Source organism: Ursus americanus, chromosome 8, assembly GCF_024610735.1.
Source record: "Ursus americanus isolate L20-20 chromosome 8, mUrsAme1.1.p, whole genome shotgun sequence".
Classification (NCBI taxonomy): Eukaryota; Metazoa; Chordata; class Mammalia; order Carnivora; family Ursidae; genus Ursus; species Ursus americanus.
The window spans coordinates 4,553,542-4,625,630 of NC_142134.1; the positions used below are offsets into that span (position 1 = coordinate 4,553,542).

Below are 72,089 nucleotides of genomic sequence, written 5' to 3' on the forward strand. Positions count from 1 at the left end.
CCTGATTGATAAGCCACTGTCATTCTCTAAGAGCCATCTGTTTTCCGCACAGGCCAAATGGGTGGGCTGCACGAGGATGCGGTGGGTATCACCAGCCCTGCATCCTTCAAGTCCTCGACGTGACACTAAGCTCCGAAACCCTTCCAGAAGTGTGGTATTGCTTCTGGCCTACTCTCTTCCCAAGTATAGGCAGTTCCAGTGACTTATGTAGCATATGATATGTTATAGGATAGGTTAGCTTGACCTCTTCATGTCAGAACCTCTCCAAAAATGACTCCATCGCCATCCCTGCCGAGGCCTACTCTCCATCATAGAGCTGTGTGTGCCTCACGTGCAGAACTAGTCTTTCTTACTTCTGTACATTATCGTGTGTGTATGTATTATCTTCTCCATATTTAACTAAGAACTTCAGGACTGGGACTATTTCTTCAACTCCAAATTCTTCATAGCACACAGTCTAGCGAAGTGGGTTCTTCATGACCATTTATGACATCAATCAGTTGTATTTCTTTTTAAATTACAGATATTAAAAGTATATTTAATAGCAAAATATTACAGGCACAGCAAAATGCTCTTTTTAATAAACTTAACCAAAGAATATAAATAAACATGATATTTTACAAAAAGAACAATATTATCTACTTCACAAAGAAAAACTCTTGGTTCTAAGAAAACAAAACCTGAACGCACATCTCCATGAGGATTCATTTGCAACTCCTTACTTGGTGAACCTGACAGAATGCATTTTAACGTGACATTTGCTTTATCTCATATGATACACACGTAACAAAATACATTAAAAACCTTGCTGAAATATACAAGCATTTAAATGTAACTTCTCAGTCCCGGATGTTTAAATAACAGAAGAAACTTACTTATCAAGGTATGCACTTGGACTGCAAAAGCAGTGTTGTGTCAGAGCTTTGCACCATACTCTTTTATTTTGGGGTCTCCCTCCACTTTTATCTCCCTTCAAACTTCTACCTAAAAAAGCAGTATTAATAAAGATAAGAGAAGGGGCTAGAATCTATTTATGAGCGCCGATGCCAGCATCTTGTTCCCCGATTTCAACCCCCTTAGTCTAGCTTGAAAATGTGGTGTAATACATCATCATATATTTCGTATGGATTTCGTGTTGCTCCTTCAACTGGCAACAGAAGTTGCTCTCGAAGAAGGGCTCAGGGTGCTCAGCGATCTCAGTGCAAGGGGATCCTTACTTCCCCTGAGCCAGCAGGGACAGCTCACCCTGGGGGAGAGATGGGCATAGCACACTCTTCTCTGCTTGAGAAGTCTCTCCGTCTGCGCGCAGAAATGTTGGCTGAAGACAACTTGGTGCTTCCAAGTGCTCTGTGATTGTTATAATAATAATCATGCCAATTATTATTATTAAACTACAAGTTATCTACTATTTTAATCCCTACCCTCGATTTATGTTTTCTTACCCTTTAAAACCTTTCCCCCCAAAATGATTAAGAGACGTTTTTTAGGTTTTACCTTCCTTTATCTTTATCATCCTACCTGACATCCTACAGGACATTTAGTTCTCACAGGTTTATCATTAGAAGGGAAGGAAGGACCCACTAGATTTCTGAGCCTTTAACGAAGAGAAAATAAATAACCGCGAACATTTCCCATTTTAGTTTTGGAAATTGTTTTGTTTTCTGTATAAAGAAGGAAAAAAAAAGCAAAAACAACACGCCCCCCCGCCCCCCCTCACCTCCCCCCGGTCTTTGGTGTTTGCTATTTCTGTGCACTTTCTGTAGAAGCAGTCAGAGTACGTGGCTGTTCCCTTCCTGGTGGACAGCATGACCCGGATGTCAGATGGGCTGACCGTGATGCAGAAGGGACTCCAAGCAACTAATGTCAACCAGTTTGGGGACTGCAGTGAGGGAAAACAAAAACCCTTCATCTTCTCTCACATGAGCATTCTATGAGCGAGCACGCCTGGGCTGGTGGTTCAGCGGTTCGCACCAGAACGATGATGCTTGGTATTCTCAAGGAGACGACAACATCTTAAAGGGTAAGCAGCGACCCATGAGTCCGCAAATGTGGTGGGTTCTGCAAGGTCCAAATCCACATCTGCTTTTGATTTGTTTTGAAAGAAAAATCCCCAGTCAGCTTTCCTCCGAAGCCTGCTGCAGATCACAGCATCAGGGACCATGCCACCTTGCTCCTGGGTCAGGGCATCCTGGGTCAGGAAAGGTCTATTTAAAGATGAATGACCGAGATCGGATTGTGCCTTCCCTTTGGTCGAGCTGCTTTCTTATTTGAGACTGTAATAAAGCAAATGCACATGCATATTGATTATTGAGCAATTTTAAGATAACAAACTTAGAAGATATTAAATAAGGCATGCTGTTACTAAGGACACCGTGCAACTATAATCAACATGTGACAGTTTTCAGTATGGTTTTCTGTATTTTTCTCAGGATAAATATTGTAAATTCGTTGCTAAAACATGTACAAATTGGGAATTGGCCTAACACTTATGGTAATTCATAAAATGCAATACTATTCAATGAATCAAAATGAATACTTAGATCTAAATTTATTGAGGGGAAAATGTTTATAATACATCGTCAGTGGAGTGCGTAGGTAAAGAACACTGAAGAATGATTACATTTTTGTTTTTGAATATTTATTTGCACAGGGAGAAGTCTGAAAGTGTGTGAATTTGATATATTTTTGCCTTAACTTTTCTCTAATAATGATGTGTCACTTGCATAATTACAAAATACGAAGAATAAAAAGTTGATTCATATCTGAGCAAATGTTTTTCGTGGCAAAATATTTCCCCAATGAATATTCAAATACATTGGGACTATCTCAAAATGAGTGGTATATTTATTTGGATTTCAAACTGAAAAGATAACCAAAAGCAAAAGTCCCAGCATCTAGAAAAGAATACTCAAGACATTTCTACATGTCAGCTAATTACATAAAAACAAATTAGGAAAAATTGTTTGTGTTTGAAAACATCAAGGGTTTCAATATAGTATTTATAGAAAATTCCAGAAAGCTTTAAGGATACGTTCTTAACTAACAACTCACTAAGTTGCAAACACATATACAAAAAAATGTGTGAGACTGGTAAATTTTTATAAGCACTTTGTCTTCCCCCCTGGGAGGTATATAGGAAGCAGATCAAATAAACCACATTTTGTCCTTGGTCTTCACAAAGTAACACACTGGAAGCTAAGCTAAGTTCGTGTGGCAAGCTCCCTTCTCTGACTATTTAAAAGGATTTTCTCCTATAGAAATATGTCAGCTTTCCTCTGTCTGCCCTTCTGGTCGCACCTGTCCTCTTCCAGGCAAGACTGGACCAGGCTGCACACTCAGCAAGGACTAATGTACTTGAGGGTGTGAGACTAAGGCTCTGGGCCTGGGATCCCAGTGCAGCTCTGTCCTTCCCTTCCCCCCGTCAGCGTGACTTCTGTGTCTTACAAGAATGAACAGACTATTCCATAAGCCTGCCAGTGGGCATCCCATTGACCCTTGGGGATAGTCCGACACTTTCAATAGAAATATGTTTGAAATCGTCAACATGTAATTTCTGAGCACTGGGCATCCAGAGGCCTTATAGAACTCACCAGTTTCCAGCGTAATATCTTGATCCACTCATCAGCTTCTACTCCTGTCTTTGCACAGAGATAAAATGTCCTGAATGGAAACACTAAACTGATAAGACAAAAGAAAAACTTAAGATATGCCAGGTGGTTGGTTGAATATATTCGTTGAGCAGTAATTAGAATATTCAACAGGAAAAAAGAATCAACAAAGAGCAACTTGAAGAATTGGTAGATAGAAAACGACTCCTGCCAGCAAACAGCAGAAATGTTGAGGAAGTTGGAGATTCATATTATCACTGGCCAGATTTATATTTTCTAATGAGAATTCGAAAAAGAAAAAAAACAAAACAAACCACGATCCTTTTGTTGCTTATGTTTTAGACTGAATACAACACTTGTGTGTTTATTCAGCTGATGTGTTAAATGACTCAGAACTTATGCCAAAGTGAGTCAGAATAAGCAAGACAGATAAGAGTTTACTGAAGAAACTCATTTGTGTTGGCTGAATTCAATGAAAAATAAGCTAGCCTCCATGGATGTAGGCAGTTTCAACTCTTTAGGACAGGGGAAAAAAGATAATCTCCTCAATATTCATTTTGCGCACTCTGTCACGAGTTACTCTCTGCTGAAAGAAGATAAACTCTCCTACTGGCTTGAACCACTTATTCTAGGAATATGGTAACTCGTCAGTGACTGTCCTTTTGGCTATATAGTCAAATCTTTTGACTAATAAGGTCGGCCCTAACTTGTATCTTGCCCATACTTCCTGTCCTTACAGTTGAGATGCAAAACACTAAAAACGCTTTTCCCCCCTGCTCATGGAGAAAAAAAAAAGGTCTTGAACTGAAATTCAGGAGGATTTCTATATCCTAGAGCCAAAGCAGCATACCTTGTTCGTATCAGTAATTAATGTTGAATAGACAAGACTTAAGTCCCTGTGTATAGAAGGTCAACCTCGATGTGAGGTCCTGTTGTGCGGTGAGTGGACAGTGGGGCAGGGGTGGTGTTACCGGCTCACACTGTACAAAACTGCTTTCTGGATTTATTGTTTGGTACTCCCTGTGAGAGACATTATTAATTGCCTGTTAATGCAGATAATTTTCCCTTTCTTCTTGCTAACAAAACCCCAGGCAATAAATGATAATTAGTGGGAGCCCATTATGATCTGACTAGTTTTCTAGCTTCCCCTGCTGCTTGCGACAGCCGTGGGACCCAGCCATGGCCAGTGAGACAGGAGGGGAAATCTGATAGAAGATTTCTGAGAAAATGTCTGCCTTCCTGATAAAAAGGGACAGCCATGGCTGATAACCATCCCTACATCTTTCTTTATGACCGACATGAAAATGGGAGGCCTAAAGCTGGAGGAGCTCTCTTGGACGCTGAAGTTGCAAGTGAACTGCTAAAGGCCAAGAGAACTGTAGAGACGCTGGTGTCGATCTTGTCACGCTAGCTGCCTGCTTCCTGATATTTTGTTATATAAGAAATAACATCCCCTCCCCACTGGCTTGTATGGTACATTTAAGTGAATTTTAAAAAGATATCTGTTATTGGTTGGTGTTAATGTTAATTAATGTTAATTTTGGGGGGGTATGTAATGGTGACATTTTTATTCTTAGGAAGTGCACACTCAGGTATGAAGGGGTAAAGGGCCATGGTATCTCCAACTTACTTTCCACTGGTTCAGTAGGAAAGTGAATAGAGATAAAGCAGATATGGCAAAATATTAATGATGCATGTAGCTGAAAGGCATATGGGTGTATAAGTCCTTCAAACTTTGTATGTTTGAAAAATATTAAAATAAAACTTTGTGGGAAATAAGACACTCCTTTTTCTAGACGCTACTTCTCCTAGTTAGAAAATTGTGATATACTGATGAGGTTAGAACAAAAACACTTTTGTGCCATCTGCCAGAAATGATCATAATAATACAAATCACCCATTGCTGGAGTCAAAGTTAAAATTAAAATCAAGTAAAAAACTTCAAAGGAGTAAGACATGAATGGTCTCCTGTTACGTATACTTACACAGTGTACAACATAACCAATTGTAGCCACTGGATCTGCCTATTTGTTGAAGTCACTTTATTTTTAAAGATTTTATTTATTTATTTGAGAGAGAGAGAGCATGAATGGGGGAAGGGGAGGGGCAGAGGCAGACTCCACACCAAGCAGGAAGCCCCATGCAGGGCTCCATCCCAGGACCCTGGGATCATGACCTGAGCCGAAGGCAGACGCTTAACCGACTGAGCCACCCAGGCGTCCCTGTTTAAGTCACTTTAAATGAGGTATTATGTCACACTGCTGGAAGCACTGCTGTCATACACGCCCTGTGTGTCAGCTAAATCCATGCCCCTCAGATCAAGACACGAGTACACATTAAGACATACAGGTTTGTTTGGTTTTTTTAATTCCTCAGCTAAGATCATTGGCAAGAAGACTTTTAAAATCATTTTCATTACAAAACAACTTACCAAAAACAGTTTACTCTTTCCTGTGAATAATCGAATTGCACAGCTGAACATTCTGTCAAGTCTAGGATCCGAATCGGTTCTGGTGACTTTACAAAAGAAAAAAAAAAGCAACCTATCTCATCACAAAAAAACACACAAATTGGTTCATCACTTATTCCCCTAAAAATCTTCCACTGTGTGCACTTGTCAATTTTACCTTCACTAAGGGGACGGATCACAGAGAAGCTACCCATGGAAGGCATAACCCCCAGTTTGGGGATCGGCTATTCCTGAGACTGGATGTTACGATGACTGTCTTTATCAATTTGAACTTAGTAGAGATGTATTTTAAACACGGAAGGGAGTCATATTTTTCTTTCATGTTTTTAAACTTATACTTTCTCAGAAATTTGGGATAGGGAAGTGAGAAGAAATAAAATCATTTCAAATTGGCTTAATGAAGTGGATGGGAAATGGACATGGTTTTTTGTTTGTTTTGTTTTTTGTTTTGTTTTGTTTTTTTAAGTAGGCTCCACCCCCAGCATGGAGCCCAGTGTAGGGCTTGAACTCATGACCCTGAGATCAAGACCTGAGCTGAGATCAAGAGTGGGACACTTAACCGACTGAGCCACCTAGAATCCCCAGAGATGGACATATTTTTAATAAAGGGAGAAACTGCTGCAGAGAGAGCTCACACATCGTGACAACAGAACAATCCCATTGCCCTAAACCAGGGGGTGCTGTGCCCTGGGGAGCTAGGTCAGCCTAGCTGGGACACACGTGTCTCATCCTTGCAAAAGGACTCTGCGTGGGGAGCCTGGCTCAGGAAGCAGAGCACGTGGCTCTTGATCTCGGGGTCATGAGTTTGAGCCCCACGTTGGTTGTAAAGCTTACTTAAAAAGAAAAAACAGCTCTGCCCCTAGCAGGAATCAAGAATTCACATTTCTAAATCATTTATTGGTGTTTCAGGTGCTCATAAGGAAAATTTCAGAGATTTCAAAGGCAGATGTTCCTTCCATCTAGAGAGCTGATTTTTTTTTTATTATTATTATGTTCAGTTAGAGCTGATTTTTAAAGGGAAAATGTATTATCATGTTTCTCACCATCTGGTCTTTGAAGTATTTCAGTTCATTCCTGTGCAACGTGAACCATCGTGTTTTCCAGGTCTGAGAAAGAAAAATAATTAAAACATGTAGGTTTTGGATCTAGGAAGGCGATATTTGAACTGAACAATTTCCTTTCATGTGAAAAGTATCTAAAAGATTAGATACAAGAAAACATTGTTGCGGTAAGTCATTTCTGAAGAAAAGTTTCAAAATATCTACAAAAACTAAAATGACTCCATGCCTGAGGTTCATAAGAAAGGCAGAGATATTGACATATTTAAACAAGTAAGGAGTCTGTCCTAAATACGCAAGGTGATTTATAATAAACCACCAGATGTCTGTCGCATTAACTCTACGATAAGAACAGGCAGCCATTTTATAAGCACCTACTAGGGGCTAGATACTATCCTTGGTGGTTTATATATATGAGAGCCAAACTTTACACAGTGCCCAATATTCTCGCTTCACAGATACACAAAGTGAAGTTTAGGAACCTCAAACCACATGATTTTCTAAGACTTGCCTAAGAGTTCCGTGGTCTTGGTGATGGGAACCGTTTGTTCCCCGCCTTCTGCCTCTTATGTACTAACAGAAGCCTCCCCTCATCTTGGGTGGCCATGTGCCCAGTTAAAAGAAGTAACAGAGAACTTAAAAATAAATATGCCACGAATATAAATACTTCCTATCCTGAGGGAGCATGTGGTCTAGTAGGGACACAAATAACCAAATATTTAGGTTGAATTCAAGCAGGCCAGTACCCATGAGAGAGGTTAAGGGCCCTGACTCTTAAACTAGGGAGGCATGGATATCTTTCTTGATTATTAAAATGAAGTGGCCTAACTTGAAAAGTACAATCACATCCACGGAGGGACAGCTGGATACCCCAGACGAGTAAAGTTTTAAATTGTGTTTTCTTTGGGATTTTATAAGAGTTGCGTTAATGCTAATGACGTTTTGGCCTACTTTTAGGTAAACATCATATGCGATTTTGACCTCTTCTTTGTTTAAAAAAAGAAAAGAAAAGAAATATTCTAGAGATAACTTGCTAGTTTCATTCTGGCTTGTTGCATTAAAAGGACTGTACGTTTTGTGGGGTCTTAACAGTAGGCTACTCTCGCACATTGGACTTTGCCAAAGAAGAGTCAAGTGATTTTCCAGAATTTTGACTAATATTAGTCGTAAAGATCAACTCTTGAAACAGAAAAATATTACAGCGGGTCAAAATGAATAGGCAATTATGCTTTAAAAAAATGTCAAAGCGAGAATTGAGTCTACATGCGATGTCTGTCTCTGTGGCCGGGGCTAGCGGAAACACGTTGCTCACCTTGACCAGGCCCCCCTGTTTGGTGAGGTAACCTTCTTTGGTGCCCAGCTGAAAAAGAAAGAAGCATCAAGTGAAGCCCAGAACAGTCGCAACATGATTTTTCTCTATTTCTGTCCTATTTTAAAATGAAACACCGGTTTGCGTATGATCTTTAAATAATCGCCTTACATTCTTCACCTAGATACTCGAAAATCCTCCCAGTGCTGGGAGAGACTGTTTTCAGACTGGGTCATTGGGGAGGGGGTAGTTTTGTAGCAAGAGGCAACAACTGAAAGACTCTCTTCTAACTTGACTTAGCAATTTGCAACCAAGAAGCCACATCCCATCACTTGTTAAAGTGTTGGGTAGGGTGTGTCATGTGAAACCCAGCTGCTTAAATTGTTGCAGGGTATTACTCACAAATGCATGCACACGCGTGCGCACACACACACACACACACACACATTGACATTGGGTCAATACATTTGGGAAACTTTGGGTGAAGTAGAGGGATGTCTTTACCTACCAGAGAATGCATTATGCCAGTACGCCTTGTGACTTTTAAGAGGGAACGTGAAAAATAGCATTTGTAATATTTATTTTATCACATGATCCTCCCCCATTCCAGGCCCCCACCCTTCCCTTTTTTTTTTTTTTTTAACAGACCATCTCTTGAGACCTTTATTCTGTGGAAAAGACTTTCAGGAATGCAGATTTATTTACACTTGATTTATCCAAAAGGGATTTGAAGTGACAGTGAGTCATTTCTTAACTCACATAACATTAATTCAAGGGTAACAGTATCACACACATAGCTAGTGCCTATAAAATATAAGGAATGGTAGGGAACTAGAAAGATGCCTAAAACAAGGACCCTAAGATGAAGAAATGTAGAACTTCATACATTTCCAAAGAAACTGAATTCCTTATAGGTCATTTTGTTCTAGTATAATGTTACACTGTAGTTTACATTGCTAAGATAACACAACAAAGAGAGAAACATGTTGCAGAAGCAAAGGGAACAGAAATTTTAGAAGGAAGGAGTCCTTACAACAGGGAAGCTAAGGAAACTGACATTTTAGACTGGGACCTAGTCTATGGCAGGCTTGTGAAACAGATTATCTCACTTAACCTCCACCAGCACAACCAATTGGTATTTCGCATTTCCCGGGGCCAGAGCAGAACTGCTCATTCCCAACCCCCCAAACCTACCCCTCCTGCCGCCTTGGCCATCTTGGTAAACGGCAGGAGGACCACTGTGTGACTCTCTTGCACATCCCACATTCAACCTGTCATAAATCTCATCTCTTCTACCTTCCCGGCCCATCCTGAAGTTCACCAGTTCTTATCCCCACTCCCCAGTTGCAACTACCAGCATCTCTCACTGGACTGCTACCACAGCCCCCTCGCCAGTGTCTCCTTGCTCCAACTTGGGCCACATTCCATTTTCCACTTAGTGGTGACAATGAGCTTTTCAAAAATTTTAAGACTTAAGGTATATTGCTCAAAACTCTCATAATTTCTCCTGGACACCTAGCACAAAAATCAATCCTTTATCTTGTGCTACAAGGCCTTTCATGTTGTTTAAAGGAGCCACAGCTGACATTCTGGACGGGAGAATTCTCCCCATGTGTGGCGGCATATTTAGCCTCCAAGGCCCCTGCCCATTGCTGGGGAAAAATTCTCTAGGGCTCTCATGTTCTTGTATGTCTTACGAGTAAGGCGCCAACAGCCCTTTGTTCCAGACCCGTTTTTATTTTTATTTTTTAAAGATTTTTGATTTACTGCATGAGCAGGGGAGAGGGGTAGAGGGAGTGGGAGAAGCAGGCTCCACACTGAGCAGGAAGTCTGATGTGGGGCTCGACCCCAGGACCCTGGGATCATGATCTGAGCTGGAGGCAGATGCTGAACCCACTGAGCCACCCAGGCGCCCCTCAGACCCATTTTTAAAGCATGTTTGTAGAGCAGAAAACCTTGGAAGATGGAGTCAGTCTCTCCCTCCCGAGGAAAAGGCAGCCGGTCAGCAGTCTGCCATGAAGACGTGCAGCTCTGGGAGTCTGCAAGCAGGGTGTAGTTTTAGGCTCTGCACAGTTCCTGACCCCCGCTAATGCTAGCAGCGCCCCAAAGCACGGGGAATTTCCCAGCGCTCCGCCGGGCGTGGGCCCTTTGAGCACTCCACTGCCCTGCACGATCGACCCCTCCTTGCCTCAGAAGTCTCATCTCCTACCACATTGCCTCTTGCTCACTTCGTGCCAATCATTACGATCTTTTTGGTAGTCTTCAAAACACCTCAATTTAGTTCCCACCTCACGGCTTTTGTACTGTTCTCTCTGCGACACTAGACGATGTTGATGGTTTTCTGTGTGTATGAATGCACAACAAACTCCTTGGATTTGTCACTATTTAGTGCGGTGCAGCCGTGCTCCACCAATCCTTCACCATTGTTTTAAAAACCCCATTCTGCAGAACTTTCTGTGTATAGTCGGATTGAGACACTTGGACAGGAGAATCCATCCGATCCTTGCAGTGAGCAAAGACGGTAGGCAGGAAGGCTTGCAGAACTGGGGGTAACTGGGTGTGTTTCTACCTAAGGGTGCTCGCTCTCCTGCCCACACCGGCTCTGCAGAGTAGGTCCTGCATTTTAGTGTTGCTAGAGAGCACACGTAGCAGGCTGTGGTGCCACTGACCCTGGGTGCGGATCTCTAGGGGAAGCGTAGCAGAGGAGAGTGTGAAGTCACATCGAGAGGACAGATGCAAGAGACGTTGAGCTGACTGGTGTCAGGGCGAGGATGGAAAAGGAGGAAAGTCAGGGAGGCGCGGGTTGGCTGGAAATCAAAGAATTGATTATGAGGTAGGTCTTGATTTGTTCTTTGGTCCGTTTTGGCTCGGGGACTGTTTATGGTCTTGCCTTCCTCAATTTTGCTAGTTCTGGGGTTTGATGTTTCCTCCTCCAACTCTAACAAAGGTAAAATACCTCTTTTACCCCATTTCCAGGATTTTTATTTTTGAGTAGATGGAGCACAGAAACAAACGAGTAACGTGTGTGCCGTGAACCAGGCTAGGCTCCAAGGCCACAAAGCCAAGCTATACCTGGGAAGTGTCAGGCCCGCAGGGGAGGGGGGGGCAGACACATATGCAGGTAGTTAACCGCCCCCCCCCCCCCCCCCCCCGCATAACTGCAGGATAAAGGCAAGCAGAGGGGGCTCGGAGCACAAAAGAAGACCACTTAAAGAAAGCTAGGAGGGGCCCAGGAAGGCTTCCCGAGAGATGCTGGTCTCCGACGCCAGTCTTGAAAGATGATGAGGGGACCCAGCCGTGGCGGCAGCATGCGAGAGGTGGGGCGGGGAGAAGGAGCACAGTCCGGGCAACGCACAGTGGTGCAAGCCTGGGAGTAGCGCAGGTGAGGCCAGAGGCACCAGCAGGCCACGTGGGCCGGGAAGCCAGAGGGCACCGCCAAAGGTTAAACAGGGAGGTCCTGTGATCCATCTGCTTTTTAAGGACGATCTCTGCGGCGGCAGGGTAGAACACGTACTGCAGAGACAGCAAGGCCACGCGTTTACAAAGATCACGGCAGCTGAACATCTTCAAGGGATGATTTTTTTCACGTGTAATGGTTGCTGTCTAGAAATGGTTCCTCGTATTTCCTTAGTGTGTTGTCTTCTTTATTACGCGCACGGATCCTGCCCTCCCGCACCCGGAGTAGTGGGCGCAAGGAAGAGAGCAAGAGCAGGAGAGAGGGAGCGCGGCGAAGGGGTGCGGGGAGGCGGTGCCGGGAGGAGTGTCGGCAGGGTCACAGCTCACAGGACAAACAGAAATGGGCTCTTGAGGAACAGTGAGCGCGCAGGCTGCGCTGAAATGGGACCGGGGCCCACGCGGCAAAGAAGCGCGAATGTTTTCCGTCTGAACCCCCCTTCAGTGCGCAAGAAAGAGCAGGGAAAACAACATCCTGAGGTTTTGTAGTCAAAGTGGATAATAGTTTTCCTCCACAGACAATTGAAATGTAAAAAAAAAACCCAAAAACAAAAACCCTTTCTTAATAGAAGAAACTCGTGGCAGAGTAACAGCGTAGCCCACTGCGCGAACATCACGACGGATCTGGCCCCCGCTAAGGACAGGAATGTAAGCGCCTTTTTCGAAGTATTTAGAATCCTATCGCTGTGGTGGTCTATTTTTTTTGATGATGCGCCCTGGATCAGAGGAACAGAGTCATGGGCTTCACCCTGGATGTTCCTTTCCGGGTTTTATATCCCAAGTTAGAATTTTCGCGTGAACGAACGTGCTTCTAGAACCATCTAACTCTCCGTGCGCTTTGGCGCCCGTGCGCCCTGGGAGCGCCGCCGTCAGCCACTTACGGAAGGTGCGGTGGGCACGAGGTCACTTTCCGTTCTTCCCGTCTGCATTGCTGTGTGGACCCGGACAGACTCGTAAATGGAAGGTTCTTCCACTTTTCTTGGATAGGGATGTTTCAGGACAATCAGAGTGCCTGAGCGAAGACAAAAGAACATCATCAGAGAGTAGCTCCAGAAAGAAGGCCCACGTGCGAACAACCAGAGAACTGTGGCTAGATGTCAGCCTCTTGCTTTCTCATCTTTTCACTCGTTCATTTTGTCGATGTGTATCCAGACCCAGGTATGTGCCCGGCGCTTAAGGTGGACGTGAGATACAAAGCTTGATGAGATGATTCCTGTCCTTCTAGTGATCAGGCAGAACTAGCCACGGATATCACTTAATGGTCGCCATTTAAATCAACAGGGCGAGAGTTCAGGGTCAGAGATGTGGACGGCGCATGCCGGGGGCGCCCGGGCCCTGAAGACCCCTTCTATGGAACACTTCAGAGAAGCTTCCATGGAGGAGGCCACAGGGATCCAGACCTTAAGCTATAACTGGAAGTTTTCCAGGTAGGCTTTATAAGATTCTCGAAAGTAAAACCTAACAAATGCACTGGGGTCTGACAGGATCGATTGCATAGTCCTTATTTCTCACTAGTTTCAGAACAAACTTGTAACAAATCAGTGGGTCTCAGAAAAAGTGTACTCGTTGCATTATCCCTGCTGTCTCTACCACCCGACGAACAAAATAAGCTACATGAAAATTTGCTTTGCTCAGGTGAACGTAACCTGAGCTGGCTTATGGGCCTGGGTGAGTCCCTCCAAGGCTGAGAGCACTTCCGACTCAACACTTCTGACCTTCCCCGGTCAACCAGCTAATCAGGCACTAGATACTTGACAAAACGAGTAAGTTAAGGGTTTCTTCCCCATTGCTATGGTTTCTTGCTTTTATTTCACTGGGGCCTTGTGAAGGCAGGCCCGACATGGTACCAGACATTTGGGGAGATGTAAAGAATTCAGTAATACATTCAACAGATATTGATTGGGCTCCCTGCGTGCCAGACGCTTGTCCAGGCAGTGGGAATACAGCACCACGCAAAGAAGATAGAGCACCCGCTCCTCCGGAGGGGGGGCCAAAAAAGAAATGAAGAGAAATATGTCAGGTGACAGCAGTGTTACGGAAGCCCTAACAGAGCACGATAAAGGTCATAACAGGAGATGAGAGTGGCGTCGGGGAGGGCGATAATTCATAGGGGTGGTTGGAAAGGCTTCTTTGAGAAGGTACTTGAAAGATTATAGAACGTGTGGACCTTGGGCGCCTGGGTGGCTCAGTCGGTTAAGCATCTGTCTTCGGCTCAGGTCATGATCCCAGAGTCCTGGGATGGAGCCCCGCATCAGGCTCCCAGCTCCCCAGGGAGGCTGCTTTTCCCTCTCCCTCTGCCCCTCCCCCCTGCTCGTGCTCTCTCTCCCTTTCTCTCTCTCAAATAAATAAAATCTTAAAAAAAAAAAATAAAGTATGGACCTTGAACTGGAGTAAGAGAAACAACGAGGACAGAGAGACCACCTCTGCGGTTAAAAAGCATGTGATAATAATAATACACCTACAAACAAAGCCGAACGAGTCTGCGGTGCTCGGTGCTCGAGTATGCCCGATGTGGCGACTGCGAAAACCCAACTGCGGCCTGTGACCGTGGGCCCACGGGGCGCCCTGCTGTCACTCGAAAAGGAGCACTGAGAAAAGCCAGGAGAGGGTCTCTGACCTTGGCCCCAGAGAAGAATGAGACTCTGGCCTCCTTCTTCTGCATCCAGTTCACACCCGTAGCATTGGGATCACAATGAACACTGGCTTTCACAGGTATCCGAAGCCCTGGTCCCGAGCTTGCGCATTGTCAGCGCTCTCTTGTCAATGTGGTCCTTTCATGAGAACAGAGCCAGTCATATCAGGACAAGGGACCAGCGACAGTTCTACAGTTCTACAGTCATAACGAAAGCAGAGACGCCTAAATCAAGAGCAGCCGTTGTACAGGCTCAGGGGCTGTGTGACACAATCGTAACGTGCCAGATGCTCGTGAACATGGGGCTGGCTCCAAGGTGCCCCCCACCGGAACCCCCCAAGTGATGTGCCTGGTGGTCACCATGGCATCCCGGAAAGAGCTAGCTTACTGCCACTCGGTACCTGTTGATCCTAGACAGTCATTCTAGCTTCTGTTTCCCCCTTGGAGTTGTGAGAATAATTACCCTTTCTTCACAAGGCTGTTTGAAGCACCAAAGAAAAAGTGTTTGTGAAAGGATTATGAAAATGTGAGATGTTATTATGCTTTGATAGAGAGTATTTTTAAATTCTTAAATGAAAACCCAATGATCGCATCTCTGGAACATGAATTTTTAAATGTCGAGTTAAAAAAGACCCATGTGTGACATTCTGCCAAGAACAAAAATGGCAGAGTCTAGTAGCCCCTGGCGGCCGCTGTGTGAGACGCATGGGCACGCCCCAAACCCTTCCATCTGACAGTGGAGGAGAGGGGCCTGGGCCCAGGGCTCAAAGCCACTCCTAAGTTAGAGAAAAGGTGAAATCTCATGCTTTCTCTTCAAAGATGATGCTAAATTTTCATCCTTTTCCATATGTTTAATGTGAAAATAATTTTTTAAATGATGCCATAGAAAGATGTACCTAGTCAATCCTGGTTTTGCACGTAGCTTCCCATTGCTTCTGTAACAATTCACCACCACCGTAGGGACTTAGACCAACTCAAATTTATTATCTCACAGTTCTGGAGGTCAGAAGTCTGAAATGGGTCTCACGAATCTAAAATCAAGGTGTTGGCAGGGCCGCTTCCCTTCTGGAAAGGCTCTAGCGGAGAATCCATTCCCTATCTTTTCTAGCGTCTAAAGGCTGCCGTCATGGTAGCCCCATTCCTCCATTTTCAAAGTCAGCAACAGCATGTGTGAGGCCTGCCCACACTGCCATGTCTCTGGGTCTCTCTCTACTGCCCCCGTCTTTCACTTATAGGGACCCTTTTGATGACAATGCCCCCCCCCGGAAAACCCAGGATAACCTCCCTATCCAAAGTCAGCTGATTAGTAGTCTTAATTCCATCTTGAAACTTAATTCCCTCTTGCCATGTAACATAGCATATTCACAGGTGCAGGGAGAGACGTGGGCATCTTTTGGGGGGGGGGGCATTATCTCGCCTATCACAGTATCAGTGCCTGGGAGATAAGCGTAGCCTTGGGGGCCAGCTGTGCTACTGTGTAAGGATCTCCGGCCAGGGGTGCTGCCTGAGCCACAGTGCCAAAACCACTTGGTATTATAAAGCCATTGTCTTTTCAACAGGTGCCTTTCCCAACCCTGAGAGTCCCTTCAGAGCAGGTGTGGTGCCAAGTTTATCTCTGTATCCCCACCTCCCACTAAAGACGCTGACACAATGAAGCCTTGGTCAGTGAGTGGATAAATGAATGCCACAGTAATTCAGGTTAAGTCAGAGAAGAGCCTGGGAGGAACCAGCCTCCCAGGGCCACGATTACCCTGCCCAGGACCAGGACAGAACCACAACGTCAAGTACAGCTGTCCAAATCTCCACTGGGGGCAACCAAATTCTATTTCGAAAACCTCTTCTAAAGTTTAACCAACAAAAGCTAAACTGAGGGAAATGATAATGAGTCAACAGGAAAGTAGAATTGAGTATAGATTGATTTGAACTAGTAAGACCATGAATGAAGCTAGACTGAATGGTGGGATGAAGAAAATGGCCGTCTACTTATAAAAAGTTAGCTCCCACGGATAATCCCACCTCCTAAAGACGGGTCTTCTTAGCTGAGGGTTCTGCGCACGGAGAAAGCAATACATAGACTTCCTGGCATGGCTGCCGGGCTTACGATGATTTCCCCTTCCACAGAGACTGCCCCATCCTTGCACACCAGGCTAGATCCCCACAGACCCTGGTGCCCCCCGCAAACGCCTCTCCCGGCTGCACTCACGGGACTCACTGCCCGGGGATCTACTTAGTTACTTCTCTGGGGAGAAGGCCCACTATCTTCAGTATCTGAGCTACGTGAACAGACTGCTCTCGCCTGCCTTTGACATAAAACCTGGTCTCAGAAACGTGCGGTGGAGGTATATTTTTGAGGCGACCAGAGCAGGGCCAAGCGAGGCTTTTCAGTTTGCTGAAAGCTTCAGGGTTGCCGTGATCTTGGGGTTGATTCTTTATTGTCTCTTGGGGTTCATCCTGCCTTTATATTTGGAGACAGAATACTAATATCCGTAAAAGAAAGGAAGAAAGAAAGAAAGAAAGAAAGAAAGAAAGAAAGAAAGAAAGAAAGAAAGATCCACTTCTCTCCCTGTACTCCCCTCCCCCCATTAAAAAAAAAATTCAGCCAGCCGAGGTTGGTTTCTGTCATTTGCAATCAAAAGAAACTTAGAAAATGTGGCCTCCATAGACTCACTATATTTCCACCAAAGGTCCAAGGTGGTGCCTTGGCTCCGTAAGGGAGGAACTCCAGGTGAGTGATATGGAGGCCAAATTAACTCCAGGATTTGGTGGGAAAATTCAGATACAAAGCAACAGGAGGCCGGGGCTGGTAGAGGGAGGAGAGAGGAGGCTCTGCAGCCACAGGTCTTGGAGACCTGGCTGCAAGTTTCACTTCAATTTCTGAGCTACATGAAGGAGATGTTTCCTGCCTCTGACATGAAACCTGGTTTCAGAAGCGCTACGGGGAGGTACATTTTTGAGGTGATCAGAGCGAGACCAAGGCAGGTGCTTCGGTTTGCTTGGGCTGTCCTGTTAACTTACAGGCCACCCACTGTGTATGTGACATTGTGAGACTGCAAGGAGGGACTCCCTGGCGCATTGCTCGCAGGCCGTCAGCAACACAGTAAGAACAGCCTCAAGCCTCAGGCACTGGGGTGATATCTGCAACAGAGAGCAGTTCAAGAGCACACAGAGCCCTTAAAAGGAAATTTTTATTCAGAGCATTTCTTTTCTGCACTAAAGCACCCGCTTACCCATCAGGTTTCTCAGCCAGACTGTAAGATGTTTGAGGGTGGGACGCTATCTGATTCATCACTCCATTGTCAGGAGTAATAGTGTGCAGCTCGTAGTTGGCACTCAATATGTATTTGTTGAATTAAATTGAAATAAGACCACATCGATCCATGTCTCGTTATTGCCCTCAGGTTCAGAAAACATGCTTGGCACCCGGCATACCCATGGCAACTTCCTCTGTCTCCTCCTGCCAGTGGGAAGTGGCTCTCTAGAGGGAGTGACAGGAGTATTCAAGACCTTTCTCCTTTCTTCTTTGCAACCTGCTCTGCAAATGAACTTTAACCTGCCATAAAATGGTGCTGGTGAAACTATGGTCATTTACACACACAGGGGCTTTGATTTCCATTTCCAGTCTCCCGGGGAGACCTACACAGAGGGTCAGTCAGCCAGGTCAGAAGGTTCTGTTAAAATACCCAAGTCAAGTCAGCTCACTCTTTTTGGAGCGATCACTTGATCTGACCTTTCATCTGAATCCACTGTGGAACTGGCTTAAAATTTGGAGATGACATAACCATTTGACAAACGCAAATTCAGTCGTCCCTCACTAACTCTTCATGACCTGCCCAAGAAGCTACGGCTCTTGCATAATATGGCGGAGAGAATTACCATAACAATGCTTCATTAAAAGACAATAATAATGATTATTTATGCCACGCTACAAATTATTTTTATAGTCTTACATACCTAATCTCATTCAGTCTTCACCAGCAAGTCATGAACTATTAAGGCACGAACTATTAGGCTCTCATTTATAAGATGGTGAAACTGAATCTCAGAGAGGTTACATAATTTGCCCAAGGACATCCAGCTAGGGAGCAGCGCTGAACGGGGCGTTCATACTCATCTCACCATATTATTCTCGGCCGCGGTGGCCACACCATGGAAACTCTCCGCGGCCAGTGAAACGTACTCCATTGTGGGCAGGAGGGCAGACACAGGAATCAAAATTCAAAGAAATGGATTCTTTAGGAGGCAACTTGAGGAATGGGGATGTGAGGTTTTGCTCGACATTTCTCACCAGGGCTCCGTTTCTTCATTTGTAGAGGAAAACTGAGCTGGTCCATGGGCTCCCTTTGCATTCTAATAGCCTGTAAGTCTAGTTGAACTCCCAGGCCCACGGCAGGGCAAAGAAATACGAAGACATCAGTAACCCGATGTGTGTCCTGTTTCCTGTAAACGTACACTATCCATTTCAAGTACTTTCCTCCTGGGGTCGTTGTATCTTTGTGCCTCGGTTTCCCTTTCTTCCACCTTCCCATTTGAACTTTACATTTTATTTTACCTGACTGTATATACAGAGGCTGTTTTGTATCCTTTCTGGAGGGACATAAATAAGATGGGCCTACGTATGTTTTCTAGTCGGCCTTTTTCTGTTGTAAGATTTCCTCCGGTATAATCTCTCAAAAGGCCATTCATGTAAATAAAATAAGAACAGCAGTAAATACAAAGACAGAGGCTCAAATGGATTCACAGTTTTTAGGACTATGGCTTTATATCACATACCAAAAATATCATTACAGACCTTAAAGAAGAGACCGGGGGAGGGGCCTGCCATGTCCTACAAACATTCTCCCAGGTCACGGTGGCAGGGCTCTTCCCGTCCAAACCCACTCGAGGTCACACTGTGCCATGACGATGGCGTGCTGCCGTGTCACCGGTAGACCAGTGTCAGGAGACGGCAAGGTGAGCGGAAAGCCCCAGAGCAAGGCTGGCCCGGATTCCACTCGCAGCTCTGATGCTTGCGAGCTGTGGCGCCTTGGTCAGATAACTCAGAATGTCTAAGTTTTGATTGCCTCATCTGGAAATGGGACCATTTTCACACGATGGTGGGAGGTTCAGAAGATTCAAGAATGTGATGTATGTGAAAGCATCTGACAGAATGCTAGGAACTTAGCAAGCACTCCACACACGTTGCTTCCCTTCCCTTCCCTGCCTGCTTTCTTCCTGTTTCAAACACAACTCATTACAAACTAAGACCATTTCCTTTTCTTGGCGAGCATAAACTAAAGAAGTGATTCTTGCTTGTGGTTGGCAGAATTCTGAGTTGTCACCAATTATTTTCCAGAAATGTCCCACAAGTCTCAAACTACAATTAATTTTAACTTAATTATTCTTAAATGCCACCTGGGTAAAAAGGCTGGCATTACAGAATAAAATAATAATAACTCTAGCAGTTATCAAGAGGTTGGGAATCCCCACATCAAGACAAAAAGAGAAGTGGAAATTTGACATTTAGGAAAGAACCAGATAGGATCTTCAAAACTGAGAACCAATTATTATAAAGGGTAAGCACAGACATAGCACTTGACTTGTATCATAGGCTTTCATGCGGGGTAGGTGATTAAAGCCCCAGCACAGTAATTCCTATCATGCATCGTATATGACTACTTCACATACAGAAGTATTCTAATAGAAACAAAGGGTAATAGGAAAGGTCATTTTTGTTCTAATAGTATTTGGACATGTAAGGATAAAGGTAAATGCTATCTAGGGCCGCCTGGGTGGCTCAGTCGGTTAAGCATCTGACTTGGGCTCAGGACATGATCTCAGAGCCCTGGGTTTGAGTCCCACATCGGGCTGTACGCTCCACACTCAGCAGGGAGTCTGCTTCTTCCTCTCCCTCTCTCTCTACCTCTTCTTTTTCTCCCTCTCCCTGCTCCTTTGTGCATGAGCTCTCTCTCGAAAATAAAATAAAATAAAATAAAATAAAATAAAATAAAATAAAATAAAATAAAATAAAATAAAATAAATGCTGTCTAAATTTTCAAGATTATATATATGAAACTTAGCTAATTATAAGAGGGTACAGTAAAAATTGATAATGGACCAAACATATCCATGCTAATAAAAAAGTTTCAAATTCCCAAGTCTATTTGAGTTTAATTTAGAAGCCATGTGCACATATGAAGGAGGTTTTTCATAGCAGCCTATGATTACAAATGAAAGTCAAATTCTGAATTTAATCATTACCGACCATACATACAACACAAAGCATCACTTCAAATGATGCTTTGTATAGACTTTGGCAGTAAAAATTGTCAGAAGTTCACTGGTTGAGGTGTTGCCATGTGTGTTGCAATCCAGGCTTGGGCAATGGGATGAATGGGAAATCAACATGAAATGACGAAATGTTGTGGTTAATTAGTAGCATTATTCCTTTATGTACTGGGAATCAGGATCAGGGTACGAAACTGACAAAAATTCCTCTTCTCATAGGATTTACATACTAGTGCAAAGATTTTTTTTTATTTTTAATTTTTTTGCAAAGATTTTTTAAAAAGTGAATTATGCAATTTGTTAGAAGATAAAAGAGCCACCGAGGAAAGTAAAGGAAGAGAACATGTCAGGTGTCTCTATGATATACTTGGGAAATGGTTGGGATTTGACAGTCAGAAATATCTTAAGAGTGTTTATGGGTTTCAATAAAGAGAACTTAAAGTGAACAAAAACTTTCATGGAGATTGGAAAGGTTAAATGAAGATTATAGCCAGGGAAATTATAATAGTAGAATATTGAGGCTGTCAGGAGGCTTAGATCTTGCTTAGGAAATCTTCACTCTTCTGATTACGAACAGAAATCCTCAGAGTTTAAAGAGTAGAGAATAGGAATAGAGTAAGAAAAAGGATATCTTAAAATAGTATTCTTCCCTTGAGGTTAACACTTTTACGTCTCCTGAATACAAAGATTATCTTAGGACCCAGAGCCTAAGAGAAACCTGGGTTCCCCTCTATATTATGTGTAAGGCTATTGGTTTTTTGGAGGACCCCCCCCACCTTTGCCCTAGGAGGTAATGCAGCCATGGATAAGTGTGGGGAAGTGTCTCTTAAATAAACTCACTCTCTGGGCTCTGCAGGTGCATGCTGGCCTGATGGGGGTCTGGGCTAAAAGGAGTGGGCTGACATACCCAGTTTGAGTCCTTTCCATTCCTAGGATCTGGAAGTCAGACCCCTGGCAGGCCTCATCTCTTGTGCATGCAAATACTCCCCGTGGTAATCTTTAATCGAATGAAAACTTTAAGAATTTGCACTTCGTCTGATGGTGAACGAGAAATCATCAGCCTGGAGGTTTCCTGATCACTGAGGGTCAACACCAGGAGCCAATACTTAAATGAATAAGAGGAGACCTGTTTTTAGAAGGTGGCATCCTGGTTTCCACTCACTGTTATTTACAGGTCCCAGTGCTGACTGTGGCTTCTGAAAATCTGCTGGGCTTAAGAGTCATCATGACTTCGGCACGTTATCTTGTTTCCTGAGGCCTGTTACTCCCAGAGAGGCAAACCTAGAACAGTCAGTTGTCATGGGTCCCCCTTGTGCCCAGCCTCCGTGGCTTTGCCTTCGTCTGGCTGGGACAGATAAGAGGACTATTTCAGTTATGGAATCTAACTCAAGGGCTGGAAGGTACTAAGTCAAGTACATACCCATAAGCATCAAGAGCCTATAGCAGGGGTTCAAATGATAGCAAATTCCCTGTTGGATAATAATGGAACAGAGAAGATGCAGCAGAGAGGATAAAAATCTTAGTTTCCTGAGTTTTACTGCCGTGCGTGCGGTAGTTATGGTTAATGTTAATGATACAGCGAACTTTAGCTTTGGATAAAACTACCACAGGAGTCAGGATTATACAGTTTTTTTTTTTTACAAACCCTAATGGATTAATGGTAAACCTTCTTTAGTTAGATTAATGTATTGACAGGAAACTTCATTGTCCTGAATTCAATGTCAAGGACACTTTACTTTGGTGAAGTCTTAGGTGATCCTCTTGCCCGGAGACTGGACCTGTGCCAGAAAGGGTCCACCAGAAATCACTACATTCACTTTGGTCTTAAAGTTTTTGGAAACATTTCGATAGGGAGAGTGTGCACCTTTTCCCTAACTTGGAGAAAGTTCAGGACGGAGCACAGAGAATGATCCAAGGGGTTAAAAATAGAGTCTAGGCGGAGAGTTTAAAAGAAGGAAGCTGATGTTGGTTGGAGGACGAAAGAAGGCTGCGAGATAGCACTTAGCACGGCTTTGAGGCTACACAGAGTTCCCACTCTTAGTTATCCACCCACTCATCCATTGATTCACCGAAGCGTCGGGCACTGTATCAGGACCTGGGGGTGCTGGAGAAGGACACCAACAGAGGCAGATAAAACAAAGTCTGTAGCTTCAAAAATCTCTTCTCAATTTCTAGTGTCCAAGAAGTGAGTAACATTGAGTGTAGGGTTGGAAACCAGTAGGAAGTAAGTCTGAAGAGAAAGGATTTGAGAAATTGAAAAGCTAACGCCGAAGCAGCGACGGAAATAAATAATACGTGCCCACCTGCCGTGTGTTTATGAGAACCACTGCTGGTTGGATGGCCAAGTAACGTTCAGGGCCGATTGGAAGAATTTCCACCGGACAAAAAAATTATAGCTTCAATTTCGTAGTTTGGAATACTCTATTAGAGGCCTGGTGCGGTCCGTATAAAGCAAGGCAACTATTTTGTGGTCCCCACTGTGCCCGTCGTCTGCACTTGATACCGTAGGACTCCTGTGAGGGCCTATGCAGGCCACAGAAACAGCAGGAAAGGAAAAGCCAGTGGTGGCATCTGTCCCCACCACCGTGAAGTTAACAAAGAGCCCGCTGGCCATGTTTACCGAGAGAACGAGTATGCACAAGCTCACGGTGGAACAGTGGCTGTGACGCCCTGAGGTCCTCTTCTGCACAAGTTCTGGAATCGCCCAGCTTTTGCTTAGCTGAGCGCTATCATCACTTAGGTCACATCAAACTGTGATTCTGCATCGCCAATGTGGGGTGATCTGCTTACTTTATTGAGCTGGTGCAGGAAAACAGGTTAGATAATTCGAATACCAAGGAAGCGTGTGGTTTGGTTTGTTTTTAACTTGAATATTCTGGTTTGACTTTAACCACTCAAACAGGGAAATTCAAAATTTCCCATCCGTATTTAAGTCCAGTGTAAAAACTTACAAAAACCAAGACAAGAGAAACAGAATTTTATGGTGAAATAAGTAAAGGCCTTGCTAAAGAGAGCAATTTCTAGTCAATATTTTCAATATTCAGTGATCTTTGTGGAAATGTAAGCATCAATTTTATTTCTAAAAATGCTCAAAATTATCTGTTATGGGCCTCCCCGATATGCAAACTGCCCATACCTACAATCATGAGGAATCAAAAAGTCGTTCTGGCCTTTCTTCTTTCTTTGTTGATTATATATATTGTTATAAAAAGAATAGACTATTTTTTAAAAATTGTGTACTTTTAATCAATCCATTAAATAACATAGTCCAAGAAAACGACCCTCTTCGTTTCTCCTAAAGGTAATTCTAATATATGCATATATAATTTATTAGTGTAGCATATGGCACTGTAACTGGATAAACAATTGTTTCTAAACATATCTAATTGTGTGTCATATGCACATAATTCAACAGAAGTGACGGCTACTTGATGAAACCCGCCCTGCCCCCCCCACCCTGAAACCCGGAGCCAGCTACCTGTTCATTGCTTACCTGTCTCACTTCCAATCAAAGGCTGGTTTGCAAAATGCTTGACAAAATCCTTCAAAGACGAGAATTCATTAAAGCCAAATTTAAATGAATATCCGGTATATTCAACATGAAAGTGTTTGACAGAGTCTTTGGCTCTGAAAGGGAAAAAGAAATGCTTAAGGTTATTTAACAAACGAATATCTTTTTTTGAAGAAGGGAAATATAACCTAAGTACTAGCATCACCATTAAACTCTTCTAAAAACTGAGGATTTCGACACAATAGTGAAATCGCTGGCATTTTTAAAGCACTTGTGTTTTTGGGCAGAGCTTTTCTCAATTTTTCACTGTAATGGAAGACAAGAGGCGATTCTCCCTGTGCATTCTCTGACTTCCCGAGAGGGTCCTTGACCGGTAACCCCCTTCAGTGTTTAAGACGGCAGAGAATAGGGATGACAGAAATGGCAGGTTGCACCCTCCCCAAGTCCTCCTCTTTTTGGCTCTTCTCTCTTACTTGTTTGGGAGTCGGTCTGAATTCGGCTTCTGCCCCTTAATTAGTTGTGTGAGCCCAGCCCTTTTCTTGCCAAGCTGGTTCCACTGCCTGCTGAATAAAATACCCAATTTCCTACAACGTCATCTTCCACCTCATTTTTGGAATGAGGCAGAGCATTAAATAAATTATAAATTGTAAGTATATATAGTTATTATAAATAAATTATATATATATTATTTATATACATACACATAAGTATGTATTATTTGACTTCCACTATTCCTCTCCTCCGTCTTTTTTTTTTTTTTAAAGATTTTATTTCTTTATTTGACAGAGAGAGACAGTCAGCGAGAGAGGGAACACAAGCAGGGGGAGTGGGAGAGGAGGAAGCAGGCTCCCAGCAGAGGAGCCTGATGTGGGGCTCGATCCCAGAACGCCGGGATCACGCCCTGAGCCGAAGGCAGCCGCTTAGACTGCACCACCCAGGCGCCCCTCTCCTCCGTCTTCTCTCTGTGAATGGCCTGCCCAAACTTTAGCATGCATCAGAAATCAGAATCACCTGGAGGGCTTGTTGAATCCCCGGTTTCTAGGCCCTACCCCCTGAATTCCTGAATCAGTACTTCCAAGGCCCAGGAATTTGCATCCCTAACATGTTCTCAGGTGCTGCTGCTGGTCTGGGGCCCCTGAGAACTGCTGCTCTAATCCAAGTGGACCTACGATTCTCCTAGAAGTTTCTGCCGTTGCCCCTCAGCTCTTCCAGTTCCCTTCACCTGCAACACCATCCCCTCTGTTTGGATCAAGCGTCAGTTCAAACACCGCCTGCTCTGTCAATGACTGGAGATACTTCCATCTTGAGTTACTCGCTTTGCTCTCCTCAACCCTCCAAGCACGGAGCTGGCGTTCTCTCCCGCGGGTTACTGCATGCTGCCTTGCAGACAGCCACCTGTGCAGCATCCCCCGCCCCCGGGGAGGCTGTACTTACTCAGGGGAAAGTCCGAATCTTCTACAAGACTCACCAGTGTGGTCGGCATAGAGCGGATGCTCTCAAGTGCTTGTTGTTGACGGACTGAACACATGAATGAGTGAACTAAGCCATGCTTCTGAGCTGGGCTGTGGTTCCTGTCACCTCTGCTGGTGGGTTTTTATTTTTTTTCTAAAAGTATTTCCAAGTGCTTGTCTTGGAAATTCACAAGCTGTATTTTACATTTTTATACAGATGCGATCGATATCCGCCACCTAATTGTAGAGCTTCTGATCTAACTGTTCAGATGAGACATCTATGGGTGGGAGGTTAACATTCTTTGATCCAATACTTCCGCAGGTTGGTTTGTGACTGGGGGAGATCTACGTATTAAAGGAGTTGTAGCCTAGCCACTTGATGACATTTTCACCTCTGCTATCCATCAGAGAAAGCACCATTCCTGCGTCCACCCAAGCAGAATTTCGTGTCTGAGTAATACTTTTCCCAAAATGTTATTTAGAAAAATTTTAAGCAAAATATGGCAGAGTAACATGAAAAATGTTAATGACTGTGTGTGTGTGTGTGTGTGTGTGTGTGTGTGTTTTCTCTATGACCCTCTTATTTAACCCCCTCACCCTTCCACTGATTTCTCCCACTGCCCTTAGAGTAAGCCTCTAGACCTCTGCTCCCAGGAGTGGAAGGTGTGGCAGGCAGCCATCTATCATGACTCCGGACCTCAGTCCCTGGACTACGAACAACTTTTCCCATTTATTCAATAAAATGCTAGTACAGATGCTGCTATGAAGGGATTTTGCAGATAATTAAGGCCCCGTGTTAGCTGACGTGACAATAGGGAGATTGTCCGGGTGAGTCCGACTTAATCACATGAGAGTCTTGGAAAAAGCAAAGAGTTCTTTCTGGCTGGTCACAGGAGAAGAGATCAGAGAGACACGCTCTGGCTGGTCTAGAAGGAAGCAAACATCCATGCTGTGAACTGCCTGCCAGTTCACTTGGGCCACTTGGCAGGGAACTGTGGGTGGATTCCAGAAGCTGACCCTGATCTCTGGCCAATAGCTAGATGGAAAACGGGGAGCTCAGTCTTACAGCAGCAAGGAAATGAATGAAAAGGAATGAAGCAAAAAAGAAGAGAATGAAGGACGAGGACGCTGAGTCCCAGAGAACCACAGCCTCAGTCAGCACCTTACTTTTGGCCTGGTAGGAGCCTGAGCACAGAAATTGGAGAACCGGCCTGGGCTTCTGACGCACAGAAACTGGGAGATAATCAATGTAGTTGTTTAAAGCCACTAAGTTTGGGGTTATTTGCTTTGTGGCACAGAAAATACAGAAGTCCAGAAGCACAAAGAGAGGATTTAAAAAAAATTAATTCTTGGCTTTTGAGCTCATAGAAGCCCACTATCAATTATTTAGGGAAATACTTGTGAAGCCAGTTTTTCCCCTTCTTGGAGGGAGAGGAGACTTAAGAAAACAAAACAGAACAAAAAACGGTCTCTAAGCTGGATGAAAAAGAGGATTCAGAGAGAAAGGAGTGTAGATGTTGCTACTGAGTTAGTGACAAGGAGGCCTAGACCCCATGGGGCAGAACAGAACAGAGAAAACTTCCTGGTGCCAGATCCACATGAGGGGTGCACTACTCTTTTTAGGGGAATATGGAGGTGCCATCAGAACAGTGGCAAAACAGCAATGGTTTGAGATTAATGAGTGGGTGTCTGAGGGCGATTTCATGGGGTCCTCACATCCCTCGTCTAAGCAGAGCGCAATGTCCCATAAACCCAGAAAGACCTGCTACATGCCCGCAGAGGCCAAGGTGACAGATGCTGACGGAGAACCATCGCCTCCCCCTGATTTTCACCTGCGGAGGTCAGCTTCCCCGATCAGGAGGCCGGCTAGGAGGAAGCAGGGGAGGAGAGAGACCCTGCAAGGACTGGACCATCACGGGTTTGGGCTGCGCAGGGACTGGATTAATTTCATTAACATTCAGAGGAAGTGGAGCTTGGAGAAAGTTCAGTCCATTTATGGAAAAAAAATTAAAATTTGCCTACTGCCTGCTTGAGTTTGTGATCATGAACATTGCACACTCACAAATCATTCTGATTTTCCAGGGGAAGCAAGGAATGTCAAAAGGGCACTGGGCCAGGTTTCAGGGATTTGGATTCTGATTTATGGGGTGCAAAGACACTTTAGCACTTTGGGCTTCAGTTTCTCCATCAGGCAAGCGAGACATTAAGCAATTCATAAAGTGTCCTTCAGCTCTCGCCTTTTCTTCCCAGCCGAGGGAAGGAGGAAGAATGTTTCTTACAGTCTGCCATCCAGAGCTTGGAATCCTTAGAGCTGCAGGTCTACCAGGAGTCAAGACAGTTTTTTTCGGGCAACGTGAGAATGCTGTTATCTGGCAATCTGAGTGTGATGATAAAGTCAATGCCCGTGCAGGATAGATGGGATGGTGTTGAATTCATAGAGCTCGTAAGCATCCTACCTCACGGAGAGAGAGTAGAGCCCAGTCCTTTCATTGCTGTCCCTCAGAAGGTAGCTTCCGTCACATCCGTTGGAGAGGAGAAGCGCCTCGGCCGCGTGGCGTGTGAGGTTGCCGTGATACCACCTAGGAGGAAGGGAACCACACTTTCACTCCGGACTCACCGCAAGTGACTCTTCCTTCCCTGGGCTTTCGTCTCAAAGACGACCTCAGCAATATTCTCCACCATAGGTGGCCCAGAGACCAAACTCTGAGCCCAAACATCAGGACAAGGAGCGCTCTGGGCCAGGCGGAAGGGAGAGTAGAGAGAATGGGCAAATAGCAGTGTCGTGGGTTGAATTGTGTCCTGAAAATTCCTAGGTTGAAGTCCTGGTTCCCAGTACTTCAGCATGCGATCTTATTTGGAGATAGGGTCTTGTCTTTAGCAAGTTATAATGAGGTCATTAAAGGTGGACCCGAACCCAATATGACTGGTGTCTTCTTACAAAAAGGGCATATTTGGAGACAGACTCGCCCACAGGGAGATGCCTGGGAACGTGAAGCCGGCCGTCTAGGAGTCAAGAAGGAAGGGCTGCAACAGACCCTCCCTTACGACCCTTGGAAGGAAGCAACACAACTGACACCTGGATTTCTGGCTTTCTATCCTCCAGAACTTTGAGGCAATACGTTTCTGCTGTTTAAACCACCCGTTTTGTGCCGCTGTCAAGGCAGCCCTAGCGAACAGACATACAACGTTACTGTGTAAACAATTTTTTTTTTCCAAAGGCTGAGTCAAAAATAACCGTAAGAATAAGGTTTGGCCAGTTTTCCCTCTTTGTTTTGCTCTCTCTTTCACAAGGTGTGGGTCTACGTTTTGCAAAGCACCGAGCCACTGTACTGGAGTCCCTTGTTGCGAGTGAAATGAAGCCGAACACAAGGAATTCGGATGTTTTATACTGTCGTGGAAACCCCATCAGACAGTGTTTCAAACTGACAAACATCTGAAGAGCCAGAGAAGTCCCAAGGAGATTCAAATCGATCTATATGTTTAAAAAGAAGTTTGTTTAAGAAAAGGTAACATAGATCCATGGTAGTAGAAGAAAAAAAGCCCCAAAGAATTCAAAAGAAGACGCAGTAAAAACAAAGTCTTGTTCTCACCCTGAATCCCCAGTCTCCTTGTTTTCTCCCCCAGAGGACACCAATGTCATCCACTTTCCCGTGTTTCCTCCTCAGAGACATCTATGCATCTAAAGGCATTCTAGTACGTCCCCCACCTTCTAATTCTGTGGAAATAAGAGCATTTTAGGCACACTGTTCTGCACCTAGCTCCTTTCCCCTGATTACAGATCTTACAGGGTTGTTTGTTTTAATGACTCGCTAGAGGCAGTCCAGTGTGGTGGGCTGGGATTGTGGCCCCTGGAGTTGGTTTACCTGAGTCCTGTCCAGGTGATAGACACCTCTACCGGCTGTGTGACCTTGGGCAAGTTACATAACCAGTCTGAGCCTCGGCTTTCTCACTTCCAAAACAGGATTCACACTAGCCATATCCCATGGGCCAGTCGAAGTACTGCTCACATGAGCACACGTGAAATGGCCGAATCAGGCTTCGCAAACAGCAGAACTCAGGACAAGGTAGTCGTTTCGTGAGACCATAGAGACCCACAAAGCCATAACTTGTGATACATCCTCTGTGGTGTGATTTTCTTGTGGCTCGAATATAATTTTTTATTACCCTGAATTTATCTTGGATAATAGGGAGCTAGGGACTGGGGACAGTTGCTGCCGCAAGGGACCCCCAGCTCAGGGCAGCAGAAAGGAAGGGGACCCAGGCAACTACACAAGAGGAGTCAATTAGGTCAGTGATGGGAGAGCTATCGGAGAGGTATGGGTAGTGAGCAAGAACTTCAAGGAAGAGGACGCCTTGGTGGCTCAGTCGGTTGGACATCTGCCTTCGGCTCAGGTCATGATCCCAGCGTCCTGGGATGGAACCTTGCCTCGGGCTCCCTGTTCAGCAGGGAGCCTGCTTCTCCCTCTGCCTCTGTCGCCTACCCCCCCCCCCCCCATTTGTGCTCTTTCTCTCTCAAATTAAGTAAAATCTTTAAAAAAATTTTTTTTCCAGGAAGAGCCCTACTCTGAGGGCGAGGGCTCCTGCTGTCATGAACCACCCTGGCCTCTACTGGGACATCCCTCTGGCATGAAACTTTGGCCTGATAATAAACAGTACACATGAGACCATCCGTGGAAGGAAGTTTCTACATAGGTCTCCAAGCTATCTGTTTTCTAAATCTGCATTTCCCAATACATGTTTCTTTAGCATATTTCCTCTGTGGGGCACAGATGTTCCCATCCTGTATTAGAAAAGTATTTGCTGGCTGGAAGCAATGGCAAGGAGACACATTTGACAAGAACACCCGCTAAGTGGTTAACACGCAAAGCAGCCCCTTTCATTGAACGGATTCAGAAAAGTTCAAGTCTTCTCATTACAAACTGCTTTCAAAGGACAATTGGAACCTGAAACTAATACAGTGTTGTATGTCAGTTATACCTTAATAAAAAAAGGATAATTGGAAGAATTAAAGGTGAAGCCTTAAAAAACATCAGGTTTGGTTACAGCCAAAATTCTAATTCTTTTTGATAGGTGAAATGTCTACAAGGTCACAAGTCCTCGAATACGTTACGCCAATAATTAATTTTTGGATGAACACTTGGGCATAAGATGCAGTTTGGGCCAATGGATCACTTACTTGAAGTGATAAAGCTTGATTAACGAAATTCTAAAGCATAAAGGATTTGGACATTTTTTTGGATTCTTTTCAGTGAGATCTGACGTCATTTAAAACATTTACAGAATTCTTCTGATAATTACAGCTTGATGGCAGTTTTTACTAAGAATTTTTTTATGGTCATCCTTAAATAATACCTATGTATCATAAACACACGAGAAACACTTGAGTATAAAGCAGGGAGAATCACACTGAGCTCGAATGTGGAACATCTGAGCACGGGTTAATTTCTGGGTCGCAGCTTGGTTGCCTCACTATTGCCACCTTTATGGAGGCCTGGGCCTGGGCTAACCTAAGACAGACACTGCCAGGCAGCCTCCTAGGTGTCATGATGTCTCTGGGGCAATGGGACCCTCAGTCCCCAAAGAGATTTCCACAAACATCTGACCTTCCTCTTTTAGTTAAGTATTCTTTTCCTAGAAATTTTGATGAACAGATCTTCCGGGGAAGTGACTCTTGAGCCAAATAACATTACGTGTCCTTTATAGGACTCTATCCACTTCCGGTAGGGATCGTTCAACACCGTGTCTACAAAAAGCTAAGGGCTTTAGTAGACTAAAGTTGATGGTTTTCTCATAATCAACCTTCTCTACCTTTTATCATTCCAATCTTTATTTATTAAGTTTCAAATCTGTGCCAGACATTACGTAAGGCATTATACTAGGCAGGTCAAAGGGAACAAAAATGGAAAAGCCCCCGTCTAGTCTCCATTAATTTAGTCAGGAGGGTAAGACAAGTGCTTTGCAAATGGCGTCCAAAGGAATGGTTCCAGGAAGAAAGATCAAGACCGTTGTTTGAAAGAACCACTATCTGAGCCGGCCTTGAAGGATATGTAAGTTATTTGATAAAGTATGTATCATTTTTTCTCATTATAAATCATATGTAGTGAAAATTAAGATATTACACATACAGAAGAGAAAGTGAAAGTCTTTCACAAAAGAGGAAATAGTTCAAATAGTCTAATACTAATCAGAGAAATGCAAATTAAGACAACAATGTGATATTTTCTTTACTCGCCAGAGTGGCCAAACTTGAAGAATTAGACGGTGTGAGGTACTGAAGAACACAGGGCCACGGGTCTTACCGTCCCCTGTTGGGAAGGGCAGAAGTTGAAGGGGAATCTAGCACATGTGGGCTGAACGTGGGCGAGGGACCAGCGACTCCTGTTCTAGAGTCGGCCTCGTGCAACACTCACACAGAAGCAGAAGGACATAGGAGCAAGGTGTTTACTGCAGACTTGTTGGTGAGAGGAAAAATTTGGAGCCATCCTAAAAATCCACCAGCAGAGAAATGATAACTAAAGTTGAGAGCTCATCGAGGAGGACTGTGTAAGAAGTTAACTGAAGGTGAAAAGGCGTTGAGAGCATTTCGTCGCCAAGTGATGAGGACAAGGGGTCAGGTGCTACCAGCACTTTGTGTGGGTAGGTGGGGGTGGGGGGGTGCCCAGAATGCTTAACTCCCAACAAAGAATGACGCAGTCCTGAACAACTGAAAACCATCCTGCTCAGAAGCCAAGTGCACCCCCCCAAGCATCGGGGAGGAAGTGTGTGTACGTGCACACGTCAAGGTCGGTGGATCCCGAAACATGTTATTAAGTTAGAGGAACTAGTGGCAGGTACGGCATGACACCCCCCCCTTTTTTTTTTTTTTAGATTTTATTTATTTGTTTGACAGAGAGAGAGCACAAGCAGGGGGAGCAGCAGGCAGAGGGAGAGGGAGAAGCAAGGTCCCCACTGAGCAAGAAGCCCGATGGGGGACTCGATCCCAGGACCCTGGGACCATGACCTGAGCCAAAGGCAGAGGCTTAACCGACTGAGCCACCCAGACGTCCAACACCACTTATTTTTTAAAAATCTTCCCCCCACCCAAACAATACAACACATACACGTTTACGTATAAAGATACGTAAAAGCGTAAAATAGAAGTCTGAAAAAAATACACACCAAACTCAAATCCTGGAAGGAACCAAGATTAAGGGTGTTGTTCAGGGAGACTTCAGCTCTATCAGATTTTCCTAATTTGGCTTGATCTAATATAAAAAAAATAATAAAATAGATTCATCTATCAATTGGGAAACTAAAATTTGAAAAAATGAAAGCAGTCAAGGTCTTCTTGAATCCAGCCTCCAGAGAGAGCCCTGTTAATAATTTGTTTTATTCTTTCATTTATTCAACTACTGTTTATTGAACCCTGGAACTGACCTAGCACTTGGATGAAGCGGGAGGGAGAGAGAAGGGGAGGGAGAGAGAGACAGAGAGACAGAGAGACTTCTCCATTTAAAACCTGGTGAGATTTGGAGTGACAGTTGTTCAGGGAGCTATTCCATGGGGAGGGAATAACAGGAGCGCAGGCCTCGAAACAAGAGAATGGTAAGTGCGTCTGAGCACCAGGCGGCGGTGTGAGTAGCTTGGGATGAGCGCCAGTGGGCAGCCATCAGGTACAGGGAGATGGAGCTGGGAGGCTGGCCGACTTACACAGGGCGCTGAATATTGACAGGTCCTTGGCTGACGGCTACAGGGAATTTTATGGCTTAATATGCACCTCTGACAGCTCCTTACATAAAGTCCTAATTGCACAGAACGGTTCCGCTAAGTTCCTATCACTGCAACTGTTGGAAACAATTTTTTTTGTTATTCTGATTTTTAGGGGGGAGAGTCAGATTTTAGAGAGCTTGAAGCTTGTAAAATTTGGAGTTATCTTTAAGAAAATTAATACACAATTACAAAAAAATAAGTAAAGTAATGATTTAAAATGAGAAATCACAAAACACTATACATTTAAAAAGCTGACAAATATCACAAACATCCCAAAACCCAGAAAAATAACTTATTTTCATTAACTGTCTCACATACTCTTATACTTTTTTCCCTCTGCATTTTTGGTCGGATTATCTTTATTTCTTCATATGATAACAATTTTAAAATACAGATTTTTTAGAGAGACTAGAACAATAATTTAGTCTTTCATTTGGAATATTTTTTAAAAGACTTTATTCATTTATTTGAGAGAGAGAGCGTGAATGAGAGAGCACAAGCAGGGGGAGAGCAGAGAGAGAAGCAGACTCCCCACTGAGCAGGGTGCCTGAGGTGGGACTCGATCCCAGGACCCTGAGATCATGACGCGAGCTAAAGGCAGCTGCTTAACTGACTGAGCCACTTAGCTGCCCCACATCTAGAATATTTTTAAAAAGTATTGACAGCATAGAAAAATTATTTTCAAGTTTATTGATAATGAATTTTTTTAAATTGTTGGCAAATTCTGGGACCTCTATCAAATTTCTCTGAAATATGAGCTCTAAGATTCCAGGGCATTTTACATTTTCATGTATAAGAACTAATTTTAAATACTCTTTGAATGGATGACACGTATTAACTATATGGCCAGGGTCTGTACCAGGGAGGGGCCCTGAAGCTGAGGCCTCACTGGCTTCACAGTAAACATATTTCTGGTGACTATAAAAATCATATATGCTTCTAAGCTCTAAAAAATTAAACACTTAAAAATGTTTAGCTTTGGGGTGCCTGGGTGGCTCAGTTGGTTAAGTGCCTGCCTCTTGTTTTCAGCTCAGGTCATGATCTCAGGGTGGTGAGATCGAGCCCCACGCTGGGCTCTGCATTCAGTGGGGAGTCTGCTTAAGATTCTCTCTCTCCCTCTGCCCCCCACCCCTGACTCACGCATGCACATGCATTCTCTCTCTCTCTCTCTCAAATAAATAAATAGATCTTTAAGAAAATGTTTAGCTTAGTAAATAAAATCCATGTGTAAACCCCCATCAGGTTGGTTTATAATTCTTTTAAAAAATTATTTTGTGCAGTGGATGAATAAAGCCTCAACTCTAACAAGACTTGTATCCAATCTTTGCTACATATTGATAATGATGTGGGGTGGGGGGGGGAATCTCACTATTTCATAGGCCCGCTCTTTCCATACTGTCATGGTGACGGCCAGAAAACTCTGGCCTATATTGAACTGCTGTTTCTTGCCGCCTAGCTTTCCACAGATGGCCCCAGAGCCGCTCCTTGGAGTTCTATACATGATACTTAAACAACTAGTTAAAGCATTTAAATCGTATTTGTCTCTTTCCACCACCTTCAACTTCTCTTTTTATGAGAGGCTTTCAGTCCCTTTATCACCCAGGGACTTTATCTTCTCTGAAAACCTTCCAAATTTTAAAAATCTATCTTGAAGGTAAGATCTGATGTGGAAACTAAGCCTCGAAGGACCTTCCCTTACTCCAGCGGCTACGTTAGCAAGGCAGCCCAAGATTGCAGTCGTTTCTTGACAATTGCATCACGCTGCTGATTCACCCTGCGCCTACTGTTTGTTGATTCAAACTCCAAGTAAGTCATTTTCCTCTGCTGTTCTGTCACGTCGCCCCCCACTGCATTAGGAGGCTGATGTTTTTAGAATTAAGTACAGTAAGAAACCTTTCGACAACTGGGAAACGCCACCTGAAAAGAAATGCGAATAAGCAGCGAACTTCAGTCACAAACATCTATGGAGCATGGAGCAGGGAGAGGGAGTTCTGTGGAGGAGAGACCATGCCTTTGTCTCTGGTCATTTCCTTAGCTCGACTGTTTGCTCCAACTTCCTGCTTGTTAGCTCTGTGACCCCACACACAGCAACCTTAGTTTTCTCAGCAGTCAAGGTGACTAATAACAATGATATGGTAAGAAAGCCCGTTTGTTTTCATATACTGGAACACTGTCTTCTTTCACAAACTTTTTTGTTTTAGATTTTATTTATTTATTTGAGAGAGACAGAGACAGAGAGAGCACAAGCAAGAGGAGTGTCAGAGGGAGAGGGAGAAGCAGACTCCCCGCTGAGCAGGGAGCCCACCCGGGGCTTGATCCCAGGACCCTGGGACCGTGACCCAAGCTGAAGGCAGACGCTTAACCCACTGATCCACCCAGGCGCCCTTTAACAAACTATTTTTATAATTCTTTAACTTTTGCAGAAGAGAGTAAGATAAAAGATTTGCTAAATATAAAACATATTATAAATAGCAAATCTTGTATCTTATGCTAGATAAGATATGCCAGGCATTGTGCTAGGTATGGGGATAGTTTGGAATAGTCTGAAACAAAAAATTAAAAAAAAATTCTTTTGGTCTCATTTTTTCTGAAGAAGTAAAAAAGAGCAAGAAACTACTATTTATAACATACATTCAAGCGACGTTATATTTTTTCCTCCCCAGGGCCCACACATTGCTATAAATATGTCTCAAGGCTAATGGAGGTAACAGAGCAGAGACTCATCAAGCTTCAAAAGAATATTTGCACTGGGTTTATGAGATTACCAAAACCAGCAGTTGACCTTGAAGGAAACAGTGGTATTATCCCTTCCACGATATAGTAACAAATTAGGAAACACCCACCCACTAAAGAATTTTCATCGTTGCCTCTCAGTTAGGTACAGGAAGCGAGCTCAACCACAGAGAAAGGCCGACCAGCTGGATCCAGCAGGCTAGTCCTCAAGTCAGCGCCTTCTCCCACTCCAGGGCAGTGCTCCTTTGTGCTAGAACCTTCTCGGAGATTGCCCCGGCATTTTGGAGTCTTCCTAGTTTTTACCTCACTGAATTTTATTGTCTTAACTTAATTCACTGATGGAAGTTGATATTTCATTTTGCTTTATCCTTTAAAGGAGAGGCTTTCAAACTTTTTGAATCAGTCCACAGTATAAAATGGATTTCTCTCTCTCTCTCTCTCCACACACACACACACACACACCCACACCCACACCCACCCACCCCAGAGTATTACAGGAAATGACACTACTTTTCCATAGGATACTTACTATTTACTATTTTCTTTTCTCCACTGATTTTTGACAAACATTGATTGTGATCCACTAAACTGACTTTAGGGACACTAATGGGTTGTACCTGGTGTTTGAAAAACAGTGCAAAGCCTTGCTACTCAGTGCCTGGCAATTTTGTTAGAAATGTACATTCTCTGGCCCCTACACCTGTTAAGTTATAATCTGTACTTATTTAGAGGCCCATATGATTGATAATGCAGTTTAGAGAAGCACAGAGGTCAAAGACTCTTGGTCCTAAAAACTCTGATTTGTTTCAGTAACTTCGATGGTTTGAGTTCACCGTGTGTCTCGTCGACAGGAGAGTACACAGACGGCAAAGAAAGTGCTTAGTGGCTTTAAAGTTCCAACGGGGACGAAAGAGAAGGGTTCGCAGGCTAACATGGTCAGAAGTCTCCCAAATAGCTGCACTCTTAGTGATACGGACAGCAAATGGTATAGGAGGGGGAGCTCACACGGGCTGGCATATCAGGGAAAGCTTTGTGGAGGAGGACGATCATGAATGGGAGCTTCAAGAATCAATACAGGTTCCATTAAGCGAGAGAAAGGTCATTTTGATGGGAGAGATGGCATAAGCAAAGGCACTGTGGTTAACACATGCATGGCATATATAGGAAACAGAATGCCTAGTTGGAACAGAGGCTTTATATAGCGGAGTAACGCCAGAGAACACTGGAAGAGCAAGTGGCACAGGAAGTGATCGTACATGTTAAAACATGAGCCACACACCCAGTTAGATTATATATCTCTTGGTGAGAAAATGTCTTACTAACCCACATCTACAGATTATTCATATATTTCATGACTTATTCTTCCCCTTCCTGGCAAAGAGAAGTGACACAGAACCTACGTTCGGTCCCACCAGAGTTACAAAGAAAACATATATTTCAATCTAAAGCAAGAACAGACTCCTGATTGTGTGACAGCAGCTGAAAGTCCTTGGAGTTGAAGAGCCAATAAAAACACTCTAGAGAATTTTCTCTTTTTTTCTTCATTTTCAAAATTATTCTCACTTTTGAATGACATGGACACATTCTCTGTGACCTCTAGACTAAAGACGGCAACTGAATACCAGATGATGCCACTCCCCTTTATAAAGGCCATGGATAATACCACTGATCGATCTGTTTTCTTTCTCGCTAAGGCTATCCTTGGCCTCAGAACCCTTCCGAACACAATGGTGATAGAACATAAGATGAAACTATTGGGCAATTCTACACCAAGCAACCGTAACTTGGGTCACTCTGTGCTTAGCCCTGGAGTTTTCTGCAGGATTGCTCGGCTGCTGATTTCCTTCACGTACATTTGGTCATATGGTTGGTGCTGGATACGATGACTTTTTTGTGAAAAATAAAGCTCTTGGGCCTCTATGCCATCAAAAATCATGGGTTCAGGATAAGGAAAAGCCTTGTCAGCTCAAGAACTATCAGTGCCACAATTAATATTGTACTAAGGTCACGACAATATCTAGGATAAGACAGTGTTGTGCATATAAATACATGCAGTCCCCTATTCACACATGTGAGCTTATTTTTCCATTGATCATAGCAATGAACCCTGTCCAAGTGGGGAGAACCAAACAGGGCGTGCAAAAATTTTGAACATTTGAATGAGGCCTAAGAGAGGCGTAAGTGTGATGCTGAGGTTAGGCCGAAGATCAGCTCACCACAGTCCTTCCAATAAGGAGGTTTCTGTCATGAGCCCCGCTGGTCTGTGGCTTTTCATATTGCCATCTGAATGCCCACATTTACATGCACTAATAGCAGGGCTCCACGGCGAGGCCAGCTGCCCCAGGCATCAGGAGACATACCTGAGTGATGACAGAGGCGGGGTTCTGGCTAGCTGGTCAGACAAGGACCTGAAGGTGGGCCCCAGCGTTTGTTGGTTTTTTTGGGTGGGAGTCAAGGCTCAGCTAAAGGAAAACAGGGCGGAAAGGAAGCAGAGAATTCTGTGGGAGCTGGCGATCAGGGCGAACCTGTTCTCAAAGGAGTCCGAGGAATGAGGCAAGCGATCCTGAGAGATGGAAACACAGAGACAGAGGCAGAGACTCAGATATTCAGAGACGAAGACTGGCACAAAGAGTCGGAGACACAAAAGGGAAGAGCCATGTCCAGAGAGACAGAGACATAGCTGCAAAACTCAATGCCAGACCAAGGCACAGGGGCTCACGCAGATAGCAGAAGCACACGGGGGTGGCTTAGGGCACACGAAACAGAGGGGTGCACGGTATTCAGGAGACAGAGGCAGAGAATCCGAAGAGAGAGAAGGACACAGACACGTAGAGACCCGCAGAGCCTGACTCGTGAGTGGATTGACCCACCAGGCAAGACAAGGGCTTGGGAGAGCAGAGGGGCCACGCCATGGCCTGGGGGTAGAGGGGCAACTTGCATCTCATTCTAGCACAAGTCCTTCCGTCCGGTCCCCAGGTCAGCCACCCCGGGGCAGGAATGGTCGCGAGACTACAAGAGCATTATTGATCCCCAGGGTTGGGGCTCAAACTATCTCATGGGTAAGAACTTGCAGAGGCCTGGAATGGCTGGGCAGAGACCCGCACCAGAGGCTTTCTCGGGAGGCTCATCCCGAGTGGAATCCAGCTTGACTCCGCACTCGTTCTGGGGAAATGCCAGACCCAGAACATGTTTTGACATAGACTAAAAAGTAGATGATGGAAAAATATCCTACCAGAAAGCAAGAGAAAAAAATATATATGTAGTATGGCCACAATTCAATCTGTGTGTGTGTGTGTGTGTGTGTGTGTGTGTGTGTGTGTGTGTGTATTTACAGAAAAATATTTTTGAAAGACTGGAGACAAGTTGAACAATGTATCATTCTGGGTGGTTGTACATGGCTGACTTCTTGGGTGCTTTTATTTCCCAAATTTTCAATATTTAATATATATGATTATTTTTTAACTGTTTATTGTGAATAACTTCAGAAAGTAGAAAAATAGCATAAATAATAGAAAAAAATAATACGCATATTTAAATAATACCCATATTTTAGGTAGAATAATTTTCAAAATTTTGCCATATATTCTTATATATTTTTGGAGGAACATTTTAAAAGTTAATTATGGAAATCATGACACTCTGAGTAGTTCAGGATGTGTCTCTAAACAGTGACATTTTCTTACCTAACCGTACTATTATCAAAACAAATTAACTTACTGCTCTTATGCTTTTTAACGTTATAAATATTTTTTAAAAGATTTTATTTCTTCATTTGAGAGCTGGGTGGGGAGGGCAGAGGGAAAGGGACAAGCAGATTCCTCGCCGAGTGTGGAAGACGTGGAACTCAATCCCACGACCCTGAGATCATGACCTGAGCCGAAATCAAGAGTCCGATGCTTAACCAACTGAGCCACTCAGGCATCCCTAAAGTTATCAATATTTTTAAACAAAAAGGTCGGAAAACTGATGGGGGCAGGCTCTAGTGGGCAGGTGGGCAGGGAGAACATATGACCACAGAGATTCTGGAGGTGACGGGAGCAACACGGTTAAGAGTCCGCCAGGTGGACTGTGCTGGTGTTAGACGGGTCCGTATCAGGAGTTGGAGCCAGAAGCGTGTGGGCTCAGAATAGGAATTTATCCTCTAGTGGAGTTGGGAAGAACAAGAAATTGCAGGCTTTTTTTTTTTCCTTAAAGGCTAAGGCTATGGCTCTGACACTAGAAACTAGAACAGGAAAGGCAGGTGGACATTTCTCCGACAATGAGGCTGCTGGCGGGGACTCGGAGAAGTAGAGCCCAGAGTCAACTGAATGAGCGCTCTCCTTAACTGCTGGGTCCCTGGGATGAGAGGCTCTGAGTCATGTGGGCTTCTTTAGTTTTCTGAATACCCCCCTGATTTGCCACTTTTACCCCTTTTCTCATGCCATTTTCTCTTTAGCAAATGTCATCTTTTCTGACGTCAACTGACAAACACCTATCGGTTCCAAAACCATACTGTCCACAACCAGGGATGTCCTTCCTTCTTGCCAGGTGCTGTGCACTTGACCTACACATGCTCACGGCCCTCAGCCCCTCTCCCCTGCACCCCAACTACACGTGTGTGGTTAGATAGTGCGTCTCTGTCCTCTGTACTGTAAACTCTTTGAGCGGACAGCCATTTCTTCATTTCAGTGACCCCACACTGCCTTGTCATCATTCAACGGCTGGATCTATGAATGGATGGAAGAGTGAATGAATGAAACAAGGGGGCCCCACTCGATGTGGAGAACCTTTGTGGACAGATTTCCATATGTAAGTAGAAGGAAGTCACCATCACCCATAGAGGAACAGAAAACACAACAACTGAAGAGGAAGTTCGTTTGAGTCAAGGAGAGATTGAACCGTATACCGGTGACATACTCTGGTACGGCCACAGGAGAATCACCTTCCGTATTTAGAATCCAAGATTGTAGAGTTGGGCACAGAGGAGGAGCAGGCTTTAGTGCTCTACTTGGTATCACAGCTCTGTGAACAGATTCCTTTAAAACTTTGACTTGAGGGGCACCTGGGTGGCTCAGTCGCTTGAGCCTCTGACTCCTGATTTCATCTCGGTTGGTGATCTCAGGGTTGTGAGATCAAGCCCCTCATCGGGCTCCGTGCTGGGCATGGAGCCTGCTTAGGATTCTCCCCCTCCCTTTCCCTCTGCCCCTCCCCACCTGCTCACTCTTTCTCTCTACAAAAACAAAAAACAAAAGCAAAACTTTGACCTTACCACACTTTTCTTAGCCTGTTCTGTTTGTCTAGCTCTGAAAAATGGAATCTACACAAAATTCAATCAATTTTTGATTAATTAGGCGATTGGCCTGGCTCTGTGTGCATGAGTGTGCTTATTATGTGAGGCACATGAAAGAATAATGTCTTTTAGTAATAACATTTTTTGGTTGTAGCCGTCACAGGACTTCTTTTTGTCTCTCAGTTCATACTAGTACTAACAGGTAGTGCTAGTGCAGGAAGAAGAGACAAGTGTGAGGACAATTAGCAAGCTGCATTAGCGGGCAGGCATGCGGGCCCCAGAGCAAAACTCCTGGATTTAAAGGTTTTTGAGCATGTGACCTTGGACTTGTGATGAAACTCTGTCCTTCACTTTCCTCATTTATAAATGGACATGATACAGTGTGTGAATTTAATAAATCATACATGCAAAGGGCTTAAAATAGTGCCTGGCACATAGTGACATCCAATAATGACTCGTTGCCATTATTAGAACATATAGCTTCTTCGATCAGTGCAACGAGCATCAGCTTTGGGGTAGGCTCCCGGGCCTGTCCCTCAGCTGCACCCCTATGACGTCTGTGACCTGCATGGTTCACCGAACTTATCTGACCTCACTCTCTGCCTCTATGAAATAGGTATAATCATCCTACATTGAAAGGATTATTGGGAAAGCTAAGGGACACAATGGGCGTAACCGGCATGGCATTGGCATAAAGGATAGTCAATATCACAACCGATTCTCTGGCACCTCCAGCAACCGGATTTTTCTGCTAGTGAGTCTCCTGGTACATGAAGCTGAATGCCAGGACCTTCTGAAGACCGGCGCTAGTGTATGCAAAATGTGTGCCTCACAATGACGACTCATTTTGGTTATTATCATCTGTTCCCTGAGTCAGCAAACCAACACCTGAGGGCCAGATCCTGCCGGGGTACAAGTTTCTGTATTTCCTGCCAGGGTACAAGTTTCTGTATAGATTAAGAGACAAGAATGGTTTTACATTTTTAAATGGTTGGGGAAAAGAAAATAGAAGAATATTTTGTGACTCATGAAAATAATATGAAATTCAAATTTCAGTGTCCACAAATAACCGTGTGTTTGAACACTGTCACGGTCACTTGTTTCCGTGTTATCTATGGCTGTTTTTGCATGTCAGGGGCAGATATGAGTACTTGTGGACAAAAACATAGAGCCTGCAAAGCCTGGAAAATTTATTATCTGTTTTTTTACCAAAAAAAAAAAGCTTGTTGACCCCGATCTGGTCTAACCTTCTCTTACATGTATGGGGGTAGAGAAATTAGAGACTTATTTATTTATTTATTACATTGTCCTGTAGGAACCTTTGTTATAGTCGAAGAATGTCTGGCACTTTAAATTATTGACTAACTAGCAGTTTTAGAACTAGTTATTTATTTAGGTGACCTATCTAGCATTCACTACTTGTTTCATTTCCCCATCGCCTCATTTTGAAAGCAACAAACAGCCTGGCGGTTCCCAGCCCACCTCTTCCTTATCACTGACCACTCTCTGCACCCTGTGCCCCTCCCTTCCTCCCCACCGTCCATCTCCTCCCCAGTCCCATCCCGCCAAAGTGTGAGCAAGGCTGAGCAATGATCGCGGACGATTTTATTTCTCCTTTGCTTTGGACACATTAATACATTTAGGATTAAAGAAAATAAATGTTTTTATTTTTTTTTAATTTTTAAAAAAGATTTTATTTATTTATTTGAGAAAGCATGAGTATGGGGAGGGGCAATGGGAGAGAGAGAGGCAGACTCCCCGCTGAGCAGGGAGCCCAAGGCGGGGTTCAATCCCAGGACCCTGGGATCAGGACCTGAGCCACCCGGGCGCCCCAGAGAATACGTGTTTTTAGATCGATGCTCTATAAACGAGACTCAGAAATGCATCTGAGTTGCTCGATTTCGGTACTTCAGAAAGGAATAAACCAATGCTCTGAGTAAGCCACGTGTGTCCTGGAAAGGCAAGTGATGGATTGATTTGCTGGTGCTCAGGGTTTAATTTTCAAAACTTACATTGTGCAGAGCCTGAATTAAAATAGGGACCAAAGGGCAAGGCTGTATAATATCTCTCTAAACATCACGTTATCTGTTTATATCTACCCAAAATACAAACGTAAGAATCTACCTAACAACTCAAGTAATAGATTTAAAATAATTTAAAAATTAAGTCACTAAAACCTGCCACCTATTATTTAGCAATTACATGAAATCATTTTGTTTTTAGGGCTCTTTTTAAAAATGGAATTAAGCTGAAGTTTTAGTATAGATCATACCTAATCACTGACTTAAATTTCCAAAGAAAAAGTTTCATTTATATTCAGAATTCTGTCAGGGCCAACCGGTCACTTTCAAGTTTTCTCAGATATTAATTATCACCTGCAAAAGGTATATCAGCGATGTCCTGAAGGGGCAAGTACTTGTTCAAGTCCATTATTAAATTTTCAGGAATTTTACAGGTAGGTTGTTAAGTCGTTGACAGCTTGAAATTGCCCATGGTAGGAGTATTTATACCAGGGAAATAGGCAGACCCTAGAAATCGTCCCTCGTCCAAACGGTTTATTGGCACCCCATTATATTAAAAAAAAATTATTATATTTTTAAAACATTGTATTAAAAAAAAAAACATGCTCCTGAAGGTTCTTATTGGGGGGGATGAAAATATTCTAAAATTGATTTATGGGTTTGAACCACTCTTTAAAGTCACTAAAGGGGCGCCTGGGTAGCGCAGTCCTTAAAGCGTCTGCCTTCGGCTCAGGGCGTGATCCCGGCGTTCCGGGATCGAGTCCCACATCGGGCTCCTCCGCTATGAGCCTGCTTCTTCCTCTCCCACTCCCCCTGCTTGTGTTCCCTCTCTCGTTGGCTGTCTCTCTGTCACATAAATAAATAAAATCTTTAAAAATAAATAAATAAAGTCACTAAAAATCGTGGATTTGTACAATTGAAAGGAGTGACTTTTATCTGTAAAGTACACCTCAATAGAACTGTTAAGCAAACTACTTCCAAACCAACAAACAAAATGTCAACATTTATTAATGGCTTTAAGATTCAGGGACATACCCAATAAATGAAAAATAAAGCCACATTTTTTTCAGCACTTCTGATGGATATTTACTCTATTCAGTGACTCCCAACCTTGGTCTCTTTCTGGAATCACTTGGGGAGTGTAAGAAGAAAACGCTCACTCCCAAGATACTAATGTCATTTGTCTGGCAAGTGGCCTGGACGGGAATTTTTAAAAACTCTCTGTGTGACACTAGTGACAGCTAAGGTTGAGAACTGACACCGTAGAGCAGTTTTCCCAGATAATTGTAGCTTGTCTGTTGTTATGGAAACCATCCTCAAATGTTCAATACATTTCCAGGTCTTCTAAAATACAGAAGTCTGGGCGTAAATGCACCTGTTTGGGGTGTTTCTGGGCTATACTGAACGTCCATTCTTTGACCACAGAGGGAAGGCACAATTCTGTTTTCCTTGTGGGTTTTACCCACAGTCGCTTCCTGTTTGGGGCAATGGTGGAAAGAAGAGACATCATCTAGCCCATCCTTGTCATCCAAGGAGGTGACAACGTCACTCAAGCATAGAATGTGGGCTCAGGATGGTTTAATTAAAGAACCAGAACTGAATACCTTCTTTGTCTCAATGCTCAGGGGCATCTTACCCTTTCTCTTCGGAGATTCAACCTAGAAGAACAGTGGTATCCTAGAACTCTGGATTCCCAGTAAGGGGAGTTGACTTTATAGAAAATTCTAGCTGTTATCTCTGATATATCTTGTGAAGGTAGAATTCAAGTCTGAGAACTCTGTCTTAAAATCTGAAGATGGGACTTTATTGAGAACTTTTACAATAATATCACACAAAAAGATACAGTCTCTGCCATCTTAACGCAGAGATTTCATCCCTGTTTCAGTGTTTCTCTGGTGAAGAACGTAGGCTTTTGCAGGTTGAAATCCCAGCTTTGCCATTTGTGGATGTGTGACGTAGGCAAGTTTTTCAACCCCTTTGGTGCCATTTTCTTCCTTTCTAAGATGGAGCTAACAACTTCTCTGTCACTGGGTTGCTGTGGAGATAGTGCTGTTTATGAAGAGGCACTGGTCTTGCTTCTTGTGAAGCACAGGTGTCAAACCCAGCCCCGTTAGGATAGTTCTGGCACTTCCGAGTAAAGGTCCAGTTTCTCTAGGAAACCCCCTGCACCTCTCTTGTGTAATCCTTGCTTCTTTTATTAAATACCCTGATGGGTTGCCTCACCTGGTCCCTTCTTCAAGGCAGGACTACAATGACTCTACCTACCTAAACTTATAACCCGCTTGAGGCAGAAATTCCAGCCTCTTCCTGACTTGTATTTGAAAGGCTCAAAGTTGTGCCTACAGACGAGTGTACATACAGGAGCTCGCAAACGCAGTGTCAGGAGAGAGAAACCCAGATGGGACAGTGCAGACACTTCCTCATTCTTTCTCTTTTGAAAAAGTCCCTCTCCCATGCAGTAGGCTGGGCTTTCTGTTCATCTTACTGGCAAGGCAGCCCTTCTACTGTCAGTGGCTTAGAGACCCACACTTTAGAGCAGCGCTTTTATTCATAAACCAGATCCATATCAAGGAAACCCAGCAACATCAACTCACACATCTCCATTCTGCCCCTAGTCTCAAAGAATGCCCAACATTTGATTTTCGTCCCATTTTCTCCACTTACGTGTTTTCACACCTGGGAAAACACTATATGCTTTTCAAATGCAATTGGTCCCGAGCAGCAAGACGCCCACAGCAGGCACGAAGGAGGTAGTGGAAAGCAGAGAAGCCCGAGGTGGCAGGGCGCTAAGGAAAATCACCCGAAGCCAGCATTTGGGTGGGAGTTGGGAGTCAACGCGCCCCCAAGCAGTACTGTGCAAAGAGGACCTGCTTTCTTACCCCAAGTCCTGGAGCAGCTCAGCTTCTCCATCTGACCTGCTCCACAGATCTGAAGGATCCTGGGCGCTCATCTTCCCTTCTAGAGATTCTGCTCTGCCCATTCGCGCTCCTCACGGCCACTGCGCCCCTGCCAGGTGCTACGGGAAGAGGCAGAGAGAGAGATGGGTCCTCCCGCTCCTCACTGTCTGCTCCTCTGAGAGAAGCCTGCTGTGTCTGTGAGTCTCCAGCCAGCGAGGAAGTGAAACTTGTTACTCCTCCCACTGACACTCACCAGCCTGGCCCCGGGGCACGGGCAGGAGCCCTCATCCAGGAAGTATGCAAACTTAGGTAGGGCCTCTCAGGACAGCACCCTGCATCGTGCACCACGCAGTTTCTGTCAAAGGACATAATGATGAAGTCACACCAGCCGGGATGGACTATCCATTCAATCTCTTTTCCCGAGAGCCTGGCAGGAGAGGGCACGGGCGCCCCCACCTTCTGTCTCCCACACAAAGGGCTCCGAGGAAGCTTCTGTATCAGGAACATCTTTACGGTGGGTGAAGACATCAGTCAAATCCCTGGCCTCGACTCTGAAGTCTGGTTTTTAGCACCATCTCCGTATTTCTGCCTCGATGACCCAAGCTCTCCGACACGCCCCTGACGTTCAGATGGGCCTGATTCCGAGACAGTGGCTGTGTCCCGGGGTGGGGGGGCGGACATTGGGTGAGAAGGCAGCGAAGTTGGAGAGGCCAGCCTGTGCCCGAGCCTCCGCGCTCCGCGTCCTTCCCGGGGCTGACCCACCGCCCACATGGCTCCGTGGCCCTGCCTGGCGAGAAGCCCACCCGCCTGCAGGGGCTCCAGGGAAACTGCGGCCGCTCTGAGCGCTCGGGAGGCGGACAACGTGCAGTGACAATGAACAAAGAACCTGTGCGGCCCCCGCCTTCTCCCGCACAGAATGTGCTTCTGGGTTCTTTCCCTCCTCTCTCTCTCACACACACCCCCTCCCTCACTCCGGGGTCACCAGGCTGCTCTGGGACTGAAGACCAGCGGCACCCGCACGACCGGGGCCTTGTTACAATGCACGACGTCTGTCCCAGCCCGTCTGAACCCGCAGCTGCGTTTAACCCAGATCCCCAAGGTGACTCTGGTGCTTGTTAACGTCGAGGAGACAGCCTTACAGGGTTCCAAGACGGCGGTGCTCCTGAAGGAGAGGATCTCTACCCGGCATCACGTCACCTTTCCTACGGTCTCTGTTTGTCGGTGACTCCTGAGACCCCGGCTTGCTCTGATTGCGTGGCAGAAATTCCTGCGGTCTGAAGACAGCCCCGGGGGAGCCGAAGCTCTGATAACACGCACGTACGTGATGGTGCAGGTACATCCAGGATTCTATTTGCTACAGCTTGTATGGACAGGAGCACAGGGGCCACTTGCAAACAGATGCCAGCCCTGGCCCGGGAGGGGCTGAGATCGGAGCAGCTGGGCGGGGAGTTCCTGTTCTCTTTCTAGAGCGTTTTGTTCAATGTTTCAGTATCTATTTTGTTCCCATTTTAGCAAATTCTGGTTTTTCTTTTACTTAACCTCCCCTCCTCCTTTTTTTTTTTTTCAGGAAAGAAGCAAAACTTACTAAGATCACCCTCTTCCCATTTTCAGGTCTTCCTCCTGCCTGTGTCCTTTTCTCATTTTGCTATCCCGTCTGTGACCCTCTCCTTTGAGGTCATTCTTTCCGTTACTTCATTTTTCCCCAGGCTCTCTCACTTCCCTATCGCCCCCTGCTCCACTAAATACCCATTCAGTATTGGAGTGGTACCAGTTGCTGCAGCATTACCAGATGGTTTCAACAAAATGCTGGTTGCTTATAAAAATATTTGGTAATAGATTTTACATTAGATTGTTTGAATATTATATATATAATACACACACATATACATATATGTTATTAAAGAAACTGCAACTTTTGCTTCCAAACAAATAAGAGGCTCATATATATTTAATACCACATAATATGTTTTACTTATTTCAGTATTCCTTTCAATGGCACTGGTTCCTAGCACTGACTTCTTTCCATACGGGTTTTCAATGTAGAAATGGATACAAACGATCAAGCTGTTTTAACAATTCTGGAACATCTTATGCTTCTTTGGAAAAATTTTTATTTGTCAAGAAATCTTGGGCCTTTATTGGAATGACTACCACATCCGAACCATCAACTGTCTCATAAAGAGAATTTGGGGCGAGCTAATGTGTCTAGATTTGAATTTCTTTATTAGAAGAATGTGCTTCTAACACTCGAGACTCCTCTAAAGAGAACTTTAAAAAATGATTATATAGTTGAAGATCCTTTTTGGTCTTAATTTTTTTCTCTCTATAGAAAGCTTAAATATAACAATGTCTGCTTTTTACCTGGTTACCTGGCAATGGCATTTCTACTCATTCTCTTCACAGAAGGAATGGTCTTTCAGCTTCCTTAGTTAACTGTGTTATTAAAAAGCATGATCTCTTCTTCTCCATCATTTATGTTGGTGGGAAATAAAGGATACATTCTGTAAGGGAAACCATGGCTTGGGATAATGGACTGAGGTAACCATAGCTTGGGGTTGAGGGAGTCTACTCTGTTTCCCACTGTCTGCTCTTCAGACTCATGAAAAAGAAAAAAAAATCACCATTTCAAATTAAATTAGAGCACAGAGACAGCAGAGAAAGAAAGAACTGACCATGTTTTTCAGCTATAGGCCTGCTCTCTAACGGGAGGGCTTCCATCTATCCAACGGGAGGGCTTCCATTTCTCCTCTTAATTCTGTGGCAGGCTCAGAGCTGCCATATTCCTTTTAAAAATAAGCCAATTTAGTTTTGCTTGAAGACACCTCCTCTGTGTTCTGTGACACAATTATGTGATCATTTAATCCAGTATCAAAGGCTAAGGCAATTAGGTCGTCTCGAATTCATTAAGACCCTGTTTTATTTTCTTCTCATCTCTATAAGCAGTCCTAGCTTCTTTGTTGAATAGGCTGTCTGGATATGGCTATAACTCATCAACTTGAGGGTGTAAAATTTACTCCTGCCTTCCCAACCCTTCCCCGTTCCTTTTTCTTATTTCCCCTTTTCTCTATTGCTTTCCCACTTTTCATTTTCAGTAGTCAATCTTGAACTCCTTTCTCCACCTTCTTTTTTTTTAATAATATTTTTTTTATTATATTATGTTAGTCACCATACAGTACATCCCTAGTTTTTGATGTAAAGTTCCATGACTCATTGCTTGCGTAGAACACCCAGTGCACCATGCAATACGTGCCCTCCTTACTCACCGGCCTATACCAATCCCCCACCCCCCTCCCCTCTGAAGCCCTCAGTTTGTTTCCCAGAGTCCATAGTCTGTCATGGTTCATTCTCCCTTCTGTTTACCCCCCTTCATTCTTCCCTTTCTTCTCCTACTGTTCTTCCTACTTCTTGTGTTCCATAAATGAGTGAAACCATATGCTAATTGTCTTTCTCTGCTTGACTTATTTCGCTTAGCATTATCTCCACCTTCTTTATCTAATGCGAAATATTGGTTCCTTTCGCTAAGCCAGTGATGTGGTTTAATTCCCTCATATCATCTACCAGTGTTTGAAAGTTCTAGAGAAGTAATAATGCAGTGCACTTCACAAAACCCATCAGGGAAGGTGGAGAATCAAGAGTCCCCTGCAGCGTGGGAAATCCTTGTCTTGCACTGAGGCTCCCTAGGAATCACACTGTGTACGTCACCCAGGAAGCTCCATTCTTTCAGAACTTCTCGAGGACCATATGTGTGCACGCATCCACTGTAGTCCATAGTAAAGCGAAGTCCCAGCTCCATGAGAGCCACAGGAAGGGTGTGCCAAGGATCAAGTTCATGGGTGCTGTGGACTTTCTCTCTATTCCTACCAGTGTTTTCGGCTGCTGCGTTATTGAAGCAGGGATAGGGTATCTCCTAGATTATAGGACATACATGTTTGGCACTCTCCTCACTCTCTTCAACCTGGCTTTCCCGACCTCCTTGCTCCTCCTTGAACTTGGTCCATTTTTACCTCAGGGCCTTATAATTGCTTTTCCTTTTTCTCGGTTTTCTCTCCTTCTAGATCTCATGGGGTTTCCTCATTCACTTCACTCAGGTGTTTTGTTCAAAGGTCACCTTCTCAGAAGGAGCTTAGCACTAGGGCCAGCAGCTGTGGTTATTCTGAATCTTCAATGCTTGTGGCATGCTAACGGTGTATATAACAGGTGTATTATGGTACAATACACGTACATAGTGTCCGATTCCTGTAAGTGCCCAATTCAATGATTTTTAGTACATTTACAGAATTGTGCAGCCATCATAATTCAATTTTAGAATGTTTTCATAGCTCCAAAAGATTCCTTGCCTCCATTTGCAATCTAAATATTTTTGACACCTCTCCTGTTTAGCTCTACCTGAATTCATTATATAGGATTTTTGCATACTTGTTGTGGCAAATAAATTACATAATATATAAAGTTATATATTCTGTATCTATCTTTATCTCTCACCCAAAATGATCTTCTGCAATGTGACCTTGTCACTCTCCCATTGAGAGGCGGTACCTAATTGCCTTCCTTTGAATTTGTCCTGTCCCTGGTGATCACCTGTGACCAATAGAACATGGTGGAGGTGACACTGCATGACTTTTGGGGCTAGGTTGTCAGAAGCCTGATGTCTTGGAACACTCACTCTCCAGCATTCCGTTCAGGGTGCTCCCTTTTGGAAGCCAGCTGTGATGTCAAGAGAAACCCAAGTCACAAGGAGAGTTTCATGCATGTACTCTGGGTGACAGTTCGAGATGAGCCCAGCTTGAGTCATCGCAGTCCAGGTTCCAGACACATGATTGAAGAAGCATCCAGATGATTCCAGCCTCCAGCCACTTAAATAACTCCCAATGGTTTGAGTCTTGCCAACCGAGGTCTCACTCTGACGGGCAGAGACAAGCCATCCCCTCTGTGCCCTGTGTGAATTTTGGATCTAAAAAATACATGCACATAATAAAATGGCTGCTGTTCTGGGCCACAAAGTTTGGGATGGTCTGTTACCCAGTGCTAGACAACTGAAACCCTTGTTTATCATTTGAGTCACTGCCTCGAATGTGAGCTTCAGGAAGCTGCGACCTTGTCTTGATAGCTATGTATCCATAATGACTAATTTTATGTATCAACTTGACTGGGCACCGGGTGCCCAGCTCTTTGGTCAAACATTATTCTGGGTGTTTTAGTGAGGGTGTTTTTGAATGAGATTCACATCTAAATTGATGGATTCTGAGTAAAGCAAACTGCTCCTCATAATTGAGGGGGCCTCCCCCAGTCAACTGAAGGCCTGAATAGAAAAAAACACCAACCTCCCCTGAGCAAGAGAATTCTCCAGCAGAATGCCTTCAGACTTCATCTGTAACGTCTATCTTCCTGATAGACAGCAGGCAGCCTGCGGTCTCAAAAGAACACCAAGTCTCCTAGGTCTCTAGCCCGCAAGCCCGCCCTGCGGATTTTGTACTCGTCAGCCCCCATAATCACACGAGCCAATTCCTTATAATAAATCTCATTTCTATATCGACATATCCTTTTGGTTCTGTTTCTCCGGGGAATCCTTTTTTTCTTCTAAGTTATTATTTTTAAGTAATCTCTACACCCAACGCGGGGCTCGAACTTACAACCCTGAGATCAAGAGTTGCACGCTCCGCGGACTGAGCCAACCAGGTGCCCCTCTCTGGGGAATCCTAATACAGTATATACTCCATAGACCCTGAGATAGTAGTTTTCAGTTGGGAGCAATTTTGTCCTCCAGGGGACATTTGGTAGTGTCTGGAGATATTCTTGGTTTCACATTGTGAAGCACCTCCTGGCATCTGTTAAGTCGTGCTGTTGACCACCCTAGAGTGCACATGACGCCTCACCCCGAAGTGTTGTGTAGCCCCAAAACATCAAAAGGGCCAGTCTACCTCAAGCACAATTTTTTCGCACCCCAAGAACATCATAAAAATGATGATATCATAAATCCATTATAGGCAGCTATGGAAAGTCACCTACCTGAGGAGAGAAGTGCAGTGGGGTCAAAAGCCAGCCCTTTCCTGTTTCTCTCCACTTTACCTGAACTGTGTCCACAGAACTGGGGGAGCGGGGTGGAGCCCTGTACTCTCCAGAGAACGGCCTCATGGAGGACATGGCCAAATGGTCTTCATAGGACTCTTGGCACAAAGGATAGAGCAAAGAACAGGAGGGGACTTGGTCTTCAGCACACGTGAGGTGATGTTTCTGGGAACTCCCAGAAATAATTGGGGAGGATATGAGGGATGATGGGCTGAGGACCTGCTCTTCGAAGAGGGACCTAAGTGTCTGTGAGTAAATCAAGGAACGTTCACCTGGGATACTAAGGTCTGTCTTCCTTTGTGTCTATCATGTATCCTGTGTCCAAGCCCTTCTTTGGCATTTAGTCAGTTCGACATAGTTACAGGAAGCCAGGCTCATTGGTTCGTTGGTGACATTTGCCAACAGGAGGTGGGAAAGGACTGAAGCTTTGCCCTCAGTGGTAATAGAACAGTTCTCTCTGTTGGCAGCAAGTTCTATTAGTCTTTTTCAGAGGAGGAAATAATCAGCATATTTAACTGGATCAAGATTTAGAAATACTCAAGAGGCTCCTAAAATTCTAGAAAGAGGGAGATGTGACCAACAAGCGGAAACGTAACCAGGTTCCATTAAAAAAAAATAGTAATGTATGTATAAATTACAATGAGTTTCCATACCACTTTCCTTTGGATATCATATTATGTTAATTGGGCAGAGTGGCTTTCATTATTCTTATTATTATTTTTTTTAAGCAAGCTCCCCAACCAGCATGGTGCCCATCGTGGGGCTTGAAATCACGACCCTGAGATCAAGACCTGAGCTGAGATCAAGAGTCAGATACTTAACCGACTGAGCCACCCAGGTGCCCCTCTTGTTATTTTTTTAATAGATGAGAAAACTGGAGCTCGGAAATGATAAGGGATATTTTAGTAATTAGCAACTCCAGAAACAGAATTTGTGTGTATTGTCAGTCAGTGTCCAGGTTAGAAAAAAGAAACCATTCTAGATACTTTATCCAGGGAGGGATATAACACGGGAATTGGCTACAAAGATGTCGGAAGGACAAGAGAAATAAGAGGGAGATCTCGAAGTTGTGACTTCCTTTGATCCAAGCACCCAAGTCCGCGTTGCTGATGAACTGAGGGAGACACTGCCCCTGCTGGTCTGGGGGACCGAGGAGGACACAGCTCTGTTGATGCAGCTGAAAACTGGGACTAATGCTTCTCGAGCTTGCAGATGCCACCATTGCTGCTGCATGTACTGCCTAAAGCAGAAAGGAAAAAACAAAACAAAACAAAAAAAATTCTTCCTTTCTCCAGTCTCCCAGCTGACAGATTCTTTCTGGGAGACAGTTGGCAAGGGAATCAACAAAATGCAGTTGGTGGGCTTCCAGCCTCCTGTGCTATAAGGAGAACAGAGGTCAGGAACGGACCTGCCACATACTATTTTCATTGTAGGTTCTTTCCACTACACCTTGCTTTCTCCTGCATTAGATAGGGGATGCTAAATTACTGCTTCAGAGACTCAACATTCAATATTGCACACGTAAGGAGTTTAATTCTTATTCCTGTAATTGTCCAGTGAGGGTATTCAAGTCAGTGGGGGCAGCCTCTACCTCACAGTCACTTGCAAACCAGGCCACCAGTGGTCCTGCTGTCTTCAACGCATGGATTGCAAAGTTGCTCTCAGTTTCATAAATGCAGTCAGCATGGAGGAGCAGTTGAGGGAGGTTTGGATGGGCTGGACCAATAAGAGATACATATAACCTCCCCAGTTCCACTGAACACGTCTGATCCCATGGCTCTACCCAACTGCAACGGAGCCTAGGAATGGAATCTAGCTGTGTGCTAAAATAAGAGGAGAATGGGTTTTTTTGTTTGTTTTTTGTTTTTTTGCATTGCTAGTAGTGTCTGTCACACCTCCCATGAATGTAAAGATCTGCTTTTAGAGCCTTCAAATCAATCCTTTGTGCACAGAATAAAGAGACCTGGCTTGAGAAAAGTCATCTTAAGAATGGGAGTTTTGGTAGCTTTCTTACTTGTGAAACATCCATAAGATAGTGCAGTAGATGATAGATGATAGATGATAGATAGATAGATAGATAGATAGATAGATAGATAGATAGATAATAGGTAGATAGATAATAGATAGATAGATGATAGATAGATATACAGATAGATGATACATAGATAGATAGGTGATAGACAGATGATAGGTAGACAGATGATAGATAAAGGGTTAAGAACTTTCAGCAACATTAACAAAAACAAACCAGCACCAAAGCCCGTGGAGGTCTAAGTCCCGCCCCATCCTCCGGGTGAGACCATAGCTTGATTTTTGTATCCTTCTCTGTCTACCACTCTAGTGGACTCCAACAAACTAAAATGTGACCAAATAGAATGATGGAACAGTTGATCAATCTGGGAAGAAAAGCACAGACGGGACTGTAATGGTTATCTGTAAGGGCCATGAAAAGGAATGTGTGTCCCCGGGAGGCAGGACTTGGTCAGCCGGGTCAAGGTTACATGGCAGCAGAGAAAGCATTTCAGAATGAGAGTTGGCCAGGCAGGCAAACTTATAAAAAACTGTGATTCTTTATGCATTTTTTTAGTAAAAATTAAGTTCCAAAGGGTGGCTATCTATATGAGCAAAGGACTTGAAGAGAAATTCGTAAATGAGAAAATGCAAAATCCCACTGGTAATCAAAGAAGTATAAATTGTATTAGTAATGGAATTTTTTTTTTTGCTTATCAAATTAGCAAAAAAAAAAAAAAATGAAAAGAAACAAACAACCCTCTCTCCCTCTTACCTAATGGCCTGATTAAGCTCGATGTCGGTGAGGTCTGGTGGGTTCATCATTTTCATGCACAGTCGTACGTATGCAAACCAGCCATTTAGCAGTATAATTGCTAAGGTTTTTGCAAGAAGTGCTTAAACTGTGATCCAGTAATTCCGTTTCTAGGAATCTTAACAAAAATACTTGGACAAAAACGATATTATTATAGTCATCTTCATCATTATGTTATCTTGTAAGAGTGACAGGCTAGAAACAGCTTAAATGCATAACATTAACAGAATAGTTAAAAAATGTTTAGCACAGCCCAATAGAGTGGATTATTATGCAGCCTTTAAAAATGTGATTTATTAAAGGTCTTTAGTATAGATATACAAATCACCTCAATCACGTAAAGAAAAGTTGATAGGAAGAGGACATGTAGGAAACAGGCCTTTTGTAGGCTGGAAGCATCTCTGGATAGTGGAATTATGCACAAATTTTTAAATGCTTGTTTATATTGTTTTTATACCTTCCAAGTTATAAAACATCACTTTGAGAATTAGGAGACATAAAGTAGAAAATCTATTGGAAAAAGAAAAACAGAAAGGAGTATGCTCTTAGTCATGTACTATCAAGTCAGAGACTAGAGAGGGTAGGAAGCCTGGGAGTCAGGAGGCGGGGCTGTGGGGGAGAGTGAAGGTGGTCTGCCCCTGTCTGGAAGAGCATCTTAGCATTGACACGGTTGGAATTGCGGGTCGCTGGTGATGCATAAAAACAGACGGACTTCACAGGCTTATTCTTGTTTCTCAATCTTCTTGGCTACCCTCGGAGTGAGGTCACTCCCAAACCTTCCTTTCGCCTGCCTTTGTAACTACTAGTGAAAGGATTCTTCTATTTGGAGGAAATCCCCTTTAAGATCCCTTTGAACTGTGAGATAGTAGGACTTTGCGGAAACAAGGACGCAGGATTGCGAGAGGGATCCCACACACGCTGAGTATGCGCGATGCTTGCTGTGGAAGCGGGGGATCACGTACATGTCACCAAACGCCTCTTATCACAGTGAATCAGCATGCCTTCAGATGCAGCAGGGGTTGTATGGGACGCCAAGAACTTCAAGAGAGCACACGTGTGTGTGGTTTAAGAGGGGTGCTTCGTTTTACGCGTCTCCTAATTTCCTAGAACGGCAGCGTGGCTTTCTTATCAAGTCATTCGGACAGATGACGTGGTATGATGCTCCCTTCCGCCAAGCATGGACTCCAGCACTCCTTTTACCATTTTAAGACACCGGGTCTTGCAAATATGCAAACATCTGCATTCGCAGGTCGGTGTGACAGATGCTGTTTGCACCCGCGAGGGGAGGAGCCGTCGGAATGGAAAGGTCATGCTTAATCGTCTTGGCACTGATTTCTGAACACTGAAAGCGCGGACTGAAATGAAACCTCGAAGACACCAGCGTTAGTTTTTTAAGTCTGCAAAAGTAGCTGCTAGCTCCACAAAATGAAACTACATCAGGTTAGGCAGTTTTGAAACTTGTGGGCTTTATTCAAATCCTTTTCATCTTCTTGGTCCACTTTATTTGAAAAGACGGCTGTACTAAACCCCTCGGTGCAAATGACAAGGAGCAAAGATGATTTGACCAACTGGCCAGCTAGATATTTCTGTGACACTGCATTTCCCAGAAGGGATAGAATCCGGTTATGAAAATGGGTCAGGCTTGAAATCACCCACAACAACGTGTGTGGAGCAGGCGCGGTGGGGGCTGGTGCCCGGCGATTGGAGCAGCTTAGCCAAAGTTTCAGAACATTTTGGTCCCCCCTAGGGTGGAAATTAAGAAACCGGAGAAGTCTTGGAACTTTTCCTGGAGAGCATCTTAGAGAGACTCTATTTCAACCCCTCTGCTTAGAGGGTTGGGCAGATGGGTTGGCAAGGAATAGAGCACTCGCAGAGGGCAGCTGGGGGACTGACTCGGCCCGCTGTTCACCCCTTACTGAATCCGGTGCTACAACACCCAGCAAACCTTACTGCTTCTCTTAGTTTTAAATCACTAAGTGTGTTCTGGGTAGAATGAAATTGAGAGGACATTTGAACCTCACCTATGTATTATTTGTCTATTTGGAGCCTGAGTGAAATGAAGATAAACTTCTGAGAGTGAAGACCATGATTACACGTCTCTATATAACTTTCTTTGAAACTGTATCAACAAATACATATTTCTTAAAGTAGCCCTGGAAGCCAGAAGTGTAGACAGGATGGAAAATAAAACTTAACTGGAGTCACCGGGTGGTTGCCCCCTCCTCGGCTTCCACTAGGCGGGGCTTCTGTGATGAGGATATGCTGCCACTAGGGGGCAGTCATAACGCACTGGTTTGGGCGCTCTGACTGTTTTACCTGGAGTGATTAGATCCACTGCTTTTGTGCCTCCTATCTACAAAAGTTTAGCTCTTGATTAAAAAAACGGAGTATCACTCAACACCACATTTATAGAAGATACATTAAAAACCAAACTATTAAATGATTTAGATGTAATTCGTTATCTGTCTCATCAAGTTTTAAACAGTTCAATTCTTAATTCAGCTAGCTGTCCTTTCCTTTAAAGCTTTGAGAGCTTTCCAAAAGGGTCTGAATGAATAAAAAGTGAATTGAATCTAAAACTTCAATTTTATATCTAAAAAATGATTACTTTGTTCCTGCAATTATATTTTAAGCACTTTTTCCACTCATTTAGTAAATATAAATTTCAAAGCATTTTATTTTTCATTTAAAATAAGGAATGTAGGTACTATTAAACTGCTAAAGTAACATCCTTTCATTGTAATGGTGACTGGGAACAGTGAGACGTCTTTGAGTGCTCGGTCTCCCAGTGAAAGCAGCTGGAGAGCAGCTCCCTGTTTACAGGGAACGTGATTTGGCCACAGCAACAATTTTGAGGTAGGTAAAGTTTGTCAGTGCTCCTTCCATGCCCGTGGGTCTAGAATCATATAAAGATGGAGTATTTGGTATTTTATATATGTTAATGAGAAAAAAGAGAAGTTTTCCTTAAAATGTAAATATGTTTCGTTCTGTTCTGTGGTCTGTATAAAAGGAACTATTACCAAGGTGGATTATTTCCAGAAGGTTAAGCGGAGAGAGGAAGAAGGAGGAAGGGCAGAATTATAAGGAACTAAGAAAGGGGTTTTAGGGGGAAACTTTGAGAAGGAGTCAGAGAAACTGAAAAAGAGGAACCTGACTACGCTGAAGAAATAGGTGGCTCTTAAAGCAGGAATATTCCAGAAGCAAAAAGGATGAATCTAGCCCTGAGGGGAGTTTAAGAATCCAAAGGCCATGGAGGAGCAGAAATTAATGACTCTGGAAGGTGGGGGGCTTGGAGTTAGCACCCTGGAAAGCCAAAGGCCAAGTGCTGGAGCAGGGCTTCTCCCAGTGGGTCTGCGGACCACCAATCTCCAAATCCCAACTGGGCTCAGGGCCCAGGAATCTGCATCCTTGACAGTCACCCCAGGTGATTCTCATGGCCTCCAAAGGTTGAGGACCCTTGGAGATGGCAGAAAACCCAGCAGACCATGAGTGGTGTGGTGATAGATTTTCAGGCTTCTAAGTAAATGAGTGCTGTAAGCCTGAATGAAGAAATCCAAGCATCTCATGACCTAGCCAGCTGTACCTGTTTGCACCGGTCAACACTCCCGACCAAAGAAGGCGCAGTCATTCCTTCGAAGCATCTGCTGTGTGCTGGCAGGCAGTGGGCTGGGTAGGTAAGAGCGAGGAGAACGTCCAGGAACAGGAAAGGCAGGGGTCTTTTCGTGCTTGCACAGTGGCAGCTAAGTAAATCCAAGCTCTCTTGTCCTGGTGTCTCTACAGCTCAGCTGAGACTCAGCCCTGCCGGTGTCAGGACTTGGTGGCTCCTTGGAGACCCTCCAAGTGTGTTCCACAGACAAACTCTTCCTAGGGGTTATGGGTTACTCAATATCATTCATGGGAGGGAACTAGAACTTCAAGTTCAGACAGACACGTGTCTGACAGATAAGGGACCGAGGGGAAAGGGGCAGAAGCAGGACTTCAGAGAGTGACAATGGTGGTCCTCAGGGCTAGATGCAGGCAGGCCTCGGTGGCTTTTCCAGATCTCAATTCAACCTAATCTCTCTTCCCCTCCAGAACCTTTGTGTCCTGGCAGGAAGTATAATTGTTCAGTAGTAAAACTGTTTCCTAGGTGATCCAAGTCCCTTCTGGAGGCACTCATTCATTTAATTTAAAAAAGTAATGGCTCCAGGCTCCCCCATCCCATATTCTGTGGCAAATACAGGGTTTTCCCCAAGATTTCTATGAATTCTATGAACACATTCATAGTTAGAGTTCTCAACTTCTTTGTTTTTAAGATTGTATTTATTTCAGCGAGAGAGAGAGAGAGAGAGAGAGCATGAGAGGGGGGAGGGTCAGAGGGAGAAGCAGACTCCCCGCTGAGCAAGGTGCCCAATGCAGGGCCCAATCCCAGGACCCCAGGATCATGACCTGAGCCAAAGGCAGATGCTTAATGGACTGAGCCACCCAGGAACCCCTAGAGTTCTCAACTTCTTGCTTCCCCTGAAATCCAGGTCACTTAGGCAGCTGGTGTGCCTTCTACGGTCTACGGTGAGGGAACATCTCCTCTCACCATACCACCTGACTGCAGGCCAGACACGGTCCCTGAACCTCAGCTCTCTGCCAAGGAGATGGACACAGCAGACTTTGCTGAAGCCTTGCTTGAGAAATGGAGCGAAGCTCTTATTCTAGCACAGCTCCAAAAGAAACTTCACATGAATAGCAGACTCTCTGTGGTGAATTCCTTCTTCCCCATCTCCACAGAGCATCATCTGGGGATCAGATTTGCCCTCTGGCCACTACTTCCCGCCATCTTGCGTGGGGCCCCTTTCTTCTCCCAACTTTGTCATTTTCTGGCTCCCTCTCCAGAAGAGAGGTGGCCACTTGAAGGGAAATGTCCTTACTTGAAAGAGAGGTGACCATGAGAGCCCAGGAAGCAGACAGCAGAGAGCTCCAGGTAACAGTAGACCGGAGTGCTGCTGCTCTGGGCCTGGGAGGTCTGGAATACGCCCTCTTTCTGTGGGCGGTTGGAGACTGTCTGCGGCAGCATCGCGGCCGCAGAGACCGGAAGCAGAGGCTGCCCAAGAACAGAGCAACAGCTGGAGCAGAGGGGAAGCAGCGCGGCTCCCTTCCCCTTCTGAAAACCCCTAGACGGACGCCAGAGGGGGGATGACGGAGACCTGGTCACTGGCAGGTGGAGGATATCGATCCAGGAAGCACAGGGACAAACTGGTAAAGTGACTTTTCTGAGGCCTGACAGCATGAGGGGCCCTTGAGACACGCAAGTGAATCTCTCAAGGAATGGAACGGGGTCCCGTTTCTTGTGTCCTCGTATCCTCTTTCAACATCCAGAAATGATCCATTGTCTCTCTAATGTGCAAACCAAAATTGAATAAATCTACATGAAGATCTGAGTCAGTGCTTCTTATACTTTAATGTGCACATACACCATCCGGGGACCTTGTCACAATACAGATTCTGATTCAGTAGGTCTGGGGTGGGGGCTGGAGCCTTCACGAGTAACAAGTGAGATGTTAGTAGGTGATGTTGATGCTGCTGGCCCATGGTTGCGCTTTGAGAAGCAAAGGTGTAAGCAACCTGATGTTTCCATTGACCTTCGCCTGGGCCTAGCATTCGCACATAATGACAAAAAATAACCACTCGGGAAGCGGGGGGAGACAATGCTTAGCCCACAAGGCTGGATGTTCGCGGTGGACTGTAAGCTGTGCGGTAACGCGAGGCGGTGGGAGGGGAGCCTCCTTAGGGGATGTCCTTAACAAGAAAATTTATTTTATCCTCCTTGCACCAGCTCGGGAGCAGAGCATAAAAATAAGTTCCCTACTCTGAAGCCTCTCCTTCTAAGGGGATTGACCCCATGTTGTCTCCTCATCGCCACTCGCTGACCAGCCGGTGACTCTCTCTTAGAAAGTGGTGCACTATGACTTTAGCAGGGATTTTTAGATTCCACATTTGACCGTTCAGCTAGGGAAGGAAAGGCTTGCACCGTTTTGGGGGGACCCCTTGGTGCCCCTAAATGAGCTTAGGGAGGCAGTCAACTTCACCATATTTAATAGTTCTACGTTCCCTTCCTTTAACCAGGCCCCCTTCTAAGAGCCCGGTAAAATACAACAATGGGTCACAGCAAACCTTTGTCCCAGGGTTATGTGCTGTGGCATTAGCGGCGGCAGCTGCGCCCAGCCCCAGAGTGACACACACGTTTAATCCCTGCCAGCCTGTCAGTCCACCATCCAGCTCTTCTTTTATACAGCACTTCACACAGCAGCTCCCCAAAGAGTTATAATTAGAATTTTCAAAGCACATAAACAAAATTCAAGCCACATAAGTCCACCTGCCCAGCCTCAGGGAAGCTAAAAGTCTCAGAGAAAAAACTTTTTTAAAGAAGAAGAAGAAGAAGAAGAAGAAGAAGAAGAAGAAGAAGAAGAAGAAGAAGAAGAAGAAGAAGAGGAAGTTGTTTGTAGGAAGAAAATACAAAGAAGTAGACTTGGATTGAAACAAAAACAGTTAAACAGAAAAGGTGTTATCTAGTGGCAAAAAACAAAACAAAACAAAAAAAAACCCAAAACAAAAAACAAACCCCAAAAAACCTAAACACCTGCTTGTTTATTGAGAATTATAGTTAAATACAGAAATATGGATGGAGAGATATATAACCTATAACTCAGCTTATAGGTTGTGTCTGTGGAGAAATCCCCCAGCAGTAAATGGTTCCACATGCACCCAACAGTTCATCAACTAAGAGTTCACCGAACACTAGCTGGTTCCGGGGCTGGGCAAGCAAGCGACGAGACAGGTGCCCGTGTGGCCCCTGCTTTTGAGGAAGGAAAAAAACACATGAGAAAATATGGAAGACTCCTAATGGCAAACGCATAAACAAGCAACCATTTTGGCATAGCTGGGCTCCCATAGTGGAATGCCACCTTAACTTCTAGCAAGGAAGCAAATTCATACGACTTTAAATTGAGAGTCAAGGGAAAAAAATAGCAGACATTTGAAATGGCATTTAAGAAGAGTCTTCCCTCTCTATTTCTGGCAGTGATACAATAAGCTATTCTCCATGAGTTATCCCATGGGACCGCTGTCATTTGCTAACTAACCCAGTCCCCAGTACTCTATATCCAATACCAAATCATGTTTTACAAAAGTGTTTTATCTATTTATGTTTTAAAGATTTTAAGTAATTTCAACACCTGATGTGGGACTCGAACTTACAACCTCGAGATCAAGAATCCCATGCTCTACCGATTGAGCCAGCCGGACACCCCTACAGAAGTGTTTTAGATGTAGTAAAAGCAACTATGACTCCCTAAATTGTTCAAGATTACTATTTCCATGCTAAGCAAGATCCCTTAAAGGTGTAGGGATGATATTCCTGGCCGGTCCTTTGAGGACTATTCTGTGCCATCCTGTCTTTTCTCATAGCCTCTGTTTGAGGGCATGGTATTATTATTTCTGAGGTGGAAACAATTAACCTGAGGTCTGTGCATGGACATGGCAGTAAGAAGTGAAACCTTGGCGCAACTTCTAGGTCTGACTCCAAAACGCTTGCTCATACCCGCTCTGTTCTACCACCCACCCTGCACCCACGGAGGCTGGGGCTCCCTGGAGGGTGGAGAAGGACCTTGCTGGCCCCTGTGTTGGGTTCACCTCACTCACTGTGGGGCTCGCACCTCAGGGCGGCATTCCAACGGCTCTGAAGGTGAGGCAGACAGAGCAGGAGACTGACCCCCGCACCTGGGCAGCGAGGAGTCCACACTTTGACAGATACGCTTTTTAGGCTTCCTCAAAACAAAAAGAATACTGTAAAGGAGAAATTAAATCGGTGTCTGTAAGAAAAAAAATTTTTTTAAAGAAGAAAATCAACTTTCAAAAATCGCTCCTGAGCAACTCTTGGACAGTACCTCTGATTTCTCAAAAATGAACACCTCTTCTTTCTCCTTACCACTACCTCTTCATCCTTAATTTAAAAACGATATGGGTGTCTGGGCGGCTCAGTCGGTTAAGCATCTGCCGTTGGCTCAGGTCGCGATCTCAAGTCATGGAGCCCTGCATTGGGGGGGGGGTCCCCTGCTCAGCAGGGAGTCTGCTTCTCCCTCTGCCCCTCCCCCTCTGCTCATGCTCTGACTCTGGCTTTCTCTCTCTCTCTCTCTCTCTCTCTCTCTCAAATAAATAAATAAAATCTTTAAAAAATGATAATACAGTCAACCCTTGGAGTTAGATTCATGGAAGATTCATTTTTAGGAGAGACTTAAAAGAACTGTTGCATCCACCTGAGGCAATTAGGGCTCCTAGAGTGGTCTCGTGTCAGCCCCCGGAGCTGGCACCCTGAGCACTGGCTGTCTTACAGTTGGGGTGACTATACTTACCCTCCTAAGAGTTCTCCCCTGCAATTGAGCCCGAGGCCACATGTTCATTTCCTGAGTTTGCATGTGGGGTGACCCATTTCTTTGGAGGCCCTCCCTGCCTTACGAACCTGACTCCATCATTGCTCTGTAGGAGTTTTCAGAGAGCAAGTCATTCAATCCTGGAGACTCAGCTATAGAATGACCTGACCGTCTATAGAATGGAGTGATTCGTGGACACCTGCCATGAAAAATCGTTCATTCCTGGAAACGACGATAGAGGTCTGGAGGATTACATGTCATCAGTGTCTTCCAGCTGCAGAGGATGAGAAATAACACGTGCAGATGGTGTTTTTCCACTGAGCTTAGGGCCTGGTGGAGCTGTCAGATGTAGACAAGGTTTAGCGCGAGAAGCCATGGGTTGGGAACAAGCCAGAAGGAGCCTGCAGCAGAGAAGGCCTAACTCGAGATGGTGTCCAAGGCTCTGATAAGGAGTCTGGACTTTCTATTCCTAGTGCCATACTGAGCCTGCATCATGAGAATTTGCATCATGGCCGGCTGTAATCACCTAACATCACTCTCGTTAGTGGCAAAAAGGCATTTTTACAAAGAATGTGATCGTTTGTTTCCCCTAGCTTGGGAAGTTTTTATCTTGAAAATATTTGGTTTGAGGACCAAACACAGGGGTAAAACTCAGTCTTGTTAAAACATCTTCTTTCTTACATATTTGTTCATTCCTTTTGTGAAAAAAGCAGCCACACACACACACACACACACAAACATATCAGCTTTGTGGAAACGACCTCCAAATCAAAGAGAGTCATGGTGAATTTCCTACGCATCTTTTTCCTTCCAGATGATGTTTTCCTCTTCCACAAACTTTAAGGTGATGTCATAGCACAGGTCTTAAGTTCTATTTTTGGATAAAAAATAGAATTGTCTCCCATTATTTCACTTCCAGTTACTCCTGAATAAGCTTTCTGGACAAAGTGCTCACTGTCCCTTCTGTTTCCAAGGCAAGGCATGAAGGTTGCCCAGGGCAGAGGCGTGTTCTTGGGGTGCTGCCTCTTTGGAGTATCCAAGATCACAAGTGAAGTCCCCCCTCCTCAGAAGCCATCTTTGGAAAAGAGGATGTTCTGCGGTTGGAATCAGGAAGGCATAAACTGTTGTAATAGGCCAAAAGCAATTGTTTGTGTAAATATGGGCCTTAATAGATGGAAGTGAAATAAATGACCTTCATCCTGTGCCATCAGGTCAAAGGCCTGGTCTCCCCCTTAAAAGACAAGATTGTGACCTTCGTAGCTCTATTACAAGATTTCCTATAATGTTTATCTTGATGCTGATGAAGTTTTCTAGAAGAGATTCAGTCTCTGAGAGTATTTTCTATTTTGTCTTCAATGGGGAAGATTCACTAGAACTGAAACTTATGTTTCCCCAATCGTTAGTTTCCAAAGAAACAAATGAACAAAAACAAACAAAAGATTACCCTAAATGTTCACAAATATCTGAAACAGCAGTCATCACCTCTGTCAAATGCAATGAGAGAACACCAAGTGAGCATTCTTAATTACGGTGGGGCCATCTCTACACTCATAGCCACCAGGCAGCTGAACTTCATCTCTTTCTTCACAAACTGGTTCTTGTTGTTTCCTCTTTCTCATTTGAAAGTATCTCTATCATCCCAGCTACTGGATTTGAAGTCACATCCTCTGCCAGTCTTAGTCCAGTCATAGCTAATTGTGGTCTGGGAAGATCTAGAAGGTCTTTAAGTTTAAGTTTCTTTGTGAATAGAAATAGGTCAAAGTCCTAGTCCATGAGATGGACATTCATAGAAGATGTGGTAGAAGATGACATGCGAACACCAACTGAAGCTGATTTTGCAGCCAACCTATATTCTTCCCCTTACCTCGGCTTGCTTACTGAATCTGCCCCTTATGGCCATTCTCACTGTCTCACTGTCTCAGGTCAGGCCTCCGTCATCTCATTCTAGAAATATGGAGACTGTTGGTCCTCACTGGTCTTTTTTTATCTTGAATCCACCCATCATGTTCCTGGTAGCACAGGTAGGGGAGAGAAAAATTATTTTCTTTCTACCTATCTTAGCTTTATTGGTTGGGGTCCCATAAATTGGACTAACAAAGACAGATCAATAGGAGAAAAACAAACAGAATTTTATTAACCAATGTGTTGTGCACACACACGGGAGCATCCAGTGGTGAGTAACTCAAAAGGGTGGTTAGAACTTGGGCTTACAAAGCTGAACAAAGAACAATTTTTTAGAGAAGTGACAAGACAGAGGAAAAGGGCTTTGAGCCTCTAGGAGTGGCAAATTGTGGGAAGGTAAATATATGGAGAAAATAATGGTACCTAAGGGGTAGTTTCAGCAAGGTTTGTTATGTAGATTCCTCTTATGTAGATTTCTCTGGAAGGGTAAAGGCTGGAGTCTGTCTCCAGTGATTAACTTCTGTCCTTTCTGGTAGAGAAGGAAGGGGGACACCTTTACAAATTTATGTCCCACTTTTAGGCAAACAGGGGGAGGTAGGGAGCTATTCTTATATCTGCCTCTTTTCAATTGCCTTCCACTCAAAATAATCCTTATGCCCAAATGGTATATTTTGGAGTGGTGTGTTCTGCCACCCTTCACATACTAATACTTACATATGGTCAGGCTATATCCTTCTGCTCAAAACTTTCCGTAACTCTTTATTATTTGTATATAGAAAAAAAATATATATCTTCTTAGCCTGGCATTCAACTTCTCTATCATCTGGCTTCAACCTACCTTTTAAAACATATTTTTTAGGGTATCTAGGTGGCTTAGTCAATTGAGAGTCTGACTCTTGATTTTGTCTCAGGTCATGATTTCAGGGTCATGAGATTGAGCCCTGCATCAGATTCCATGCTGGGCATGGAGCCTGCTTAAGATTCTCCCTCTTGCCTCCCCATGAGCACTCTCTCTCTCTCAATAAATAAATAAATAAATAAAACAAAAGTAAAAACAAAACAAAACATACTTTTCATTACATGCCCTCCAACCGCACTGGGCTCCTAATCATTTTCCAAATACACCATGCATTTTCCCATTTTGTGTCTTTTTTTACACTCCCACTATCACGCAATGTTTCTTTTCCCAATTTAGGGTATGTATTGTCTATTCTGCAAAACACAAGTCAAAAAATACCTCTGAGGAGTCATCGCAGAAACTTTCCCTCCAAATTAATCGTTCCCTGCCCTGCCTCCCCTTGGCATATTCTGTACCCCTCTTATGACTTCAGCCTTACTCGACCCCACTAGCTACCAAAGGAGATTTCACACGGAGGACATAAATTGCCTCATTCATTTCCGTGTTTCCGTTTTTCGCACAAACATTTGGCAGACAGGCTTGCACAGAGTAAGTGCTCAGTAAACGTGTTCTGGCAAATAGAAAAGGTAATAGTACAGAAATAAGAAAGAATAATAATAAGTTGCACCTTTGCCTAACTTACTTAGAGTTAAATAGGAGCTCAGAGAGTCTCAGGAACATTCCAGCCATCGCTGAGCCTGGGGCAAACAGCCCGGAGTCACTCTCTCCAGGTTCTAAGCTCAACAGTGTTATGCTATTATAACTTCATGACCCCTTCAGGACAAAATGTCAGCTTCAGATGTAGCCGTTGACTGTGACAGTGAATTAAGTACAGGTGTCCTCAAAAGCCGTCTGTAGAAGAAGGTGCTCTCGGGCCGGTGGCGCGCTCACTAATCCCCGGGGCTTCGAGGAGCACAGCATCACTTTTAATCAGCCTGGCTCGCAGTAGCTTTGTTGAGGCACCTGCTTCTGCTCGGTAACCAAAGGTAACTGGTATGTGTGCCTGTACGCGCCCAGACAGGCTTCCAGTCCCGCCGACTAAAATGATCCTTCTTGAGGGATTGATTTGAATCTGACATTTGCTCATTTATATTCTTCAAAATGTAGTGGAGAAACCAAGAGACTACTCGCTTCTTATTCCAGGAATAGACTTCCACATGCTTTCTCACCTGATGCACGTCGGCTTTGGTCTCGGGGTGCTTTCAAAACCCCATGAGGGCCAGGCAATCATGCATTTTGGAGGAAGGGAGGAAAAGACTGGAGGCTGAAGATTTTTATCTTCTACTTCGAATTCCTCAGGAAAAGATGTCTGTGCTTCAGCTTATGCTATTTCTCTTGACTACAGTGTCCCCCTTTCTCCTCTGTCAACCCTAATCCTACTCCCCCCTAAATTTCAGACTGACACACTGCCTCTTTCCTGAGGCTTTTCCCAATCCCTGCAGACCACTCTGCTCTCCTTTCTCTGAACCTCTCCTGCACTTCGGATCACTATCACCCAATTTGCATTTTTTGGCTTCTCACTGTTTTAAAGATGTTAATTTGATCTTCTCTACCAGAAGGCGAGCATTTTTAGGGCTGACATTATGCATCTCTTTTGCCTCCCACCACGGCCTCACTTGGCAAATACTTTTTAGAAGCTATTGAAATCGAGTCGAAGAATATAATGTAATTGAATCTTCAACTGTGAGGACAGTCTCTTGATAACCTTGATTCCTAGAAATCCTTTAGAAACTAAAAAGCAGACTGAATTGCTGGTTGAAAATGTATCTCCTTAAACTCCAAAAATATTCCAACAAGGAATCTTACACCAACAGCGGCTCAAGTATTTTGTGGTCAGTTCCTTAACCAGCAGGAGCAACATTCATAGAATCTTGATGGAAAGGACTTTAAGGAAGGCACGGTCTCTAATCTCCTGAGTCACATGGAGGACAGGAACGCAGCAATCCTGTTCAAAAGAAGGACAAAATTAGCTCAGGGGCTTCCTGGGGACAGAAGAGGTTGGAAGCTACAGTTTGCCCCATCGGATGCTGAAAAACACTCCAGGACTTTTCCAGGCCGTGTTTTGAAAAACAGGGTTTCTAACTCTCTCTTTTATCAGATTTAGAATATGGTTCAATCTTTGAAAATTAAGAAATCTATTACTGTTTATCTTTAGCATGCTATTAAAGCTATAATGGTTTTAATATTGCTCAGAATCTCTTTTTCAGGTAGAAAGCAGGAATCCATAGCTTTACTAGGAAAGCAGACATTGTACATTTGCTGCAAAAAGGCACTGAGAATTTTGATTATTAATTCCACAGACAGAAAATGAAGGGATATGATTGTAGCATTTCAAATTCTATGAAGTAAGAATAGATGTATGGAATAATAGAGAAGAAACCTTGTGAACAGGTGTGAGACAAACTTTGGAACAGCAAAGAAATTAGATTTATTTTAGATTTATTAGATTTACTTTCTCAGGGAAAAAAGATGATGAAAAGAGTCATTGGCAGTTATGAAGAAAAAGCCTTCTCATTCTCTTTCAAAACTGATTAGTGGTTTTAAATGATATTATGCCATGGTTAAATGTGGTGCGGTAAGTTAATAGCACCAGTAAAGCCATCAAAGTTTTGCATTACAGTGTGTTGTAAAAGGGAAGGATGAAGTTCATAATATCACCAAGGCTTTTCATTTTGGAAGAAGGAAGCCTTCTAACTGATATAAAGAATTTCTTCATTCACTAATTCCTATTTATTCAGGAACTATTTATTGACCATCAATTATGTGTCAAGCACAGTAGATAAAGGAGTGAGTAAAAAGTCAAAAAATTCTTGCTCCCCATGGAATTTGCATTTGAGTAGGGTGGTAGACAATATTAAAAGCTAAATAAAATATACCCTGTGTTAGATAGTAATAGGGACTAAGGAGAATAAGATTTCAGACAAGGGGATAGTGGAGTGTGTGTGTAGGGGGGAGTGCGATTTTAGATTAAATAGTCAGGAAAGGCCTACTGAAGAGATTCTACCTGAGGAAAGGCCTGAAGGAAGTGAGGAGAGAGAGCCAGTACCGGGAAGAATCCTGGGAAGAATGTTTGGAGGAAGGCCAGCAGCGAAAAGACCCTGAGGCGGAACCAATGCCTGGTTTTTGAGGACAGCAAACAGGCTGCAGGGGCCAGAGCAGAAGGAGCGAGGGGGGCTTTGTGGGAGAGGGTGTTGGGAAGGCAGCAGGGGAGAAGAGATGACTGCAGGGTGGTGGAAGGACTTTGGCTTTGGGGTTTGTTCACAGAGAAGAGGTATGATATGACGTAGGTTTTAACAGGATCACTCTGGCTGCTGTGTTGAACATAGGATGAAGGAGGATAGAATAGTCTGCGTGAGCTGCCATAGCAAAGGACCGCACACTGAGGAGCCTACATAACAGAAACTGATTTTCTCACAGTTCTGGAGGCTAGAAGTCTGAAATTAAGATGACAGCAGGTTTGGTTTCTTCTGAGGGCCACGAGGAAAGAATTTGTTTGAAGCCTCTCTTGGCTTGTAGATGGCTGTCTTCTCCCTTGTATAATAAAGGTCATATTACCTGCTAATAAAGGTAGTATTAAAAAAATAGAAATGGTTATGTGTTCATTTCAAGAGATGCAGAAAAAGCACCTGACAAAATTCAGCAACCATTTGTGATAAAAACTCTTAACAAAGTTGGTATAGAAGAAACACACGTCAACATAATAAAGGCCATATGTGACAAACTCACAGCTAACATTATACTCAATGGTGAAAAGCTGAAAGCTTTTCCTCTAAAATCAGGAACAAGACAAGTATGTCCACTTTCACCACTTTTATTTGCCATAGTAGCAGAAGTTCTAGCCACGCCAATCAGACAAGAAAAAGAAATAAAAGGCATCTAAATTGGTAAGAAAGAATTAAAACCGTCACTATTTGCAGATGACATGAAACTATATAGAGAAAATCCTAAAATGTCTACCAAAAAATTATTAGAACTAATACACAAATTCAGTAAAGTTATAGGATACAAAATTAATATACAGAAATCTGTTGGGTTTCTACACACTAATAACAAACTATCAGAAAAAGAAATTAAGAAAAAATAATCTCAGTTGGAATTGCATCAAAAAGAGTAAAATACCTATGAATCAATCTAATCAGTGAGATGAAAGCCTGTACTCTGAAAATTATAGACATCGATGAAAGAAATTGAAGAAGACACACATAAATGGCAAGATATGCCATGCTTATGGATTAGAAGATTTAATATTGTTAAAATGTCCACACTACCAAAAGCAATCTACAGGTTCAATGCAACTCAATTGCATTTAAAAAAAATAATACTAGAACAAATAATCTTAAAATTTTTATAGAACCACAAAAGACCTTGAACAGCCAAAGCCATCTTGAAAAAGAAGAATAAAACTGGAGGTATCATACTCACAGATTTCAAGATATACTATCAAACACTATGTACTGGCACAAAACCAGTCACATAGAGCAATGGAGTGGGATAGAGAGCCCAGAAATAAACCCATGCTTATATGGCCAATTAATCTGCAACAAAAAGGGCAAGAATATACAATGGGGAAAAGACAGTCTCTTCAATAATGGTGCTGGGAGACCTGGACAGCTACATGCCAAAGAATGAAACGAAACCATTTCTTATACCATACACAAAAACCAACTCAAAATGGATTAAAAACTGACATGTAAGACCCGAAACTATTAAACTCCAGAGAAAACTGGCAACGAACTCTTGGACACTTAGTAATATATTTTGGGATCTGTCTTCCCAGGCAAGGGCAACGGAAGTAAGAGTAAACAATTGGGACTACATCGAGCTAAAAACCTGCACAGCAAAGGAAACCATCAATAAAACTAGAAGGCAACCTACTGAATGGAAGAAATTTTCAAATAATGTATCTGATAAGGGATTAATATCCAAAATATATAAAAAATGCATACAACTCAACACCAAAAAATAAACATCCAATTACAAAATGGGGAGAGGACCTGAAAGGACATTTTTCCGAAGAAGACACATGGACGGCTGACAGACGTGAAAAGATGATCTACATCAGGAATCATCAAGGGAAGCACGAGAGACTGTGGACTCTGAGAAACACACTGTGGGCTTCAGAGGGGAGGAGGGTGGGGAATGGGATAGGCTGGTGATGGGTAGTAAGGAGGGCACGTAGTGCATGGTGCACTGGGTGTTATACGCAACTAATGAATCATGGAACTTTACATCAGAAACCAGGGATGTACTGTATGGTGACTAACATAATATAAAAAAAATATTATTATAAAAAAAAAAGAATCATCAAGGGAATGCAAATCAAACCACAATGAGCTATCGCTTTACCCCAGTCAGAATGGCTAGTATCAAAAAGACAAGACCTAAAAAGTGTTGGTGAGGATGTGGAAGAAAGGAAACTCTTGTGCCATGTTGGTGGGAGTGTAAGTTGGTGCAGCCACTGGGAAAAACACTACAGAGTTTCCTCAAAAAAATTAAAAATAGAAACACCATATGATCCCCAATTCCAATTACGAGTATTTATCTGAAGAAAATAAAAACATTCATTCATGTTTTT

General features: G+C 43.9%; 1 protein-coding gene across 1 annotated transcript; it reads right to left on the bottom strand.

Annotated features, from left to right (window-relative positions):
- Nucleotides 1-517: 517 nt before the first annotated feature.
- On the bottom strand, nucleotides 518-46,663 carry DAPP1 (dual adaptor of phosphotyrosine and 3-phosphoinositides 1). Its single transcript, XM_045792419.2, has 9 exons — nucleotides 46,408-46,663; nucleotides 28,213-28,335; nucleotides 24,288-24,421; nucleotides 12,780-12,910; nucleotides 8,449-8,496; nucleotides 7,122-7,184; nucleotides 6,040-6,125; nucleotides 3,591-3,678; nucleotides 518-2,273 (listed from the first exon to the last, which is right to left on the bottom strand). Exons 1-9 carry the CDS (start codon nucleotides 46,506-46,508, stop codon nucleotides 2,205-2,207), a joined length of 843 nt encoding a protein of 280 aa, XP_045648375.1. The 5' UTR covers nucleotides 46,509-46,663; the 3' UTR covers nucleotides 518-2,204.
- Nucleotides 46,664-72,089: the final 25,426 nt, after the last annotated feature.

Bases quoted from the DNA above. Each gene is read 5' to 3' on its own strand.
- DAPP1 (XM_045792419.2), bottom strand. From the start codon at position 46,508: ATGGGCAGAGCAGAATCTCTAGAAGGGAAGATGAGCGCCCAGGATCCT. The intron at 8,497-12,779 runs GTAAGTGGCTGA...TTTCTTTTTCAG, and splicing joins TCGTGCCCACCGCACCTTCC to CTGGGCACCAAAGAAGGTTA. The intron at 6,126-7,121 runs GTGAGAAACATG...TCTTTTGTAAAG, and splicing joins AATACTTCAAAGACCAGATG to TCACCAGAACCGATTCGGAT.